The sequence below is a fragment of the Glycine max genome, chromosome 4, assembly GCF_000004515.6.
Source record: "Glycine max cultivar Williams 82 chromosome 4, Glycine_max_v4.0, whole genome shotgun sequence".
In the NCBI taxonomy this organism is placed as follows: domain Eukaryota; kingdom Viridiplantae; phylum Streptophyta; class Magnoliopsida; order Fabales; family Fabaceae; genus Glycine; species Glycine max.
The window spans coordinates 19,602,939-19,675,027 of record NC_016091.4 but is presented as its reverse complement, the minus strand read 5'-3'; the positions used below and the strand labels follow the sequence as shown (position 1 = coordinate 19,675,027).

Genomic DNA, 72,089 nt, shown 5'->3' with positions numbered 1-72,089 from the left:
TGCGATTCAATGGGTTTATCCATAAAATCGGTTAGCTTGCACGGGTTATATTGGTTCCCATCAGGATGATTGCATGTTCGATTCGAAAGCTGGACCGAACCAGTTACCTTACCTTGTCACTATCGAACCAGTCCAACCGACCAGGTCGATTTGGGTTCTAAAACACTACTCTCAACCTAACATTGCCTCATCCATTCCAGGTTGTCCTCTGATACTTGAATGATTTGACCTTTCCATCCATTTGGTTGTCCTCTCTATTCTATAGGTTATTTAGCCTACCATCATTATTGATTCCTAACCACAACCCCCGTAAATGTTTGTGCATATGACCCTAGTTGTTTGGGCACCTGTTCTCTGTCCCTGTAGTTATTACCACTATTTCCCTTTCCCTTATGGTTTGCTTTGTTATTAATCTCCTTGTAATGTCTTTGTGGTCCCTGTTCAACTGTTCTTCTCCATTTCAAGTGTTTAGGGATATTCACATTTAGTTTGATGTTACTAATGTAAATGTTATCCAATAATTTCCCCAACTCCTTTACATTCTGATAGCAACACAACATCCTAAGTGATTAGTTGGCCCAAAAGGACACAGAAGAAACCAGTATTTCTTCAAGATTATGCTTGATCCCAACATGAGAAATATTCCTTGCCATGTCAGCAAACAATTATAACAAACTTAGGATAAAATGCTCAATTTTGTTATTGTTTGTTTTGGCTTTATCCTTTTCGTTGTTGCCATTCTGGTTGGCAATTCTCATCCTCTCTATTTCAATCATTATAAATATTGTTAGTAATGGAATAAAAGGCAAGGAATGATTATGAAGAAATTTATTTCAGTAGCAGTAGTGTAGTAGCATTTCCTATCAACTTGGTTTGATCTGCCCCCATAATGCCTGACCACAACACTCTTCAGGTGACCATTGACTGCCTCAAGGAGGCCGTAGCCTGCCTTACCCAGGGTCAAACCTCACCCACCCAGAACCACGCATCCTTATCACAAGTTCAATCTGTTATGAATAGCAAAATTGATTCCATCTTAGAGCTACTCGTAGCCATCACTACCATCCCATCCTCCCCACACTCTTCTCTTGCACCTATCCCTCCCCCTTCGCCACCACACTGACCCTATATGAAACTAGACATTTTGTGCTTTAATGACCAAGATGCATTGGGGTGGATTTTTAAAATCTCTCAATTATTCGACTACCAATGAGTGTCGGACAACAAGAGACTTACGATGGCTTCCTTTTACATGGAAGGACCAACTCTCTGTTGGTACCAATGGATGTCATGTAACAGATTCCTTACTTCATGGTTGGCCTAATTACAGGCCCTGGAATCACGTTTCGCCCCGTCTTACTACGACGACCCCCCATAGGGCCTTCAAGTGGAATGATCTTCGTCGCTTCTCTCACCAACCACATGTTACTCCTCCTCCCTTGTCCCTTCCTCAGATCACCCCGACAAACAAAATTTCTCCTGCTATTTCCACCCCTAGAGACCCGATTAAACGCCTTTCACCTGTTTATTTTTTTTAATAAATTTTTATTTCTTATGACATTTGTTCACAAAAAATATTTAATGAAAAAGTTATTTTTGGAATGAATTTAATTTAAAATATAATTAACCATGATAAAACTAAAAAAATTTGTGTAAGATATGTGGTTCTAAACTAGTTAACTATAAAATCGTTATTTTAAAATCATTTCTTAGTGAAAACTTTGAATGTAAGTAGTTGTTTTCATTTCATATTATTAGAAGGTTTAATTAATTATTTGACCCTTATATTAATGTCGACCTTTTATTTTTGTTCTTATAATTAAATAATCTTCATTTTAGTTCTTATGCGAATAATTTTTTCACATTCTAGTCTTTAGTCTTTCATTTTGTTAAGATTTTAAAGCACTAGAAAACTAACAATGGGAACTAAAATATAAAATGTTTATTTGTCAAAAATACTAAAATGTAGTGTGTTTGAAAATTCATTCAAAATGAAAGAATTACGTTATGAATATAGAAATTATAATCATTAGCTTAAGAAAAATACATACTTAACGTAAAACTAAACATACTAGTAGAGTGCATGTTTGAATTTAATTTGATCCAAAATGCATGCATACAATAATAGTATTCACGTCAAAATTCTCAAAATGACGTAGAAACATGATTTCTAATTAGCGTAGTCACTTCGTTGTGCTCATCCATTTTTTTTACATATTTCCAAACATGCAAAAAGATTTTAGATATGAAGATTAAAATGAAAAGTTAGTGTACCCCTCGGGTTCTAGAGGTCATCCATTAGCTGACTGCCCCCTGCATTCGACCTTTTCATGCTTTATACCAATTAGCTTTGGCCTATCAATATCGATAGCCACCGATCGACCCTCTGGTGTTGCCCATCAGGCATGTCGCTGCATGCATCACTTAATCTTTGGTTGTTAAGGGACCTTAATCATCCCCAATACACAACCAGGGATCTAAGAATAACTAATAACTCTTGCGCAAATATCAGATCAGTTGGTCACAATATTACTTTAAAAACCCTAGGACTTGACCTAGGAGGGGGACTACACTTTCACACTCAAATACTTCTAAACTAGGTCTCATTTCTCCAAGGCACAACCTAGGGATAGGAACATTTTGGTGCCCACCATGGGGTAGGGTGAAACTCTTCTCATCACCCTTTGTATCTACCTTGTTACGTTACTTTTCGATGACAAGACCACTCAGGAACGCAAAAATGACTTTATGGAATGACAGTGGGGACCCACCAACCCTGGAGCAGATGATGGAGCAAATGGAATACATTAGGAGACAGATGGCACAAATGGAAGACATAAGGAGGGAGAACTGGTTGAGCCCAGCAAGTGCACCAGATCACGCAAGTAGTATAAAATGGTAAGAATCGAGTATCAAACTCTCGGGGAACTTGTGTTACTTGGTAAAGCTATATTCAGTGAATAGGTGTCTAGTATGAAAATATATGTGTGAACTATGAACAGGTATGTAAACTAACTATTAAAAAGGAAAATCACGTGAGTAATGATGTGTAAAGACAAGTAGACAACATATTGGTCTTCCTATTACGTGCCTGATGTTATAAGGATATTCTCTACTTAACAATGCTCATGTGTTCTATGGCGTCTCCTGAAATGCTAAACCCCGATCCCTCGTGATAGTCTAGCCTAATCCTGATCAAGCATCATCCTCAGATTCCTCTTGTTGGACTAAACTCGACCAGAATCGTATTAAGACAAACATACAAAAAACTAGGTTACCGTACCCCGATTCCTCATGATAATACGATCAACTAGCCTTGTCCTATCAAGTTCTAAGAATTAGACCAGTTCCCACTGTTGAATGATCCTAACAAAGCATGCATCTACGTGATCAAGGCAAAAGCACACTGAAATTAGGTACTAATAGCATAGAGAACACATAAGATATCATTAAATAGATATACAGGTATTTACATCAAGTACCTACAAGGAAGAACCAACAAAGGATTTAGCTCTCCATATTTGGCAAGCTTCCTTTACAACAAAGAGAAGAGAAAAATGAAGGATTGAAGAAATACTAGTAGTGGGGATGTCTCCTCCACCTCTAGAACCTCACAATCACTCACAGACTCATCCCATACTCTCACGATGGCTTCCTCTTCAAGCTCAGTTCTCTGCCAGTCTTTGCACAGCCAAAGCTCTCAAAACTCTCTGGAACTTGGACCTTTCTCCCCCTAGAAATCTCTAAAAATGTAGAAGCTCAAGGAAAAGCCCAAACTCTCTCTATTTTAGATTGCAGGCTTAAATAGGTGGTCTCGTTGGTGCTCTCGCGCTTAGCGCGACTCTGGCTCGCTTAGCACATATAAGTGAATTTTGACTTAGCGCGCGTCTTCTCGCTTAGCGGCTACATGCAAGTGGTGTGCTTAGCTGGATGAGCCCTCGCTTAGCGCGTGTGTACAACTTATCCTTTTCCAGATTCTTCCTCGCGCTCAGTCGCAAGAGTGATGCGCTCAGCGGATGGCTCGCTAAGCCGGCAGATTGGCTTAGCGAGAAGCTAAAAATCAGCACTTCACAAACTTGCCTAATTAGCCTGAAATTGAAAGGAAATGATTATTAAATGCACAAAATGGGAGTACTAAGTACTTATTGCCTATATTTAACAAAAAACAATTACAACACTACAAAATAACCATAAATGGAAGGAGTTAGATACAATTTTCACATATTTCTTACACAAAAGTTAGTTGTATTCATCGACTAACAAGAACGCTGAAGTAAGAAGGGAAAGCGCAGAGGCAAGGAGAGTGGCAGATGAAGCTCTCCAGGTCTAGAATGTGCTACAACAATAGAATTTGGAGATACAACAACAAACCAACTAGGCTTAAGCTACCCTCAAAGAGCAGGCAGATAATCTCCAACGTTTAGAGGGAGAAGTCATGGTGGAGCTACCGAGGGACTTCCCCTTCATGATGGTTGTGCTAAATATGGAGATACCAACAAATACCAGAATCCCAAAGATGCAACCCTTTGATGGTTCGACATGTTAGACAAGTGGCCTCAAATATCTTAAGAAGGGGGGGGTTGAATTAAGATATTACAAACTATTTCCCCAATTAAAATTCTATTTCACTTTCTATTCAAGTTACAAATTCCCTTAATAATGAACTTCTTAAATATTGATTCAAATAGAACAATTTGAATATAAATATAAAACAATAATAAATAAAGGAGTTTAAGGGAAGAGAAAGTGCAAACTCAGATTTATACTGGTTCGGCCACACCCTTGTACCTACGTCCAGTCCCCAAGCAACCCGCTTGAGAGTTCCACTATCTTGTAAAATCCTTTTACAAGTTCTAAACACACAAGGACAATCCTTCCTTTGTGTTTAGAATTCTTTTACAACAAGAGACCCTCGGTCTCTTAATCCCTTAGAGAATTAGAAAGAGAAGAAGAATGAATCTCTCTTGAAAGAGATAGATTTTACAATCTGAGCACTCAAATGATTCCTTAATGAATTTCAATTGAATTGGCCAAGGAATTCTTAAAAGGATAAAATGATTTTGCTTTTTGAGAGAATAAACACTTGTTGTTCTGAAAAACTCTGAGCAAATTCGTGTTCTAAGTCACATATATATAGACCATTGGTGGTCATGTAAAAGCCTTTTGAGAAGTTGTGACTCTTAGAAATATTTTTCTGAAAATCTTGTCTAGTAATCGATAACAGGATTTGTGTAATCGATTACAGCTTTCAAAATTTGAATTAAAACGTTCATTAACTGCTGGTAATCGATTACCAATATTGTGTAATCGATTACACAGTCTAAAATTTGAATTCAAATATTTAGTAGCTGTTGTAAAGCATTTTTGGCCACTGGTAATCGATTACATCCTCTGGTAATCGATTACACGAGAGTAAATCTCTTGACAAACACTTTTTAACTTAAATTACTTGGCCAAACCTTTCGCTAAATCAATTAGGAATTCCCTTCCTAAAATACTAGTGATCATTTTGATGTTGTGGCTTGTATTCTTGAATCATTGTCTTGAATTTAAACTTGAAAAGCCCATTTGTATCATTTGCATCAAATCATCATGATCATCATCAAAACACCAAAGTCATTTGCTTCTACATTCGACAGACCTCAATTGACATCTAAAAAACTTTTGTGCCCAAATATGGATCAATGGGGACTGATAAAGTGCAAACTCTTTGTCAGAACCTTTATTGGAGTTGCTTTGGATTGGTTCAATGGATTACCAGACAATTCTGTTGCTCACTTCGACAAATTCCCATGCCTCTTCATTGCATAATTTGCAGCCAACAAGGAACATCGCCCACCATGACTGATACTTTTGATGTTCAACAACACTCAGGGGAATCGTTGAAGGAATACCTAACATGGCTCAATGGGGTGCTCACTCGGGTGACCAATCCGAACGAAAGGATGATTGTGCCAACCTTTTGTAAGGGTTTTCGTGCAAGATTGTTTGAGGAATCATTGGTGAGGTGACAACTAGATACCATGGCCAATGTTTGTTTCTAAGCAACCTATCACATAGAAGTGGATGAGGCAATGGCAAGGAAAAGAGCAATGGAGAAAAAGGAGATCGGGTCAACTTCCGAATCAGGTGCCAAACCTTTGTGTAAGGACTTCTTAAAACCTCATGGAAATTAGAATATAGGGAGTCAATCATTCTTCGAGGTGTGATGGAGGGGGAGAATGGAAAGGACACGATCAAGGGAGGTATAGGAGGGAAAAAGAGATTCTTGACCCCACACCGTTGCCCGTCCCAAGGGAACAGACTTTGAGAGAGGTGTATAATGCCAACTTGATAACGTATCCCTCCCTAATCGAGCAGTGGTTGGGCCTCGATCGTACCAAGTGATGTGAATTCCACAGAACGTATGGACATGATACTGAGAAATGTTTTGCCTTGATCTGGCAGATAGAGTACCTCATCAAGAAGGGACCTTTGGCGAATTATGCTAGGAAGGAAAAGGACCAACAGGATGACATGAGTTGGGACATAAAAGAGAAAAGAGATCCACCCCCACCACCGAACACTAGGAATACCACTACACCCACCCACCAACAGGTAATCTATGGCAACTATAATAGGATAGTTGGCGGATTTTCAAGGGGAGGAACGACATCGTTAACACAAAAGCAATACACATAGTCAGTGGTTGCTTCACGGACCTAAACAAGGCATGCCCCAAAGACTCCTACCCACTACCTAACATTGATAATTTGGTCGATGGGGAATCTGGATATTGGCTCTTAAGCTTCATGGACGCCTACTCGAGTTACAACCAGATCTGAAAGCAACCCGATGATGAAGATAAAATAGCTTTCATTCTAAGACACTCAATTACTACTATAAGGTGATGCCATTTGGATTAAAGAACACAGGCACAACCTACCAGCGGCTTATGGACAAAGTTTTAGCCAAACTCATGGGAAACACTATCAAAGCCTATGTCGACGACATAGTTGTTAAAACTTCAAATGCCATTGAGCATTGTGTCGACCTCCAATGCGTTTTCAACACCCTCTGTCAATATCAGCTAAAGCTAAATACATAAAAAAATGTTTGTTCGGTGTACAAGCGGGCAAATTTTTAGGTTTTATGTTAATGCATCGGGGGATTAAAGCCAACCCCGATCGATGCTCAATGGTAATCAACATGAGAAGTCTGAGTAATGTGACGAAAGTCCAACAACTTTATGGGAGGATCAACTCCCTTTCCATATTCCTCTCAAAGTTAGATGGGCCCTCCCACTCTTTCATTGCCCATGAAAAAGCTAGAGGTTTTCATGGATGGAAGAGTGTGAGATGACCTTTGGTCGATTAAAAGCTTTCCTTTCCAGTCCTTCAATCTTACAAAAACCGAGAGGTTGGACTCCTTATTATTGTTTACCTTTTAGTATTTGATAGCATTGTCAGTCCGGTCTTAGTGCAAGAGATGAGGGTAGAAGAAAATCTAATATATTTAGTGAGTCATGTCCTGCAAGACCCCGAGTCGTGGTACCAGAAGTTAGAAAAGATGGCCTTGGTGGTATTGATCACAACCAAAAAATTGAGACACTACTTCCTGAGCTTTTTGATCATCGTCTGGATGGATCAACCTATTCAAAAAATTCTACAAAAATCAAACTTGGCTGGTAGAATGATGAAATGGGTAGTTGAGTTATCTGAGTATGACATTGTTTTGGAAAAGAAGGGGGTCGTCAAAAGCCAAGTCCTTACTGATTTCATGGTTGAACTCACACAGCCACTGATGTGCCATCATTTTCTTCTATTTTCTAAACCCTTTTTGCACCATTTTAATTACTGATTGGTCTTAATTGTCAATTAATCAGGCAGTTTTATTATTTGGGCTCATTTAGCTAATTTGATGTTTTTAATCTAATTTCAGGAATTAATGAAACATTGGGCTTAATCCGGATTTTGGTTATGGACTTGAAGAGGGCAAATAAAGCAGCGCTTACCTTAGTTAATTTCTAATTAGGAAATTTCGCAATTTTATTTTATGTTGTTCAGTGTTTATTTCGTTTTGGGCCAGGGTATTGTAATAGGGCCTAGTGACTTTGAGTGACTCTTTTTAAATAGCAGCCTTGGGATTCGTGCAAGGCATTCTGTTATGCTATTCATTATTCAGAGCTTTTGTTTTAGGGTTTTTGTTTTTCTGCTTGATGCTATTGTTCACGTAATGCAATTTTACGTTTTCTGCTTCTAATTACAGTTTCGTTCTTGCTTCTTCTTCTATTTTCATTTACGTTTCTGTTCATTTACGTTTTTGTTCATTTACGTTTCTGTTCATTTACGTTTCTGTTTCATGTTTCATTTGCGTTTTCTGTTTGAATCCATGGAAGGCTAGATTTTCTGGTGTTGTTTCCTTTTGAGGACGAAGCCCAACTCTCTTTGAGGTTTCGCTTGTAATGTGGTTTCCTGGCAGTTTTCCCTTCACCAGTTATCCCAATTTCGTGAACATTAATCAGTGCACGATTCGTGTTCGATTAATTGCCTCTGAGCCTAACTTGCGTTCATGCTTAATGGACGAAGGGCTAACTGGTGTATGTGGTGCCTAATCACGTATTGAAAACCCTAAGTTGATTTTCGCTTAGTAAATTGAAATAGGGTTGGATTAAGTGGTTGACTGTTAGGGATGAATTTTCCATAACCCAGGATAAGAGAATGGCTTCTAAATCAGAGGAAACAACCCGTTTTTAATATTAGTAGTTTCGTATTCTAGTTTACTTGTTCTGCTCTTTAATTACCAAACAACCAAACCCCCCCCCCCCCCAATCGTTACTGTTACTGCAAGTATATTATGAACATTTGGTTTGTCACTGCTCATTGGGAAACGACCTAGGATCACTTCCTAGTTACTGCATTTTCATGTTTATTTGATTTGGGTACGGCCTCGATCAGCCACCGTTGGAGGACATCTTATCTTCCCCATGGGTGTTGTCAGTCAACAACACAGTTAACAAGGTAGGTAACAGAGTAGGGGTAGTTTTGGAAGGTCCCAAAAAAATGGTCGTTAAACAATCTTTGAAGTTCAACCACAACCCGACACACAATTATGCATTGTACGAGGCACTACTCGTTGGCATGCAACTTGCTTGGGAGATGGGAGTTTGAGAATTGGTAGCGAAGGGCCACTCCAAAGTGATCATGCTATAGGAAAAAGGTGGTTATCAGGTGAAAGATCCTCAACTATCCAAAGAGCTAGAAAAGGTCAATTAGATAGCTAAGTCGTTTGTTAGATTTGAGCCTGACCACCTACCCAGGGTTGACAATGATAGGGTCGATATCCTATCGAAGCTAAGGAGCTCGACAAAGCTCGAAAACTGAACAATTATGCAAGAAACTTTGGACCAACCCAACATTGCCATGACTGAGGCTTAAGTCCTATTTCTCCAATCTGAAATGGAATTCTATATGGACCCACTCATTCGGTTTATAGAATTCGAAGACCTACCGATTGATAAAGCAAAGGCGACAAAATGCATCAAGAAGGCAGCAAGGTACATGATCATTAAGGGAAGACTTCTCAGCCGACCTCTCCTTTTATGCTTAACTCCCGCCCAGGCGATGACTGTTATAACATAAATACACAAGGGGGTCTGTGGTAGTCATATAGATAGTCGGTCATTGAGAAATAAAATCATTCAAGCGGGATATTAGTGGCCTCTGCTCCAGTCCGACTGCATGACTTTCGTGAGAAAATGCGAAGCTTTCCAGAGGCAAGCTAATTTGTACGCCCTCCTGGTGGAGCATTTACATTCATTATCTTCTTTGTGGAATTTTTCTAAGTGTGGAATTGAAATCCTCAATCCCTTACCGATTGGCATCCTCCAGCTGAAGTATTAATTGTGGCAATTGACTAATTCAGCAAATGGGTTGAAGTCGAGCTGGTAGCCAGGATCACCATTGAACAAGTACAGAAATTTTTATGGCAATCAATAATGTGCCTATTTGGGATGCTAAAAACCTTGATAGTAGACAATGGCACACAGTTCAATTGCAATAGTGTTAAAGAATTTGCGATAGCCACAATGTAAAGTTGATTTTTGCTTCGGTGGAACACCCTCAATCAAATGGTAAGGTAGAGGTGGCCATTAAGGTGATACTAAAGGGTTTTAAATCAAACTTTCAACATGCTCGGGAGTCATGGGTCGAAGAAGTTCCTCAGGTGTTGTGGTCATATAACACCACCCCCCACTCATCGACTCATGAATCACCATTCACCTTGGTGTATGAAACAAATGCTATGATCCCTATTGAAGTTGCTAAGCCCATGTTTTGAGAAGACGCATTTGAAGAAGAAAGGTCAGATGCTGACCGTTTGGTTGATTTGGATACTATTGGTGAAGTGCGAGGTATAACATAAGTTCATGAAGCAAGAACAAAAATTCGGGTTGTGTGAAAGTAAAATTCCAAGATCTCCCCTCAAGAGTTCATGGAAGGAGATTTATTTATGAAAAGGGCTTAGGAAAATCAGATCATCAACAAGTTGTCTCCCAAATGGGTCAACCCTTATCGAATTAACCAAGTAATTAGCAAAGGTGCTTATAGACTTCGGGCGTTAACAGGCGGAGTCTTGCCAAGAACATGGAATGTAGCAAGTCTTCATTTTTATTACAGCTAAGCTTGCAAAGCTGCATACTCAACAGTAGCGTGTTTTATCTTTCCTTTCAATTATAGAGAAGGTTGGCTTAGATAATGGTGCCAACCTCTTTGGGATCCTCATCTAGCCTGCGTCAGATTTGGGGGTGCTAACCTTGTTAGGATGCCTAAATTTGACAGGTTATTCCTCCAAAACATTTTTTCGTATTCATGTCCTTTTTCTTTTAATAAGATGAGTCATGCAAGCATGTTTTGATTATCACTTACTTGTACATGGTCAGCATCGACATGAATAACATGACTATCTTACCACCATGATACTTATGGTACATGGTCAGCATCAACACGAATGATATGACTATCTTACCGCCATGATACCTATTGTACATGGTCATCATCAACACAAATGACACGTCTATCATACCATTATGATACTTGTGGTACATAGTCGACATTGACACAAACGACGCAAACACTTAGCCGATCGTGCTTTATATTCTTTATGTGATGGTATTTAGAAGATTTCATTTTCAGTAAAATGTCCATTGAACAGTTAAGTTTTATATGGGTTCAGAAAAGAATGTTCACCAATTACACCAACTTAATTATGCAATTTATAATTCTATTAATAAATGATTGACTTATATGAGAACGAAAGACTCAATTCATATTTAGTCAAATAACAATCGAAAAACGCTAATGAAAATAATACTATTTCATTGATTTTTTGCCTATCAACAATTATCATACATTTTTCCACCCTTACTCAACATAGAAAATAAACAACAATGGTGGTGCATAGGCCAACAAACAAACAGAACCACCCCTACTCGATGACATCCACGATCTTTCCATCAGCAACCTCTTTGAAAGGGCCAACTTCTTCAAAATTAACAACCCTAACAATGACTTTCACTTGCTTTATTTCCGCTTTAAACCCTTTTACAAATTGCAGTGCCGATTCAGTGTTTGCCACATTTAGTTCTCCTTTAAATTTATCCACCTCATTAGTTTCCGAGGTCAATTGTACCTCTAAGGTGGTTAACTTCTCTTGGGTATTTTTCTTCTATGTATTTAAGCTAGCCAAGCATTATAACATTCAGCAACGTGATAGTTGATGTCAATGATCTACCAACTGGGTTAGTTGCAACGCCCCCTACAGCAAAGGTCGTTGCTGCTACCAACTAATCAACCTTCTCTTTCTCAGCAACAAGCCAAACCCTTTCACACTTGGATGGGGCCATACTCTTCTTTGTGGCCTGCTCTGCATAATACAACGGGGAAAACATAAGTGACATATTATGTCAATTTACAAGTAATATTGAAGTACATCTAAATAATCTATACCAATAAATATTGTTAAATCCACCAATGGATACTCCAACTCAATGATGCAGGAGGATTTAAACATGGTTGTAAAATAAAGTTAACTATTTCATGTCAATAGGACCTCCAGATCATACCCTCCATAGTTATGAGGGCTACTTGTCCAATGGTTTGGAAAACCATCCAAAAGTTCCGCATTTTCTTCTGTAGCCCAAACTAGGAAGAATCGATCTTTGAAATTTTTATACAACGTGGTGAACAATGTTAATATTCCTTGTCCGTCAAAACTATTCACTGATACCTAAGAAGTTTTCTTTGTATTGGTAAATTCAAAGAAATAAAAGAATTTTCCTAGAGTCGACATTAAACTTATGGCCTTACACAAAATCTCAAATGCCCAACTATTTGGATCTAGTTTGGTTGGTGCAACGTTAAGTTTCCTTAAAACCCCATTCTCAAAGGCCATTAGTGGCAACCTAATCCTTAACTTCAAGAACATATTTTCATAAAAAAGGTAAAACATTATTCTCCTACTTGCTGATGGGTGTACACGGGTCCCCCTGTCATGCATGACTCAACGACGATGCTATCATCATCTCTATAGACCATTAAAAATAACTCCTCATTTGCAAGAACCAATGTAGGCAAGTCAATGTACACTAATTTTTGTTTCATGACCTTTGGTTTGGCCCACGGATAAAGGGTTTCATAGTTTATCTCCATGGTGACTCGATAATAGTTCCACTTCCTCTACTACCCACCCCAAAGAATCAAATCTAAGAAACCAAAAGACATGGTTGGGTGTTCGCGTACCTTCTTCCTTTGACACAACAGAGCTCAATTTCCGGCAATGCTTTGTTGAACCGTCATCAAATGCTATAAGATCTTTTTCGACAATTGCTTTCATCGCTACAGAAGAGGAAAACATGAGATCAATTTCAAAATATTTCTTGGAGATTTAGCAAAAGGGAGAGAACATTTTTTATTTTTGCCGTATTTATACCATGAAAAGAGGTCCCGTGAGTGAGTGTCCAAGCATCATAATGATTGTAAATCAATGCATCACTTCATATGCGATATTTCCCTTGCAATGTTTCATTTTTGAAATATCTCGTCATTAAGGGACTGCCACATGGCACTTCCACTCAAATGATGTCATCACTCCTTAAATGGTCACTATAAGCGTCTCCTCAAGTACTTTGCATCAACCAAGGTGCCACATCCCCAAGGCTTTCACCCCCTTGCATCACAATATACATATACATTGACCAATCACTCCTCGTCTTAGTCCCTTCATGCTTACACACTCAAGACTAAGGGGCTGTGTACTCCTCAGGTTCTAGAGGTCGTCCATTGGCTGACCTCCTCTTGTTTTAGTCCCTTTGTGTTTACACACTTGAGACTAAGGGGTTTTGTACCCCTTGGGTTCTACAGGTCCCCCACTAGTTGACCTCCCTTTGTCTTAATCCCTTCATGCTTACACACTCGAGACTGAGGGGATGTGTAGCCCTCAGGTTCTAGAAGTCGTCTATTGGTTGACCTCTTCTTGTTTTACTCCCTTCGTGCTTATGCACTTGAGACTTAGGGGTTATGTAGCCCTCGAGTTATAGTGTAATGACCCACCTCGTTGCTCCGATATCACTACTCTAAACTGCATAAATTTCAATTTTTAAATGAAAACTCCATTAATTTTCTTATGAAAAATGAGAGTAAATTTTTGGCAATATACATTCACCAAACAATGCACAAGTACTTAAATGAACATATATATAGATATATTAACTCAGTACACATCATTCACATAACGGGAAGTAAATTAATTCATACATATAATTAAATAAGTGATTTACATCCTCAATTCAAAAAGAATTATAGAACTAGCTACAGAAGAGTTGATTAACAAAACATAACTCTCTCCCAAAATAATCCCAACATCATCACATCGGCTTGGTGGCTCCACAAAAAAATCTCACTTCACGTACTCTACTACTATCCATCTGCTCCCACAAATGAAGGTTCACAATCATCACAGGTACCAACCACACAGTACAAAAATTACAAGGGTGAGTTTATTATAAAAGAAATCAACACAAAAATCAAATGACCATGATTAGTAAGAAAACATTAACAAATACCATAATCATACACAAACATCCATTAGTCCAACATACACTCAACGAGTAGTAATTAGCCTTCCACAATTACAATCAATCATGCTCAGTATGATGCATGCACCTGACATCAACTCCCAAATGTCATGTGGTACCATTCATCGGGAAATAGTCTAAGTGTGTCCACGCGACACTCACTTAGGAAAGCTAGGCAGCAAGTGTTGAGGTCACCTTGTCACCCCCAGACAACTCCCTCTCCCCCCCCCCCCAATGGTAATTAGCCTGAGTCTCAAGGCAGTTACAAACCAAGTGACATGCCCCCAAGTACAAGTATTTCACCTCATGAGAAAATACAAGTACTTACTGACAAAGTTTATACTATTTTCATGCAATATGAAGTATGGAACATCGACACCGTCAATGCACTGACTTTGGATAATTGAAGATTCTAAGTCATCCCCCTCCGGAAATGCTTAAAACTCTTTAATCACTCTATTTCCCCCACCAAGGATATCCATCATGGTCACTGCATCCCCCATGTGCATACACAGGATACATCATCGCAATGATATTTTCAACATCGACAACATCTCATCTCAATGTCATTATCAACATCAATATCATCTCATCTCAATGACATTATCAACAACAACAACGTCATCTCATATCAACATAATCATCAATAATAACATCATCTCATATCAATATTATCATAAACACCAACATCGTCTCGTATCAATTATTATCAATATCATCTTCAATAACAACATCATTCTCTATGAACATTATCATAAACATCAACGTCACCTCATATCAATTAATATCATCAATAACAATATCATCAATAAATCATATTCTTCCCATACATACATATATAGTTCATGGCTGAGATTCACACTCCCCAGATCTTCTGACAACACAAGTCTAATAAAAACAATAATATCATTTATCAATAATAGACATATCACATCCCATTAGTCGAAAACATTATTTTTCTTGAAAACCAACATACACAGAGACAAACATACATTCCCATAATTGGGTTCCCTGACCCCAATTATGGTATCCAAGCCATAAAATTATAATAAACTCCCATCACCTATCATGAGCTCTCCGTCAGCTCCTCTATGTGTCGCTTAGAGACCTCTCTCGTTCACGTTCATCAGTCCAAACACAAGGTTCTATATACCAAATTGAAGAGAATTTAGTATAGATTTAAAAAAAAAGGTTAATAATAACATTTGAGGGTCAATTACCCCTGTCAATACAAAATGGGCCAATGGGTGTTTCAGGTTCTACTACAAGGACGCGTCATTTTGAAATTCTGACCTCACCAATGTGACCGGGGTTCATCGAAGGTCACAAAAACAAACATCAATTTTATAAAAAGATAACTTTTACAATGTCTCATTTTCAAGGGTTTTTTAAAGGAAGTGTTAAAAATCCTATTACGGTACCCAAAACACAAGAAACACGAAGAGAATCTCAAACTAACTAGGAGAAAGACATAGAAGTCAAGATTACCTCAGGGAAATTATGAAGGATTGAGAGCTTGTTCTCCACCGAATCCTTAAGGTGGATTCTGAGTATTCCGCTTTAATTAAACCATTCCTCTCCATATGGTGGTTTGTCGGCAAGCAACGGTGGCTCGTGATGGCCACTGGTGGTCATGGGTGGTGGAGGAAGAATTTCTAGGGTGGTTTGGCGTATTTTTCAGAAAGGGAAGTATGAAAATTGTGTTTTTCATGCTGAAGAACATATTTATAATCTGCAGATCTCGCTTAGCGAGACTCGCTAAGCGGAAATCCACTTTTGGCGCTAAGCACAATTTGTCATGTTGAGCGTAACAATTAACGCTAAGCACAATTCCTATTGTGTTGAGCATGACAATTTGCACTGAGCGCAATTCTTTCTCAGGTTAAAATTGCACTTAGCACACTTCTCGTGCTAAGAAAGATGTCAAACATTATTACTTTTCAAATCCCAACGGTCAAAACTTAACTATTTATGTTATGAACCTACATTCCAAATTACAAGGTGATCCAACGGATAACAAATCTTGGATCACATTTTTACCCAAACAGATTTAGGTAAAACTTGAAATCTCATAATTTCGACTTAAGTCAATAAAACTCCACTTAACTCAACATCCACATCAAGCAAATCAAACATGGCTAATTCACACAATACCTCAACTCATCTAAGTCAATCACATAATCAAACAACATGAGAAATACATTTAAACATCGATTTACAATTAGTGAAATTTTAGGGTGTTACATCTAGAGGTCCTCTGTTGGCCGACATCCCCCTACATTCAACCTTTTCATGCTTTTTATCAATCGGATTTGGCATATCAGTATCAACAGACACCAACCAACCCTTTAGTCTTGCCCATCAGGCATGCCCCCGTATCTATCACTCAATCCTTGGTTTTTAAGGGACCTTAATCGTGCCCGATACATGTGTGGCGTCCCTAAATTAATGACTGGTTTAATAGTAATGATTTAAATAACAAAAACCATGGTAGATTTTTTTTTCTTTTTCATTTCTTTCTCTTTTCACAATAATTAGGTTCAGAAGGAAAATCCTCACTATAGAGTCCTGAATGGCCAGTTCACAACTCTATTCGGAGTCATTTCTTTCTTACCACTCGTAATCTCTAAACTATTTTTCTGTTTCAAAAGGAAGAGTATACCAGCCATTACTTTAGGTCGTCACGTGAAAATAATAAAATAAAATACGGTCGGTAAACTCTTTTACAAATGAAGTTGCTAATGCTTTCTTTTCAAATAACAAGATTGATCATAAATACATTCATCATTTAAAGCTGTCCAAAATATGGGAGTTTTACAAAATACATAGTGTCATCCAGAGCAAAGGTGTCCACAGTGGTGGCTTCAGCCACATGTATACAATCATCAAATTCCTATACAACAGGTCTACCCATACAAAAATAAAAGAGTAAACCTAACAGTCAGTCCTAGATACACCCACCCTCAAAAAGTATATAAAACTAGTCCATGGAACTGTCCACTATGATGAAGAGCCTCCACTGGTCGCCATCTCTCTCGGGCCACTATCCTCCGTAGAGTCTGCCTCAGATGCCGACATGACTTCCTCAGGAGAATCCACCTCAAGAAGTGGGTCCTCATCACCCTCTAGAAAGTCAAGAGCATCCACAGCAGGCTCAGGAGGTAGCTCCTCGGGATCCTCCTCAGGGTCTTCCTCGGATGATGTCACCTCGATCACTTGGACTGGCTCCACTAGACGATATGGTGTAGGCGTGGGTAGTATCCACTCTATAGTGCGCTGAAACGTACGCGCCGGTTCATCTGGATGCACCAAAGAAGTAGCCGTGAATCGAATCGTGCCCCAAAATCGGCACCTCGTGTTGCCTTCGAGGGTCTCCCAAGCTCCCTCTAGGCACTCCATCTCCACTCGATCATGGATTAGCTGCGCCGCCATCACGATCTACAAGAAAGAAAAGAAAGGGGTAGACTCTTTCACGAGAATCTAACTACGCCGCAACACAATGCGTCTCATAACCACTACATGCAAGTAAAAGGGGTATCTCAAGGCTTTTCATCCCTGGTAATCGATTACACAGCCTTGGTAATCGATTACCAGAGGCCAAACTCGAATCACACAGTTTCAGGACATGAAAACCTGAAAAAGGCACTGTGTAATCGATTACACATACCTGGTAATCGATTACCAGTGACCCATTCCTCTGTGTAATCGATTACACAGACTGGTAATCGATTACCAGAGGCCTCCACAACCTGCTGCCTTCATTTCTAAGCCTGGTAATCGATTACACCCCCTTGGTAATCGATTACCAGAAGCCCTCACAGCTTCCTGACCTCGTTTTCAAGCCTGGTAATCGATTACACCCCTTGGTAATCGATTACCAGAGACCATCTTAGCCTTCTGTCTTCATTTTTAAGCCTTGTAATCGATTACCCACCCTTGGTAATCGATTACCAGAGGCCATAACCTATATATCACACAAGATTCACAGCTGGCCAGCCACCACACAAGCCTCCTTGCTTTGTGGTATTTGTTCCTTTTATCTGTTGACTGCCAAGAGCTCGCCTGCTTAGGTACATCACAGGTTCTCACTGACTGACTATGCCCGGGTTGGGTCGGGATTGGTCAAGCTTGGTTTTGGGCAATAGCACCCCACCTGACGTCCCCAAGGTCTCCTGACCCCCGCGACATATCTCCAGGTACCACTCTGTGGTCAACGAATAAAAGCAGGAAGTTTCACCCTTCTACACTTCCTCATCTCAAGCTTGTAGGATTATGGGGTATCCATCACATGTGGTACTAGGTGGCGGTCGGGCGATGGTGCACAACAAGTTTTCCACATCCACAAATCGCGCATAAACCCACCATCCCCTATTGCCCACCTCCAACTGAGCTCACGTACTCCCACGTAGCCCATATCCTCGTTTCTCTCAACACCGAGTCCCCGTCAATCCTCCCAAGCTTCCCCAACATCCAAGTAATTCAACATTCAAACAACACAAACCATCACAGCCAAGAAAACAGGGCAAAGGCAGAAAACTCTGCCCAAAACACCAACCAAAATCACAGCTTTTCTCACTTAAAGACCCCAGTAACAATTCCTTCATTCCAATTCGTTAACCGTTGGATCGACTCCAAAATTTTACTGGAAGTCTTTAGTACAAAAGCCTACATTTTGACCGTTGTGATCTACTAGCAAACATCCAGAACTCATTCTACATTACTCTTTCCACAACCAGCAAATACATACCATTTTTCTGCACTTGTGCAAAATTCTGCTGCACAATTTCACAGCAAAATTCTTCACAAAGTACAGATTTCGAAAACCACACTTCCCCTCATCCAACCTTGCCCAAATCAAATCCTACAAGTCCCAAATCATGTATCAATCATGTCTAAACCAAAGTCAAGCTTCAAACCACAGCAACACAAAATCTAGGTGTCCAAAACCCCTCAATTTAATGGATTTTCTAGGCTTGAGAAGTGAAATTGAGAATGGGACAAATTTGAAGCAAACTCTCACCTCACACAAGTATATAACATCAATTTAAACTTGTTTAAACTGGATTTACGCTTAAAATCTCACCGAATCAAAATTTGACTCTTCAACACCCAATTTACCCTAGAAATGGCTCTTTGTTCACTTTGGTCATTTGTTTTTCTCTCTAGCACAGCCTAACCTTTCTCATAAGTCCTAAATGGCATTTCAAGCTAAGATTAACTCACTCTAACCTCTAAATACTACCAATTCCAGATTTGGCCTTCCAGCCCTAAAAAATTCACTCTTTTTCCACTCATAACACCACATTCTCACTTTCTAACCCTAGGTTAATTCTACCCTTCATCTCTAACAATTTTCCATAATCAATTTCAGCACATGAACATCACAAGCATCATCATAAAAACCCTAAAACAGAATGGGTATGTTTAACTCATCCAAACAAGGCAAGTTCAACATGCTTTCAACAAATTCCTTCACAAATAACTATCATGAAGCAGAAACTTAGCAAAACTACCCATCATATTTCCCAAAACCCCATACCCACGAAAATCAAGAGGGAAAGAAGTCCACCCAAACCTGAAATTTCGAAGTCCCACACGTAGAGACGCGCTTCACGACTCCGAAAATGCCCTCCCTTCGCGATTTGGAGCAGAAATGATGGCCAAAGGTTGGAGCTTTGTTTGGAGCTTCAATGGAGAATGAGGGAGAAAGAAAAGCAACGTGAGGGAGAGGGAGAGAGAGAGCTGTCTGAAATTGGGCTGAGTGAGGAGAGAGAACAGCTTTTGGTTTTAAAAAAAGGTTTCCTCTTTTTTTCTATTATTTTATTTAAGCTACGCCACATGTCTCCATTTGAGTGGAGCAAGAAGGGCCCACTTTCTCTTTTGATTGTGACCCATACTCAGCCACAAAAAGTGAGAAAAATCTGACCTTTGAAACGCTAAAATACTGCCTCGGTTTGCGTGCCGTTTCTCTAGTTCTAGTTCCTCGCATTTCTCTGCGTCCGTCGGGGCCAGTTTTCGAAAGTAATCAATATATATATCAAAACGCTCAGAATAAAACCCCGAGCGTGGTTCAGAGGTTGGTTTTGTTAAATTCTAAGTCGCACGCAAAATGATGATTTTTAGACTAATTAATTAAGAATTAACCCATAACCTCCGAGTTATGGATTTCTCTTCCTTAATTAGCCTAACCCGCGTATCTTGCCCCCACTATTCCTACTTCTACCAAGAACATATATGCATATACATTGAATAATACTTATATATATATATAATCATTCAAAATACATCGTTTTTCAAAAATTTCGGGTAGAAATTTCCAGGATGTCACAACATGCCCCGAGATCTAGGAATAACTGATAACTCTTGCGCAAATATCAGATTGGTTGGTTACAATATAATTGTATAAAAACCCTAGGACTTGACCTAGGAGGTGGACTAGATTTTCACACTTGAATGCTTTTGATCTAAGTCTCCTTTCTCCAAGGAACGACCTAGGGACAAGAATAGTTAGTATGGATCAAATAATTAACTAAACCTTATCAAAAGAACATAATAATAGTAAATGAGATTAGTTTAGTTGGTTGAACAAAAATGTGTGAGATTGTTGTAAATCTTCTTACACCATCTTTGATCACAGATCAAAAAAAGAACATAAAAGCAACTTTAAATTGCTTCATTAAAGGGTATATGGTATAATCCTAAGGATGTGATGAATCTAACTATCACTAAACATGATTTACCATAGATCATTAAAGAAAGTGGTCCATGTTAGCAATGACCTAAATACATATCCTAATTAAAGATGAATTTAATTAATAAAACTTGCATGTTCAATAGTACTTGAATATTTATATTTTCTTTCAATTGAAAATCACTTGTGATTGCTGCTTGGGCTTCATTAATTATCACTACTAAAATAATAGGTTTTAACATCATCCTATTAACATCGGTTCTAATGAAAATCGATATTACAAAATGCACAATTGCATTTTTGTAAATAAAATGTCATCATTAGCATCGGTTTTAGAAAAATCGATGTTAACACGACAATTTTAACATCGGTTATTTGAAAATCAATGTTGTCTAAGTATTCATAACATCGGTTTTTAAAAAATTGATGTTAACAGGGTGATTTTAACATCAATGTTTTAAAAACTGATGTTGTGAGTGCTTATACAAGAATGATTTTCAAATAACCGATGTTGAGGTTTTTAAATAAGAAACCCTTTTCTCTGTCTTGCGAGCCACTAACCCACACTCTCTCTCAAAACGCCATATCTCTCTTGAAACCCACTTCGCCACTGAGCCTTGAGCCACTTCACTGGCCTTTTCCTCCAAATGGTGTTGCAGATGTAGACTTTGGGTATGTTGGTCGCTCCTATTCTCGGTTTCTACCAGAGGTTCCTTCATTTCTCTCTATGCTTCCTTTTTCTCATGTTCAGGGATTTGAGAGAGTTTGAGAAAGGAGAGTTTGGAGGATGAGGTGTTCGACATTATGTCATCGAGGAAGATGGTAAAGGAGGAGCGACAATGATACAACACGGTGTGCATGGAGGTTGAGCAGGAGCATCTTGGGGCAAATATTTATTTTGGTGTTACGCAGATCTGGAAATCAGAAGGAACACAAAGTTAGATCTGCTGGGGGCAATATTTATTTTGGTAACCTTCTCAATTTCTATGCCATTGAAAAAGTTCTATCCCATGATTAATTCTATTGATGCTAGACTTCCTAATGTGTCCATTGATTATGCGTAAGCACCATTTTTTTTATTTCCCAACCTTGCTTTCAAACATACATAGGAACAAACATACATTCCTATAATTGGGTTCCCTGACCCCAATTATGGTATCAAAGTCATACAATTATAATAAACTCCACTCACCTATCGTGAGCTCTCCGTCAGCTCCTTTCTGTCACTCAGAGGCCTCTCTCGTTCATGTTCGTCGGTCCAAACACATAGTTCTATATACCAAATTGAAGGGAATTTAGTATAGATTTCATAAACAAGGTTAATAATAAAATTTGATGTAACAACCCGCCTCGTTGCTACGATATCACCACTCTAATAACTGGAAAATTAAATTTTTTTTCTTTCTTTTATGAAAACTCCATTATTTTTGCTTATGAAAATCATAGTAAATTTGAATTTCGCAAATATATATATGTGTGTGTGAATATATATATATATATATATATATATATATATATATATATATGTCCCCAAACACACACCAATGTTTAACCGAATACATGAATATTAATATAGTAGTTCAGTACACATTGTACACATAATGAAGATTAAATCAGTTCGAACATATAATTAAATCTGTGATTTACATCTTTAATCCAACAAAAGAAATCATGAACCACTATGGAGGAGTTGATTAATAAAACACAACTCTCTCCCCAAAATAATCCCAACGTCATCACATCGGCTTGACGGCTCCTCAACAAAATCTCATCCCTACACCCTACTGTTGTCATTCTGCTCCCACGAACAAGGTTCACGATCATCACAGGTATCAACCACACGATACAAAATTGCAAGGGTGAGTTCATTATAAAAAGAACCAATGTTAAATCCAAATAATCACAACTAGCAAGAAAGCATAAGCAAACGTCATGAGCTTACACAACATTCACATCCAATAATTGTTCATTGTCCACATTCAACAATTACTCATCATCCATATTCAACAATTACTCATCATCCATCCATGGATCCAATCAAGACTGCACAAAATGATGCATGCACCTGACTCAACTCTCAAATGCAATGTGGTACGTACCAACAACCAAATCACAGGAAATAGTCTAAGTGTGTCCACACGACACTCTCACTTAGGAAACCATGCAGAGTTCATCGAGACCACCCGGTTGTGCACGTAATTGCCCCCCCATAGGTGATCAACCTGGGGCAAAAGGAGTTCCCTACCAGGTGACAAGCCCCCTCAGTACAAAGTACACTCTGCCACAGTTATTCTATTTCTTGTGTCTTATGGGCTATGAACATGGCCAAAAGCAAGTGCCAAAGACCATGGACCAATTAAAGCGCCTAAGCATCCCCTCAGAATTGCTTAGATTCTATAACCATTTTATTTTCCCACACAAGGGATGTCCGACAAGGTCAATGCACCCCCCCTATGAACATACACTACATACAACGTATGAACGTGGCCAAAAGCAAGTGCCAAAGACCATGGACCAATTAACGTGCCTAAGCATCCCCACAGCGAATGCTTAGATTCTTTAACCATGCTTGCCCCCCACGAATAGGCCATCCGACAAGGTCAGTGCACTCTGCCCCCCACAAACATACACAACATGCACTTGTCAATGCATTTCCAACATCATCAACCTTCCATTTCAATGACATCACCAATAACCACAACAACCTCATTCCATATTGACATAACCATCAATAATAACATCAATTCATGTTGATATGATCACCATTAACAACGTCATCTCAAATCAATATCACCACATATCAATTAAAGTCACCAATAACAACATCAATAATGAGTCGCATTCCGCATGTAAATATATTTTCCATGCCTGAGGTTCACACTCCCCAGGTCTTCAAACAACACAAGTTTAATAAACAATAATTCTATTCATCAACAATAGATATATCGCATCCCATTGATTAAAAACATAGTTTTTCTTGAAAGAAAATCAACATGAAACAGGGACAGGCAAATATTCTCATAGCTAGGTTCCCTGACCCTAACTATGGTGTCAAAACGGTAAATTTTATAATAACTCCCCTCACCTATCGTGAGCTCTCCGTCAATTCCTCTTTGTGTTACTCAGAGGTCTCTCTTGTTCACGCTCGTTCGTCCAAACGCAAGTCTCTACATGCCAAAATGAAAGAATTTTAGCATAGGTTTCAAAAACAAGGTCAAAGGCAACATTTGGGGTCAAATACCACTGTCAAAACATAAAGGGCTGAGGGGTATTTCGGGTTCTACAGAAAAGAAACATCTTTTTGAAATTCCGATCACGCCAATGTGACCGGGGTTCAGTGAATGCCGCAAAAATAACTTCAAGGTTATAAAAAGATAACTTTTACAATGTCTCGTTCTCTAGGGTTTTCCAAAGGAAGTGTAAAAACATCCTATTACATACCCAACACATAAGAGACACTAAGAGGAACTCAAACTAGTTATGAGAAGGCTTAGAATTCAAGATTACCTCAGAGAAACTTTGAAATGGAGTATTGATGGATTTTCTCCATCGAATCTTCGAGGAGGATTTTGAGGATTCCGCTCCGATTAAAGTGTTCCTCTAGGTGTGGGGGCCCAACGGCAAGCAACGGCGGCTCACGGTGGCCACCGGTGGTCTTGGGTGGTGGAAAATAAGGTTTTAGGGTTTGGGAGACGTTTTTGGGAGAAGAGGAGAGTGAAAATCGTGTTTTTCACGCTAAGGACATATTTATAACCTGCAATTTTTGCTTAGCGGGCCTGTCGCACTAAGCCGAAGTCCACTTCTTGCGCTTAGCGTAAGGATTTAGGCTTAGCACAGCCCCCTCTGCACTAGGGCTCGCTTAGTGCACCCTCTGGGTGCTCAGCGCACTTCCTCTCGGTTGGAAATGGGCTTAGCGCAGCTTTGGGCCACTCAGCGCAATTCCCCTCGGTTGGAATTCTGCTTAGCGCGCCATACTCGCTTATTTGGGAAACCAAATATTATTATTTTCAAGATCCCAACGGTCAGACTGTAGACACATAACGTAGGGATATCCAGAAAAAATTTGAAGACAATCCAACGGTTATCGAATCCGGTATCGCAATTTCACTGAACTAGGTTTTGGTAAAATCTAAAATCTCATACTTTCAACTTAGCTCAACAAAACTCCACATAATTGAACATCCATATCAAGAAATTCACACATGACTAGTCAAAGTCATATTTCAACTCATTCAAGTCTATCATATAGTCAAATAACACAATAAATACAATTAAACATCTATTTATAACTTATAATATCTCAGGGTGTTACATTTGAGGGTCAATTACCCCTGTTAAAAAAAAGGGCTAAGGGGTGTTTCAGGTTCTACTACAAAGAGACATCATTTTAAAATTCTGACCATGCCAATGTGACCAGGGTTCAACAAAGGTAAAAAAAATAACATCAATTTTATAAAAAAGTAACTTCTACAGCGTCTCATTTTCAAGGGTTTTTCAAAGGAAGTGTAAAAACATCCTATTACAGTACCCAAAACAAGGGACACTAAGAGAAGTTCAAACTAACTACGAGAAAGACATAAAAGTCAAGATTACCTTAGAGAAACTACGAAATAAAGAATTTAGAGTTTTTTCCCCGCTGAATCCTTGAGGTGGATTATGAGAATTTTGCTCCGATTAAAGCGTTCCTCTCCGTGTGGTGGTCAAGCGACAAGCAACAGGGGCTCGTGGTGGCCACTGGTGGTCGTGGGTGGTGGAGGAGGAGTTTTTAGGGTTGTTTGGGCGAAGTTTTGAGAGAGAGAGAGAGATGTGAAATTGTGTTTTTCATGCTGAAAAATGTATTTATAATCTATAGATCTCGCTTAGCGAGACGACACTAAGCGGAAATCCACGTTTGGCGCTAAGCGTGATATTTCATGCTGAGTGCAATTCTTCTCGGGTTGGAATTGTGGTTAGCACACTTGTCTCACTAAGAGAAATGTCTAGAAGTGTTATTTTTCAAATCCCAACGATCAAATCATGAACCTACAATTCAAATTTGAAGGCGATCCAACGGTTAAGGAGTCCAGGATCACAGTTTTACCGGAACATGTTTAGATACAACTTGAAATCTCATAGTTTCAACATAGGTCAATCAAACTCCATATAACCTAACGTCCACATCAAGCAATCACACATAGCTAATTCACACAACACCTCAACTCATCCAAATCAATCAAATAACACAAAAATTACATTAAACATCAATTTTAAGTTATCGAAATTTCAGGGCGTTACAAAACTTGTTGGTGTTGTGGCAGTTTTAGTGCAAAATGATGAGCAAAGTGGAAATTTACTTCTGGCCAAGAATCATATATTATCTGCTTCCTTGCACTTAAAATTGCTCTTAAAATCATAAAATTAACATGGTAAGTAGTGTGGCCTGTGTTCGAAAGGTTATCACATTATTGCTTGGGTTATTGGTGACTAAATTGTGGGTCAATGTTATGTTTGAGGCATTGAATCCATGGAAATTTGTTCCATAATTCAGCTGCTGTCTTGCTACTTTTTTCTCATGTAAATATTGTCCCAAGTCAGTTATATGATGTATGTGATACCCTAGTTGATGGCTGTATGAAATCCTAACTTATTGGTGATGGAATCTAAAGTTGCAGCTGCTGCCCTTCACTTTAAATTTCCCTTGAAATAATGAAATTAAGGTGCTAAGAGGTATGGTTAGTGTTACAAAGGTTATTAGATGATTCCTTAGTCTATTGGTGATTAAATAAGGTATAAAAAGCCATGTTGGAGACCTTGAAAGGTTAAAATTTGCTGCATAATTTATTGTGCTGCCATGTTGCATCTTTTTAGTGAAAAAACATTTCTTAAAGTGTGTTTAAGGATGCAAATAAGTTCTAGGTGGTTAGTACATGAAATCCCTAATTTTTGGTGAGCGAATGAAGTTAAAATGACTTGTTTTAGTGCATGAAAGCGTGACTTATGCAGAAAAAAACGTGGTGGCTGTCCTGAACAGTTTTAAAAGTCTAAATTGATGGTTTTAAGTGTTTAAATGGAACTTACCCAATAGTAGTAAAAGACAGTCCCACCTCCACCCCCAAAGTTACATGTCCATAGTGAACTTAAAAGAAACACTCAGAAAAGAAAAATAAATAAGTAATCAAGTCGTTCAACATCATAATTGTTCACTTTTGGACTTTGATTTTGCACACTTACGAAACATGGATAGTTGATTTTGAGGGTTGAGTCATTGGTGCCAAAATCACTAAACATAATCTTTCAAGTGTTGAGTCATTATCTTCCTCTTCCTACCATTCCCTGACCCATCAAAAACACCTTATCCTCAAGGTGTTGGGGCTTCAAACCATGGCTTCAAAAGTCAAACCGGGATCTCAAATTAAAATGGGTGAAGGAAAATAGCTCATGCATGAATAAAGGTTAGTGTTGCGGAAGAAGAGCCATGTGGCGGCGTCGATAGTGGCATAGAAGGTGAGGAGGAAGGGGTGGTCGAGCTACTTGTCCCTGACCTTGGCGGTGAACGTGACTGAAGGGGATAAGTGGAGGTCGGAGGGGAGGCTGCAGCGGCTGAGGAACTCTGCACAGATCCGGTGGATGGCAGCCTAGCGATGGGTGGAGGAGGACGCCTGGGGCTTACTGTTAGCGGGTAGGTGGACTACAACAATGGTTAGTGGGGCCGGCAAGGGTGCAGGGTGTTGCTGCATGAGTGCAGGGCGTGGAGGTGGAATCGGCATGGGAGGCGAGTCGGTATGGGGGTGGCTGGTGTTGGTGACTGCGCAAGGGAGGAAGATGGAAAGTGTTGAGTGGTATCGCGAAGGGTTAGTCGCTAAAGAAGGTCGTCCAGTTTGGTGGACATGGTGTCTACGATAGCGGTGAGTTCCACGATGGTTGCTTCGATGTGGTCCATAGTGGAGTCAGCCATTGATGCTCAATGAAAGCACCAAATGTTACAAACATAAAAGATAAAAGCACAGAACACAAAAGGAGGAAGAAGCTTAAGACAGAGGGGGAGGAATTTCCTTATAATTCTGCATATCCATTTTGTTAATACACCTCCAGTATATATAGTCATATGCACTTGCTACAAGACAAAAGCTAATAACAACATCTCTAAGGCACTAATAGAGAGCACTATAGGACTAACAAAATTACAAAAGCATAGAGCACTACTGCTCATAACAAAATAGAGCACTACTGTTGAAACCCACTAACGAAATTGGTGCCAAAATCACTAAAAATAATATTTCAAGTGTTGAGTCATTATCTTCCTCTTCCTATCACCCACCCAATGAGAAGTAGGACCACCCCAAATAAATCAACGAATACTCTTATCAATCTGGTCACAAATTCCTTTGGGCATCCACAAGTTTTGCATGGTATAACTTGAAATAGTTGAGAGAACCAACTTAGCTAAAGTTACTTTACCTGCATAGTTGAGCAATTTACTTTTCCACCCTTAAAGTCGACCATTTATTCTATCCAGGATAAAGGAGAAATCTCTATTCTTCACCCTACCGACCAATAGAGGGAAACCCCAAGTATTTGCCCAAGTTAGTAGTGCAATCGACACCAATAATGGAGTTGAATTTAGAGATTTTCCTTCTAGAATTAGTATTGGAAGCTAAAAATCATGACTTTTGGACATTAATCTTAAAACTCAAAGCCAAGCAAAAATTATGAAGAACCTCTTTAACAATCCTAACCTGAGCACATTTAGCATTTATCATGAGGAGGCAATCATGAGCGAAGAACACCTTGTTTGAGACCTCTTAACAAAACTTTCAAGAATTTCACTACGTTAAATTTATTATAATTTATTAAAATCATATATATTTTACCTTTTAAAATATTAATCATGATATACATAAAATAAAGTTAAAGTTTATAAATAAGTTTATTAAAAAATAAATTCATATCTTATTACAAAATAAGATTGCGAATGTTATTTTGAACCTTAAAAATATAGTTATATTATAAAAATAAGTTAGATTTAATTTTTATAAATCTTCATATGTATATTTTTATATTTATTTTAATGTTAAATTATCATAAATTAAATCATTAAAAGGCACTTATAGGTTAGGTTAAGTTGACTTTTATGTAGGTGAGATCTAATTCCCTTTCAAAACCCTTTAACGAATAAATAAATCAAACTTTAAGTGGCAAATTTACACAAGGGGTTTTTTTTAGAAACATTTTACGTAATAGGGTCTATTTTAAAAGAAATTCGAGGGGGGTCTCTTTTATAAGTGGGAGCCGCCATTAACACTGGCGGGAAGCTTGAACCGCCAATGGCAATGGCGGTTAAGGGGGGTACCGCTAGTCATAGTGGCGGGAGAGAGGGGTGAGGGTGTGCCGCCATTGCTGCTGGCGGGATAGGATGAGTAGGAGAGAGACGAGGGTGGTGCCACTACTGGCTTCTGCGGGACAATTTCAGGAGGGTGGTGCCGCCAATGGTATCTGCGGCACCGTAATGTTTTCAATTCACACTTTTTTGTGGTTAAAGGCTGAATACATTTAATCAGTCTCAAATTGCACTTGCACTTTCCTTTGAAGTTTCTAGCTGTCAATTGTTATTTTACAAAGCACATAATTACTTATCATTTGTGTAAGCAAGTTGTGTTTTTTCTCAATCGGTATTATTAAATTAAATCTCAACTCTTTCTTTCTTTTTATCTATCAACTTATAAGAAAATAAGATAAATCAAGTTAAGCAATTAATTTTGTCTTTTATAGTAAACTTATTTTTCATTTCTTAATATGACGACCTTTATTGTTATTTCCCTTTTATTTATGATACATGTATATATACAACATTAAAATTAGATAGTATTATTCAAGATAATGTTAATATTGTCTTTAATATATACGCAGATACCCACATAATTTTATACTTTTAAGTTTTCAAATTTTATTTTGTTATAGATTTTCTTTTTCTTAATTTCTATAACAAAATACCAATTAAAAAGCATTGATTATTGATAAATCATAAAATATATTTTACTTACTATATTGATCATAAATATGTTAAAATTAAAGTTTACACTATAATGTAAATGCCCTAACCCTAAAAAATAAGAACTAAACCCTTACCCTTAAAAAAAGTAATTTTATTTCAACTTCTAAATGTAATTTTATTTCATTAGAAGTACACATTCAAAAAAAAGTAATTTTATTTCAACTTCTAAATGTAATTTTATTTCCCTAAAAAATAAGAACTAAACCCTAACTCTTCAAATAAAAAACTTAGCCCTAACCCTTGAATAAAACAAATGTACCCTAACCCTAAAATAAAAAGCATAGCCCCAACCCGTAACAAATAAGAACTAAACCCTAACCCCTCAAAATTAAGAACTAAACCATAACACTTCAACTAAAAAACTTAGCCCTGGCCCCTAAAATATATAAATGATTTTTTTTTTCAAATTGTATGATAAGAAAGAAATAAAAGATAATAAAATTAGTATTGTTCTCTTCTTGTTTAGTTGTATAGAAAGAAGAATAAAAAATGTGTTTAAAATTATAAAAAAATTTAAAACAAAAAAGATAATAAAATTTTTGAAATAAAATTTCAAATTTAAAATATCAATCAATCATTTTTCTTATAAAAATTGGATATTTGATAGAATAATATATATATAATAAGATAAAATATAAATTATAAATTTCTATATTAGAATTCTATTTTTTATAAATGAGAAAAAAATTATTTAATTTGTGCATGAAAGAATACATTTTTTCTGTTTTCCATCTTCTATGTTTTAACAGAATCATTTTTTAGTTTGATTCCCACAAAAATGTTTTCAGTCTTCTAAATAAAAAGCTAAATCATGAAAAAGATAAAGAGCCGCACCTTTTTCTCGTCATTTGCCTTTTCACTGTGAAATGAGATTTGATTTTCCAATTTGTAATGGAAACGTAATAGGAGAGAGAAATATCCCTATCCTGCCAGCTCCAAAGGCGGGACTCACCCCTATCTCGCCAGCTCCAAAGGCGGGACTGCCCACGTAGGCATGTCCCGCCAGGAGAAATGGCGATATGCCTGAGAAGTTTTTCTTCTCACTCCTACTCAGCCTGTCCCGCCAGGAGAAATGGCGGTATGCACTGAGAAGTTTTTCTTCTCCTGCCTGTCCCGCTGCTGCCATTGGCGGTTCACCCTTCCCGCTGGTGCCAAACGTAATAAAAAGACCCCTTCTACAATTTGTTATAAATCAGACCCACTTCCGTAAATTGTTTCTAAAAGAAACTCTGACAGTAAATTTGCCACTTTAAGTCGCACCTACCTTTAATCCATACCTCAAACCTAACAAAGTTTAATTCGTCGCACCTATCTTTATCACTACTGGCGACATAAATTGAATTATATTTGAAATTGTGTTCTGCTCGTTATTGCGGTTAGGATCACGATTGTGACAGGTTCTCCTTTTGCTTCTCTAATTTTGTCCACATGTATTAATTATTATTATCTCCTCGTTATGTGCTGCAGCGAGCGAAGAAGCAGTTGGTTGGAACAGTGAGTCAGAAATAGAACAGAAAACAGAGAGCAACATGTGCTCTTTGACTCTATCGTCCTCCTCCCCACCTCTTCCCACACCAACATCCTCTTTCTTCACAATCAGCTCCGCACTTTCCAAATCCCAATATGGCCCTCCTCCCTTCTTAGCTTCCTCCTCCTCCTCTCGCGTGGTGGCGTGTCACGTTGGATCCAATTCCAATGCCCAACAACACGTTGCCACCGACCTCAAGTTCGTCCTGCACGACGCTCTCCATGCTTATGGAATCGACACCACCCATGCCAGAGTAATAATAATAATAATAATAATAATAATAATAATAATAATAATAATAATAATGATAGTTCCTCTCTCTTTTTTTTTTTTTCATTTATAGTTCTAGTTTTTTTATGTTATCATGTTATAGATGCGAATTAATTTCCGTGTTTACAGTCTACACTGACCATTTTTGATGGCGCCTCTCCTTTCCATCACTTTATTTTTTTCATTCACAAGTCTGAAAATCGAAGCCTTAATTAAGACATTCGAGTCTAGTTCTACTTAGTCCAGTAACAAATTATTATTTTTATTCTGTTTTGGTTTTGGTTTAATTTTTTTATTTAACTTTTTTAATTTCATGGTAATTGGAGTCTGGAAGCAAGTGACCTGTCAACCCGTTAGGGTGTGTTTTGTTTTGTAGGGGTTTTGATCGGTTTGAGCTTCAAAGTTTCCTATGGATTTTTTTTTTGTTGACCTCCTGTAGTAATTATACGTGGTTTACTTTAATATGTATAATTTGATATTGGTTGTGTGTTTTGATTAGTGGTTGCAAAATCAATGTTGAATGAAATTGATTTTCCCATTGGTTCAGAGTAAAATTGATTCTGAAAGTGATTTATGTTTGTGCGTTTTTATTCTGAAAGCTAGTAGCAAAACTCAATTAAATTTTTCGATTCAATGCATTAGTTATCTAATGTTGCTTCAGCTCAAAATTAATTTTTGATCCAGAAAGAATTCTTCAAAGTAAGATTAAACATGTAAATATTTATTTAAAATCACATTATCTGGTATTTCAATGTAATTTTTTATGACTCAACGTGAAATTAAACGCATACATGTTGGAGACTTATTCCTTTTTTTTGTATGTTTTTAGTATGTATAATTTGATTTGTCATGCTAATTCGAAGCCTGATCGCAGATTGGTGTGATGGAAAATGGTTTATCTTGATGAATTTGGAATTTAAAAGTTTTGGGTTTTGAACTTCTAGATTCATTCTCATTTGTTGCTATGTTGGTGAATGAGCAGGAAGCTAGGGAGCAATTCTGCTCACAAATCGGGAGATTCACTGATATTGAAAAGGAAACCAGCATTTGTATCAACCGGTGTGTTGACTTGGGTAGAACTGCTCTCTACATAGCGGCAGAGGATGATTCCCTCGTGTCACATTCATCAGTTCCACTTCCCGTGGATGATTTCATTACGAGATTAGATGATCTTTCAATGGACTACTGTCCACACTACAGCCCTGAATATGATTCATCGCCTGAGAAGTTCTTAGAGAGCATAGAGAGATTTCTATATATTCACAAGGTTTGTACTTTGATTTCATGCTCCTACCTATGGGCTCGATTCATTTCAGTGAATGTGTAATAACCAGTCACGGGTTCTGAAGCATCGGTTTAGGATGCTAGATGCAAAGTATCCTGCATAAGCAATGGAACCCAGGCTGATTAATAGAGCCTCTAAATTTTTTCTGAAGCTTAAATAGAAGCAGTTGGGTTCATTTAAGGTTTAAAATGCAATAATTGGTCAAACTTTTGTAATTTGTAAGTCAAATCTTGAATTTGAGCATTCAGAAATTGTGTTGTCAAGAAATGTTCTAAGAAATGTTAATTGTGTTTTTCTTGATTTAAATATTCTCTTTCCTTTCTTGATTTCAGTTTTTTTTGTGTTTAATATTTTTTTTCCTTTTATTATGGTGCTGATACCAAAATCATTCCATCTATATTCATGCCAGTTGTCCTGGCTGTTAACAATCTCCTCTTTTTTCTTTTTTTATCTGCTGTTGACAGTTCTTCCAATTCCCATCTTTTTCTTTCTTTCATACACATGCATTGCAGCCTAGTCTTCCCATTCAGTTCATTTGGGCTCAGCCTCATGTTTTTCCCTCCTATCATAAACTTGTGCAAAGGGTATATATCAAATGTCTTCTGAGAAGTACTTTAGATTTTGTGTTTTACTAGAATGTCTACAGCATTCATGATAATGCCATTCTTTGCACATCAGGAGCAGGGTATAAGATGTCTTATGAACAATGAAGTACTAATCTTTATACCAATTAGTTCATTTAAATGTGTTACATTATGTTGATATAGATAACTGGCAGGCCACAGAAACTAGAAAAGCAGAATATGTAATTATCATATGCAGGTTCTTTTTTTTTCCCCCTGGTTAAGAACTTAGTATTGACATTCTGTAGTAGATTTATTCCTTTTTTCTCACTCCTTGTACATTATATTCTTGTTAACTAGTTTCTGCCTTTTACCTTGATGACCTGTCCTTTTACTGATCACTTTCTTTTTGACAGGGTTTCAGGAGAGCCAATGCCAATGCATTGGAACCACGGGCACTTTATCTCCACTCGGTAATATATATCTCTCATATTTACAAGTTATTCTTGAAGTGAAATGCGAGTGGTAGACATTTGATAGATTTACTTTGATGTATTGAGCAGGTTTTGACCCATCGTTCAGGATCAGCTGCAATGTTATCACTTATATACTCAGAAATTCTGAAAATGCTTCGGTTGTGGAGCCTTTTGTATTTTGATGCTGAAATTTTCTTCCCTCATGATGCTCTTACCCTTCCCACGGGATATCATAAGCAGAAAAGCAAGGAGTCAGACCAAGCTCACATAATGACTTCAGGAAACCTATTAGTTGAGGTAATTTCTGATTGTTTGCAATCCATTCACTTTTACTTTGCTCTGTATCTCTTCTACCAACGTAAAAATTAATGTGTAGATTTTCCTAGTTTATGGTAGTAACTGTTAGGAACCAGAAAAGTAAGGAAGAGAATTATTGCATAGAGTAGGGAATGATTTGTATTATCTGTCAAAAAAAAGATAATTACAGAAGGAATAAATCCTACTGCCGCAGAGCCTAGCTCCTACAGAAAGGCAACTGCTCCCTGCCCATAATAGAATGCACAGAATCAGATGATGATCCTGTCTCTCTCAATCATTCCCTATATACCCCCACTCACTACTCACGATTTGTCATTCTGTTATCTCATTTGCCACCCCACCATTACTCTTCTTACCTCTATACCTCCTAACATACACCATCCAAACCTTGGGCCTGCCATCTGTGTACTGGCCCATATTCCCGTTTCTATCAATACCTCCTTCTTCAAAATGAGACTTGTCCTCAAGTCTCAAGTGAGGGAATTGACTCTTGATGTTGAATTCTTCCTCCCAAGTGGCTTCTTCCATTCTTGTCGTTTCAACTGGATTAACAGCTGACTCACCGTTTCTCCTTTTTTGATGATAACATGTCTTGCCAAGACTGGCTCGGGCTCCACAAGTGATGTTGTGTTTGCCGTTAAGTCTATGGGAAGCATTTCTTCCACATTATAGTCTCCTACTGCCTTTCTTAAGAAAGACACATGAAACACCGGATGGATCTTAGCAGATTCAGGCAGCTGCAATTCAGTGTTTTCAAATAGCGGCTATAGCGCTATAGGATAGTGGGTTTTAGGGAAAATGCAATTGCAACGGCGTCGCGATGCAGGCTCCGCAAAATCGCAATTGCGGGCGACTTACGCATCATGGAATCTTATTGCGTTGCGGCTGTTGCGTCGTCAGTTTCTGACAAGGTCGAATCTGGACTCTAGAGAGAAATTGCGTTGCGGCTGTTGCGTTTAGGTTCATTGATTCATCATTCTGAAAGAAAGGAAACCAGGTAAGGAGCGGACTGCGGACTCAGGTCGCGTCTTCAGAGTTGTTTTGGGCTTGCAGACAAGGTTTTTGGGTTTGTTAAAACTCACGTGCAGTAGTCACGTGGGTTTTTAAAATTTTACTCGATTGATTTTTAAAACATCAGAGTCAAATTTTTTGTTTTTACTCTATTTTTTTTTTTTTACTTTTTATTTATGGACTTGAGTTTTCTTCCAATAGGCCCAATAGTAGCATTTTACTCTATTCTGTTTACTTAACGCAACTTTTCAGTTTTCCAAACCATTCTAGAACCTCTTAGCATTTCCACTTCTACTTCATGTAACTTTTCAGTTTTTCAGGATCATTCTATAGTCACCATGTAAACCCTTTCCTCCCCTGATTCTCAGTCACAATGTAAACCCTTCAATCCTTCCCTCCTCTGATTCTTAGTCACCACGTAAACCCTTCAATCCTTCCCTCCTCTGCTTTTAGCTTATTTTGATTATGTGCCTCACTAGGACTTGTTTGGCTAATTTGCTTTTTAGCTGTTTTTAGATTATTATTTTTTTTTTATTATATTGAGGAAGGGGCAGAGGAGAATGAACATATTTTGTGGTGAACAATTTAACTTTTGAGATAATATTATGTTAATGTTAGTCCAGCTTATTTTTATTTGCATATAGCATGGTTTTTTTTTTTATACATATTTAATTATATATTCTATTTCAGCCGCTATGCGACTTCCGCTCTTTAGTTGTATATGCTATATTCTACAGGGGATTTTCAGCTTCTCGCAATTTTCCACAATCCACTATTGACAACACTGCTATAATTTATAAGATACAGCCCCAACCCTCTGCAGTACCTTAAAAGGCCATAATATCGTGGAGGATTAATGCGGGCTCCTACAGTTGACTGACCATGTGGGTGAAGCTTCAAGAAAACCCATTCCCCCACTTCAAACTGCCTATCAATCCTCTTTCTGTCAGCTTGGTCCTTCATGCGATTCTGAGCCCGTTGTAAGTGATATTTTAACTGTTTGATGGCCTCATCCCAGTCCAGCAGCTCCCTTCGAACTGCTTCTACCCTCACTTCACATGGCAGAAATCTACTCAACACTGGTGGCTTCCTGCCATAGACCACCTCAAAAGGAGTAGTTCCCATGGACCCATGGAAATTGGTATTGTACCAATACTCTGCTCACGACAGCCAATTCACCCACATCTTGGGCTGATCAGCCACAAAGCACCTAAGAAATGACTCCTCACAACGGTTAACAACCTCTGTACGACCATCCATTTGGGGATAATATGCCGTGCTCATCTTCAACTGAGTGCCTTGAAGCTTAAACAACTCCTTCCAAAATAAATTAACAAAGATAGGGTCCCGGTCACTAATAATTGATGCTGGAACACCATGCAGCCTCACCACCTCCCGGATAAATCTTTCAGCAAACATCTGCGCCGAGTAAGGGTGGTTCAAAGGGATGAAATGGCCATATTTAGACAATCTATCCACTACCACCAAAATGGCCTCATACCCTTTAAGATTTTGAGAGTCTGGTGAAGAAATCCATTGATATATCCTCCCAGATTTGTTCTGGAATATTCAATGGCTGAAGCGACCCTCCTGGAGCAGCAGCTAAGTACTTCTGGCATTGACAAACATCACATGCCATCACAAATTTCTGTACACTTCTCTTCATCCCAAACCAAAACAGATTGGTTGCCAATCTTCTTTAAGTCCTATCGTAACCTGAGTGCCTTCCTTGGGAAGTTTAATGGAACTCCTTGAGCATCTTAGGAATGCAAGCTGAGGTAGATGACAACACTAACCATCCTTCATAAAACAGTGTATCATGTTTATACACGAATCCAGGTCTAGTGTTCTTACCCTGTTGGAGGTCAGAGATGATGCACAACAACTTCACATCACTATGGACCTCCCTCCTCACTTCTTCAATTTCCTCCCATTAGGGTTGATGAATTAAGGATCGCAACTCAGCTTCCCCATACATTCTGGACTGAGCATCAGCTCCTCAATTTTCCAATCCCGACTTGTATTCGATGTCGAATTGATATCCCAATAACTTAGCGGCCCAATTCTGTTGATCCATGGTGGTTATCTGCTGCAGCAACAACTATTTCAAGCTCTTCTGGTCTGTGCAAATCCTGAACCTCCTCCCCAACAAGTAGGATGGCCAGTGTTGGATGGCTAGAGCAACAGCCATCAGCTCTTTCACATAAGCTGACTTAGCCAAGCTCCTTTCATCTAGTGCCTTGCTGAAATAGGCTATAGGTCTACCGTTTTGAGTAAGAATGGCCCCTATTCCTGACCACACGTATCACTTTCAATGACAAATTCCTGTTGAAAATCTGGTAGGGCCAACACAGGAGCAGAAGTCAGTTGCTGTTTAAGCCACACAAATGCTTCTTGTGAGTTCCATTTAAAACCTTCTCTCTTTGTCAATTCAGTAAGAGGTTTAGCTCTCTGCCCATAGTCTCTTATAAACTTCCTATAATACCCAGTCAAACCAAGGAACCCTTGCACCCCTTTGACATTCTTAGGCTCAGGCCACTCCATGACACTTTTCACCTTAGCAGGGTCCACCGCCACACCTTTGCTGGAAATTATACGTCCCAAGTACTCAACCTTCCTTTGGGCAAAAGCACATTTCTTAAAATTTGCAACAAGTTGATATTGCTACAAAATTTCCAGCACATCTCTCAAGTGAATCATATGGACCTCCCAACTAGAAATATACACTAGTATATCATCAAAAAATGCTAGCATTGTCCTTCTCAACATGGGGAGGAAAATTTCATTCATTAAAGACCGAAATTTAGAGGGAGCATTCATGATACCAAAAGGCATTAGCATGTACTCGTAGAGGGCCTCATGTGTGCGAAAAACAGTTTTATGTATATCACTCTCCTTTACTCCACCTGATGATGACCGGATTTGAGGTCAAGTTTGGAGAAGAACAATGCCCCATGCAGCTCATCCAACAACTCCTCAATGATGGGGATTGGAAATTTATCTGGTACCATCACTTTGTTGAGAACCCTGTAACCGAAACACATGTGCCATGAGTTGTCCTAAAATTACAGGGCAGGAGAAGGCACTTTGACTAGGCCGAATCACCCCTGACTGAAGTAATTCCTTTCACCGGCTTCTCAATTTCATTCTTATGGTGGTGAGGATACCTGTATGACCTCACATTCACTGGTCCTGCTTCTTCCAACAAATTAATGGCATTTTCCTTGCTCGTTTTAGGTGGCAACCCACGAGGTTCCTTAAACACCTCGTGTGCAGTGTACCCATCCCCCAATCTGATGTTCATGGGCTTCGTTCTAGCAACTGGCCAAAGCCATTGTGCTCACCAGCTTCCTAGAAATGAAATTGTGGGTTGCCCCACTGTTCACCAAGACTAAGACATGGACTCCATTGATGTGAGCCCTTACCTTCAGTGTTTGGGGTTTCTGCTCGTTCACCACCATAGTTGTTCCCAAGAACAACATGCTACATTCACCGTCCTGGTGTTTTGCTTCAACCATTGCATTCGCCTCACCTTCCTCTTCGTCTTCATCCTCCACCAGCATCACCCTCATCTGTTGATCGGGGCATTGCTGGTTAGGGTGAAATGGACCTCCACACTTATAGCACAAACACTTACGTTTTCGTTCTGCCAGCTCCTGGTACGAAAGGAGTCGCACACCCTTGTCCCTGGGCCCCACACAGTGTTGGTCGCCCTGAGATTCGGGTCTAAACCTATTCCAGGTGTTCCCCTTGCGGTTGGTTCTAAATTGACCAACCGGACCCAGATCCCCGACCCAGTCTGATAGCAAGAAGGACTTGCAGAAGGAAGAAACAGGCCTGCTAAGGCCCAAAAGGAAAACAGCTCCACCAAAGCACTTCAAGGACTATGTGTAGCTGATAACGGAAAGTGCTGAACTGGCTGAAAGTAGTGGGCATTTTAAAAAGTTGTCTGCCATGATTTCCTTGTCATTGCAATTTCTGTTATTTGTTTCCCTTGTCATTACAATTCTGTTATTTGTTAGTATTTTGTTATCATTCTGTCGTTGCTAAGAATTGAGGATCAGAGTGCCTCAATCGTGCCTATGTACATAGTTACCAAGTATTGTAAGAAGGCAGACAAGTTATGAAATATCATTCTCTTCTTTCTATTTGATTCTGGAGGTAGCACTAGGCCTCGAATGCTAGTGTCTCTGTTCCTATTTCTGGTTTTGCTCCTAACAGGGTCGGTAAAACATGTTAGTTTGTGTTGGGCCGACCCGGTTGCCTGAGCTTACCCCAACACTGCTTCGCACTGGGTCGTGAGGTCCATTCCATCCACGCTCTAACTCCACTGCTATTGCCTGATTTCATCATCCTTGATTGGAAAAGTGGTCCCAAAGTGTGTAGGCTACGCACACGCCCTCTGATCCCATCCTTCAATCCGTGCACGAAGTACCCAAAAAACTGGTCATTAGGCAATCGTGACTCCTGAGCAGTGAGCGTCTCAAACTCCAAAATGTACTTGTCCACCATGCCGTCTTGGCGGATAACGGCCAGCCTTTCTAAATCGTCACCCTCATCAATGCCTCCGTATCATTCCAACAACTCGCTCTTGAGCTTCTCCCATGTCAGACTTGGGTATTCATCGAGGAGGGACTTGAAAAAATGGATCGTAGATCCATCCAGGAACAGCTGGCCTAGCTCACCTTCACATTTGGGTGCGTGCCTTGGACTTAAAAGTAAACCTCCACACAAATGATCCACCCGGCTGGATCCTCGCGGCAAACATCGGTAGCTCTACTTTCTTCACTGATTTTCGGAATTCGTCCAAGGTGTCCCCATGTAAGATCGCAGACAACTTCATTGGGGAACTCTCTCCATTCGAATCACTGTTGTTTTTGGACAACAACACTACTAGCTTCTCATGATTCTCCTCTGCTGTGAGTTGCATTGCGTGCTTCGCCGTCCTGAGGCCAGCGACTTCCGTCTCCAGTGTAGCAGCTTTTGCTTCCATCTTCTTCAGTGGCATTCACTGGTCACGTCACCTCAGAATATTCCTTCCTTCCTCCTCTCCTCTCCGAAGATCCTGCAGGTTGGACCAATTTGTTAGGGAACAGAAAAGTAAGGAAGAGAATTATAAAATAGAGTAGGGAATGATTTGTATTATTTGTCAAAAAAAAAAAAAAGATAACTATAGAAGGAATGAATCCTACTGCCACAGAGCCTAGCTCCTACGGAAAGGCTAATGCCCCCTGTCCTTAACAAAATGCACAGAATCAGATGATGATTCTCTCTCTCTCAATCATTCCCTATATACCCCCACTCACTACTCACACGATTTGTCATTCTGTTACTTCATTTGCCATGCCACCATTACTCTTCTTACCTCTATAACTCCTAACATACACCCTCCAAACCTTGGGCCTGCCACTGTGTCCTGGCCCATATTCCCGTTTCTATCAGTAGCTATCCATCATTGCCATAAACTAGGACAAAGAGCCTTGGAACCAATGTATTGCTGCCATGTGACCTAGTGATCATGGATCACGAGTTTTACTGGTGGGAGACACCTTCTCCAACTCGGTTATGGCTGCATACTTTAAAACCTACTCCTACCCCGTGATGGTGAGAACCTTGTGTATTGGACCATCGTTATGGCCATTTTAATTTTTTTTTTTTAAAAAAAGAAGCATCTCTTTAAGCATGTTCACAGCAAAATCAGTTCCGTGCTCCTGATTTTTTGTGGACTTGTGGAGCTTCTTTTTCACTGGTTGGCTGTTCGCTGTCTGTAATATCTTTTCAATAAATTCCAAAAGAATTGGTGTGACACATGGATGTATGCTAGATATTGGGCACCAAATTCTTTTACTGTTGAAATAGGAGCATGCGACTTTATTTTTTTGTTATTTTCTTTTATTTGAGGGTGTCTTTTATTACATCTTCTGATTTGCTTGTTTGACTTTCTGTAAAAGTGGGCCATTTATCTTTGCAAATCTCTACCATTATGATGTTGATTTAGCGGTTTTAGCCTTTAGTCTCTCTTTTGCACTTATGTTGACCTATATGTGCAGATCTTAAGTGATCTGAAGCATGCATTCTGGCCTTTTCAACATGATCACACCAAAACTTTATTCTTAAGGGCGGCAACTGCTGCTAACTGTGTTGATAGATCTGATTTTGTTGGAGAAAGGTACTTTATATAACTGCATTTTCATCTCTTATTTTTCTAATCTAATTAGTTTAACTAAGAACTAGTGTTAAAGTTTGTTAACTGCAGTGGCTCACAAATTGCATCAGCTAAGGCTGCTCAACATAGGCTAGATCGAGGTGTTTGGACCAGTGTGCGTTTTGGGGACATGAGGCGATCTTTGTCTGGTATGTGCATTCAATGCAGTTTCTCTCTGCTTTCTCTCAATATTATATAATCATCGTATGCATGGTCACCCTCCCCCTTCTCCCATAAAATTTTATCTTTCATCACTGAAATGAGTTGATGGATCTGGAATACAATGCCCTAAGCATATAAACAATATAGGGCATGCTACAAAAATATGTTGGGTCTAAAACTTTTTACTTTTATGTTTTGAAATCAAAGTTATTGATTACTTGCTCTTCATTATTATGAATTAGTATGAGGAAATTTCTGTTAGATTCCCTGTTGTTAGTTTTAATAGTTTACTTTTGGACGTTGCTATACAACAGAGAAATGAAAACTTCCCCATTTGGGCACCATTTTGTGGGGGATAAAAGCTAGATAATAAACCTCATGTGCCTTTGTTTTCCTCTTACTTTTTTTTTTTATTATTTCTTTTTTAACTGAAGAGGGAGAGGGGAGTGGGGGGCTATAGAGGTAGGGAAAGGGTATTAGCTATTTGGCTGGCCGTGATTTGTACATAATTCAGACTCAGGTTCGGTTCCTCTCCCCCTAGAAGTCAATAAATATTAGACATTATTTGATTGATATTTTTTCTTATTAAGGATTTACTTTTGCTCAATATTCTTTTTTAATGAAAGTTTGTTTGTTTAGGATGCTTTCTGTCCTTCCAGTAGTCTTGGAATATTTCAAATTTGGCTCCTTTAAAGTAAGGGTACACCTTTAGAGGAAAAACTAAGGAGTTATACAATAACAACAACAATAAAGCCTTATCCTACTAGGTGAGATAAAAATAAGAAGATATACAACAACAACACCTTTAGAGGGAAAAGTAAGGAATTATAAACAATTTTATTTTCTAATTAATGGTTGGGATTGTGATGAAACCCTGAAACAGATGCATTACATATATATAACAAACACGGAAGCTATTAACATAGAGGCTTAATTGTATTTTTTACCATCAACTTTTAAGAAGCTTGCGAATTTTACCCTCAGTCATTTTACTCCTAACATAATTGCACTTTTTACCTCCAACTTATTTTTTGGCAAATTTTGCACCCAATTTTGTTTTTTTTTTTGGCAAATTTTACCCTTAACTTTTTATTTTTTTGGCAAATGTTACTCCTAACTTTTGTTCTTATTAATATACAAATAATTGAGGGTAAAAGTTGCAAGTTTCTTAAAAGTTCGAGGTAAAAAATGCAATTAACCCTAACATATATTCCCTTGATTGGAAATCAAGGGTTATAACTCCACACTTCCATCTCTAAAAATACACCCTTCACTTAGAGTTTAGAGCACAAATTCTTTTTTTCTCGGAGATTGGTTTACCTGTTGTAATGTAGACACCCTGTTATTTAGCTTCAAGCTGTTCTGTATCATCAAGTCAAACCATATTAATATTGGGTCTTAATTTAATCTGGAAAAGAAAGACCCTGACTGTTTTGTCTTTAACGTGCAACTAATAGCCCATAATCATGATATTCTGCTAAACCCTCAAGAGCTTCTATAATCATGATATTCTGCAATTTTCTTATAAAACTATAGAAGGTTTTGTTTAATGATAAATTGTTAAAACTAAAAATGATATACAAATTTTTAACCATTAAATATTTAGATCAATAGGTATAGGTGGTGCAGTTCAAAAAAGAAATGCAACTGATTTAGCTTCGTGGATGAGCCCACTTACACAAGTGTTATCTTCCCAAGTTCCAATGAAATGCTGTTTAGAGAGAGAAAAGAGAAGTGCAGAGATGCTAAAAACCGTGTATATTGATGATGTTATACAAAATACCAAACCATTTGTTCTACCTATAGTCTTATACTAATAATAAAGAAATAAAAGGAAATAAAATGGAATCTGAAATACTAGTATAAGCACGAGCCTACTAATATGATAAAAAAAACTAATCAGAATTAAATAAGGAGATAAAAGGATATATAATGAAATCTGAAAAACTTTTAAGAGATCATCTGAAATACATCAAATTATTCTATAAAATACAATAAATATTTGATATGATATTTTCTGGATAATCTAACAAGTGTGTTGCTCCTTGTTCCTCTGCATTTGTCTTCTGTCAATTTTATTAATATTGAGCAACAATATTTGAAAGTAGCGACATTTCATTCACTCTTATGTTTTAATTTGATCCCATATATTTTCCCACTTTTTCAGCATGTGAACGTCTTATCCTGCTGAAAAATGATGCAAATGAGTTTAGAGATTACAGCATTCTTCTCTATCATTGTGGATTATATGAGCAGTCACTGGAATACCTGACGAAGTACCGGGATCTGAAGGTACTATTACGATCCTATGCAATGCATATGTGAATGTGACTGCTTTCTAAAGTTAACTGAGTGAGGTGTTTACCATTCAATTTTTGCAGAACTCATCTAGGCAAGAGTCATCATCATCAAACTCTCTGAGCAGCTTGGAAGAAGATGCCGTGGATAACCTGATGATGCGCTTGAATCTCGTCCTGATGGAGCAAGGATGGAGTCGGCCATCTTATGCCAGAAATTTTCTTGGTAATAACTCTGAACCATGGTAGTTCCTCTTCCGTGTTGATTGAGACAACATCACAGAAGATTTGCATCAAGCCATATTGGAAATGAAAGCTGATGGTTCATGGCGGCAACTTTTGTTGTATTTTCTGGACACCAACCGCGGGATTTGGGGATACATGCAGCCGTAGTTGTTCCAGTAACTTACATGCTTTGCAATCATACAAATAGAAGGGTGGTTGCCAACTGCTGAAGTGGACGGGATTGTCCAATAAATAGAGATATTACATTTACACATAAGTGGATTGAAGGTAACAACCATATATTTATATTTATGTACCTTCTATACACATTTACTCTGTAAAATTCATTTATATACTAAACAGGTTTTCCTCTGACAATCTAATATAGATATGATAGCAGAAGTATTATTGTTGCCATATATTCGAGGAGTGTTGAAGCAAGAAATAGGGATTAGGGAAAAATGAAACGTGCATGCGTATGCATCCATGTGTAAGTAGATCGCATATTCTGTATGCCTATATCACAGTAACAGTATAGAATGTCAAAAAATATAAATTTGTATCGGTAGAAGAAATTAGAAACTACATACCTAACACAGTCAGTCATACATATACGTATATTTTATGATTTAAATATTCTACCTAGATGTCGTCTTTTTTTCAAGACATTGACAGAAAGAATGCATAGATAAAATATTCAGACTGAAGTTGAGATTTTGGTCTAATAATAATACTAATTTTTTGAATAATGGATTCCAACTTCCAAGTCTACTAATAAGTCAATACATATAGCAATTGGGTTCAAATTGATAATTATTCTACTCGATTTATACCTACTATTTATCGTGGATCACGTAATGATGTGATCTTCTTAGATGTCGTTTTTTTGTTCAAGACATTGACAAAAAGAATGCATAGATAAAATATTCAGACTGAAGTTGAGATTTTGGTCTAATAATAATACTACTTTTTTGAATAATGGATTCCAACTTCCAAGTCTACTAATAAGTCAATACATATAGCAATTGGGTTCAAATTGATAATTATTCTACTCGGTTTATACCTACTATTTATCGTGGATCACGTAATGATGTGATCTTCTTAGAAAAATATAAGACTTTCATTTAATCTGTTTTATAAAATTATAAATATAGAAATCAATAGAAGTTTATTCCTAAAAATTCGTAAAAAGTGCATAGAATTATTTACTTCGAGGATTGCCAGGCATGGAAAAAGTTGCAAAACATTTTGAGACACTTGGGATGTATATAGGGACAGGTCTAGCTTAAGAAGACAAATTAATACCATAAACCAAGCTCCATGCACACACACAAAAAAATAGCGAAGAAAAAATATCTCGTATATCATAACTTTTTTTATGGGTAAGGTAGTGTTCGATCAAGAGCAAAGGAAAGGAATTAAAGCGTGAGAAATGAAAAGGAACGAAAGAAAAGAGAAAGAGAAAGGAAAGTAAAGTTCTTCGTTTGAAGTGAAAGAGAGTGAAAAAAAAATGAAAATTTTGAATTAAAATAATTTAGTAGATAATAAAAATAAAATTAAGGATTTTTATAATTCTAATTTTGTCCATATTATTTCTCATATAATAATTATTTTTCCTTTTTTTAAAACATTTTAATATCTTAAATAATATTTGATTTTATTATGAGACTACACCATATTTGAATTTGAAGAAGAAAAAAATACGGCATATTCGAATAACTTGCAATGTGCATAATTCCATAATCGAATATGGTGTAGGCGCAATCGAATATGACAATGCAAAAAGCAAAATCAAATGAGTTAATTTTGGAAATCGAATATGGTCTTATGAAAATCGAACTTTGCTCTCTCGTGTTGTGTCTCACATGCCAACAAGGTTAATTTTGGAAACATCAAAGTAACGTATTCTTTCTTTGCATTTCTTCTCATTTTTGTGAAGAAATCTGCAACTGTGGAGCCCTCCATTTTCGTACAAATTCCATTAAGCTTATGTTTCTTTCCTTTTGGTTGATGTTGTAACTTTCACTTATTTTCTTTCGTTTGAAATGAACATAGCCTAAGAATAGAGCTCGAGTATTAAAAAGTCACAATTTTCAACTGACTAGATTATATTTTTTGGTATCATAAGGATCAAGTTATCAGACTCGCGATCTTACGTAGAATCGTGGAGGTTCCGTAAATTCGACTCGTAGAATCGAATCATAAACTTGAATCGTAAACTCGTAAGAATTTACTCAAATAAAAAAATATATTAATATTCCTTTATATAAAATCATAAGTAAGCATTTTAACCATAAAATAAATGAAAATAATAAACGTAATGGACTCTTATGTGGGGGAGTGTTAAAATTATTTGTGCATTAACTAAATGAATTTTAGGATTTTAGAGCAACTGATTTAGCACAGCATGGCATGCTGACTCTCACATAAATATATGAACCCAATAGTATCTAGTATGCCCTTAAAGGTGTACCATGCTTCAAAAAGTTTCATCAACACATGTAAAATTCTGAGGAACTCTATGCATTCTGCATTCTACTTTTTCACCAAATGCCTCCATTTCAAACCATATAAAATGGTGATCAAATCTTCAATACTTTCACTATTACTTTCCTATCAATATTCTCACTTTCTAAGGTACAAACTATCAGGACACTTCCTTTTTTCTAACAAACCCATGATCACAAATTTCTTGAAAAATCTTATAAATTCAAAAGGTTCATGAGACTGCATTCAACCAATTCTAACAGTAAATAACAGGAATAAAGGCCCATGGTTCAGAAATATTCAATCAGCATAAGTTATTACAACAACAAACCTTGTATAGCTTCTTTTCAGAACCAAAACCTTTACTCTGAATTTGAAGAACAACAAGCAACTGCATATATCAGTATAGCTTTTGTTCCTTAACTAGCCCTGTGCAATTTGAAGTTTAGCTTTTGTTCGCAACAAATCACCTTGATCCCATATACCGAAAACCTCCTTTCACCAAAAACCTCCTTTTAGCAAAAGATCCAGAAGCACCGAAAACCTCCTTTCACTGTCGCACCCCACCGTAGCACTCCGACACTGACCGCATCACAGCAAGAAGCCAAAAAGCATGAACCAAATAAGTAAAGTAGTTGCAGCCCTTGAACAAAAGCAGAACTCGAACAAGGCAAACAGAGTCTACCCAAATAAGTAGTTGCAGCACCAGCACGATGCCGTTTTGGGTTTTCATAAACCCACGGACTCATAGCAAACTCGTGAGTCTACCCAAACTCGCCCGAGCCTGCGCTAAATCGGACGAGTCTACTCCCTTTTCGATTTTGCTTCCGATTTAACTCGCCGAACCTTAATGGAATTTTAAAATCGTACGATTCTACGATTTAAAACGCGAGTTTAACAACCATGATAAGGATAACTACCAGAGATATGATTTATTCATTTTTATTCAACATTATGAATATACCAATAACAAAAAGAATTAGAGGAATAAATATGAAAGAGAGGTGTAACATCTCAATTTTTAATCTAAAAATGTTGTTTGAAAATACTTTTATTTAATTTATTTTAGAAATACGTATTACTTTTTTTTAACCGTTAGTGATAAATAATAACCAAATCTTCTTATACTATTTTTTTTAAACAAAACGCGATAGTCAAAAAATGCTAAATAGTTGCATCAAGTTAAAATAAATGCAGATGTAGGATAATTTAATTTTCATACATAAATAAAATAAAATTTGTAGTATCACAGAGAAATATACGGATACAACTCATAATAGTATGATAATAAACAAAATATGTTTTTAATTCTTGCTACAACAAAATACATGTTTGTGAAGAAAATATCTCTCAAAATGCATCAAAATAGTAAAGAAACTAGGACCAGAACAAACCATTTATCACACTAGATGTACAAAATAAACTAACATATGTCCTCGGAACAATTGATGTAGCTCCATTGGAGCTTGTAGGCCCTGGATCTTCTTCATCAATGGAGTCCTTTGCTTCTTGAAGTTTGATGACAGCGGAATGGAAAAGGAGAAAGATGATTGGAGATGCCACTTCAAGGAGAAGATGAGTCTAGAAAAAGCTTACCAGCATAGGAAGCCATGGATAAGAGCTTGAAGGTAGGAGAAGATGAATGAAGGGAGAGGGAGAGAAGGAGCACGAAATTTTGTGCCTCAAAAGAGGTATGAACTTTGAAGTTTAATTCTCAAATGATCAAAGTTGAAAAAAATGCATACACATGACCACTATTTATAGCTTAAGTGTCACACAAAATTGGAGGGAAATTTGAATTTCTATTCAAATTTCACTTGAATTTGAAATTGAATTTGTGGAGCCAAAAATTCACTAATTATGATTAGTGAATTTAAGTTATGGTTCAGCCCACTAATCCAAGATCAAGTCCAAGATTCTCCACTAAGTGTGCTTAGGAGTCATGAGGCATGTAAAGCATGAAGGACATGCACAAAGTGTGACTATATGATGTGGCAATGGAGTGTAGCAAGCAAATGCTCACCTCCCCCTCTAAACTTTAATTGGATTGGGCTTCTCCCAATTCAATTAAATTTATTTCCCAACACACACATCAAATATTCACTTAATGCATGTGAAATTACAAAACTACCCCTAATACAAAAACTAGTCTTGGTGCCCTAAAATACAAGGGCTGAAATATCCTACATTTCTAGGGTACCGTACCTACATTATGGAGCCCTAAACACAAGGACCAAAAATAATGAAATCCTAATCTAATATGTACAAAGATAAGTGGATCCAACCTTGGCCCATGGGCTCAAAAATCTACCCTGAGATTCATGAGAATCCTAGGGCCTTTTTCAACAGGTCTAGCCCAATCCTTTTGGAGCCTCTTGCTCATGGCTCTGGTAACTGGTCCCTTCCTAGAGTGGATTGTATCATCCCTTCCCCCTTGAAGAGGATTTGACCTCAAATCTGTTGGTTCCTCCTCCTCAATATCAACTCCACCTGCACAAGGAATTAAATCAGAAATATTAAAAATGGTGTTGACTCCATACTCTTATGGGAGGTCCAACCTATAGGCATTGCTATTGATCCTCTCCAAGACCTGAAAAGGTCCATCCCCTCTAGGGCTAAGCTTGGATTTCCTTTTTGTAGGGAATCTATCCTTCCTAAGATGGAGCCAAACCCAATCCCCCTCATTAAGAACTAGCTCTTTTCTTCCTCTATTGCCTTTAGTTGAATACACCTTTGTTTGGTTCTCTATTTGGTTCTTAACCCTCTCATGCAATTTCTTTACAAACTCTGACCTAGATTCCCTTTCTTTATGTATAAAAAAAGTGTCAAGTGGGAGAGGAATGAGGTCTAAGGGTGTTAGGGGATTGAACCCATAGACAACCTCAAAAAGGGGTTGCTTGGTGGTTCTATGAAGTCTCCTATTGTAGGAAAATTCTACATGAGGAAGATACTCATCCCAAGACTTATGGTTGCCTTTCAGAAGAGCCCTTAAAAGGGTGGATAAAGACCTATTCACTACCTCTGTTTGCCCATCAGTTTGTGGATGACAAGTGGTAGAGAAAAGAAGCTTAGTTCCTAGCTTAGCCCATAAGGTTTTCCAGAAGTGGCTAAGGAACTTCGCATCTCTATCTGACACAATGGTCCTAGGCAAACCATGGAGTCTCACAACTTCCCTGAAAAAGAGTTTTGAGATGTGGGAAGCATCATCCACCTTGTGGCATGGTATAAAGTGTGCCATCTTGCTAAACCTATCCACCACCACAAAGATAGAGTCTACACCTCTTTGGGTTCTAGGAAGCCCAAGGACAAAGTCCATACTAATGTCTACCCAAGGTGCAGATGGGATGGGTAAGGGTGTGTATAGCCCATGAGGCATCACCCTAGACTTGGCTTGTAAACAAGCCACACACCTAGTGCAATGCTTATGGACATCTTTCTTCATATGGGGCAAATAAAACTTTTCTTTGAGTATGACAAGGGTCTTGTCTATAAAAAAGTGGCCCATGAGCCCACCCTCATGACTCTCTTTCACAAGTAATTTCCTGATGGATCCTTGGGGTATGCAAAGCTTTCCCTCTTTGAACAAATACCCCTCAGTCAAATAGAATCCATCTTGGGCCTTTTTCCCACAACTCTCATAAATGGGAGAGAAATGTTCATCTAAAGCATACAAGTCCCTAATGTTATCAAATCCTAAAATTTGAGCTCCTAGGGAGCAAAACAATGTGTGTCTCCTAGAGAGGGCATCAGCTACCACATTTGTTTTTCCCTTTTTGTATTTGATAACATATGGAAATTGCTCTAGGTACTCTACCCATTTTGCATGCCTTTTGTTTAACTTGCTTTGCCCTCTAATGTACTTAAGTGATTGATGATCACTATGAATGACAAATTCCTTGGAAACAAGGTAATGTTCCCAAGTTTGGAGGGTTCTTATTAAGGCATAAAGCTCTTTATCATAGGTGGGGTAGTTGAGGGTGGCACCATGAAGGTTTTCACTAAAATAAGCAATAAGGTGTTCACCTTGTAACAATACAGCTCCAACTCCCACTCCCACTCCAAAGGCATCACATTCTAGCTCAAAAGTTTTAGAAAAGTTAGGAAGAGATAGAATAGGTGCCTTAGTAAGCTTTTATTTGAGCAAATCAAAGGCTTGCTCTTGTTTTTCACCCTAGGTAAATGCCACATTCTATAGAGGCTTGCTAACCCATGGAAGCTCCTAATATCTCCCACACTTTTTGGGGTGGGCCATCCTTGATTTTCTCAGGGTCCACTTGGACCCCATTTCTACCAACTACAAACCCTAAGAAAACTATATTATCTACACAAAAGGTGCACTTCTCTATATTTGCACAGAGGGTGTTTTTCCTAAGGACTAAAAGAACTTGCCTAAGATGTCCTAAGTGATCATCTAGGCTCCTACTGTACACTAAAATATCATCAAAATAAACAACTATAAATCTACCTATGAAATCCCTTAAGACATGATGCATAAGCCTCATAAAGGTGGTTGGTGCATTAGTGAGCCCAAAAGGCATCACTAGCCATTCATACAAACCAAACTTGGTGTTGAAAGTGGTTTTCCACTCATCACTCTCTTTCATCCTGATTTGGTGATAACCACTTTTAAGATCAATTTTCGAAAAGATGTTGGCACCATGCAACTCATCAAGCAAATCATCAAGTCTAGGAATGGGGTGTCTATACTTTACAGTAATGTTGTTGATGGCCTTGCAATCTATACACATTCTCCATGTATCATCCTTTTTGGGCACCAACAACACTAGCACAGCACAAGGGCTTAGGCTCTCTTGGACCTATCCCTTCTCCAACAATTCTTTAACCTGAGACTCTATCTCCTTAGTCTCATGAGATAGGCTGGCCTATTAGGAAGGCTTGCTCCTGGGACTAAATCTATTTGGTGTTCTATTCCCCTTAAAGGAGGTAGCCCAGGGGGTATCTCTTTGGGAATATATCACCAAATTCATGTAAGAGTTCTTGGAACTTTGGGGGTAAGGTCTCAAATATAGGAATTGTGGTAGTTCTAAGGGATGTTTCCCTTGATAGGAGAAGGTAGAAAGATTGTTTAAGAAGGAGTGCTCTTTTAATATCACCTTTTGTTGCAAAATGATTTTCCTTCTTAACAACCTTATTGGAGGAATCCTTTTCCTCTTTTTCCTTCCCCTTGGCCTTTGAAGACAAGGCCTTACTATCCTTCTTTTTCTTTTGTTTTTCTAGTTTTTCTTCCTCATGCCTCCTATCTTTCATAGTTAGTTGATATTTGGCCATCTGTGAAGGTGTTTGAGGATGCAACACAAATTTAGTGCCAAGATGGGTGAGGGTAATCTCATTAGTTAGGCCATTGTAAATGATCTTCCTATAAAATTGCCATGGTCTTCCTAAAAGAATATGTCCTGCCTCCATGGGAACTATATCACAATTAAAGTCATCCTTATATGTCCCAATGGAGAAAGGTACCTTCACTTGTTGGTTAACTATCATTTCACCTTGCTCATTGAGCCATTGAAGTTTATAAGGTTTTAGGTGGGGAATGATAGTGAGGTTAAACTTGGAAACTAATCTTATGCTATAACAATTGCAACAAGATCCACTATCCACAATGAGAGAACAAGTTTTATCTAAAATTTTGCATCTTGTATGAAAGATGTTCTCTCTTTGGGATTGAGATAGATCACAAGATTGACCTCTAAGGAGCCTTCTAACCATTAAGAGGTCACCTTCTTCATGAGGGTAGACTTCCTCACTAGACTCTTCACCCCTTACTTCATCTTCGCTTCCACTAGAGGAAGGGCAAGAAGTAGTCTCCTCTTGACTACTATAAATGTCTTGACCCCTCGTAATCATGGTTTTGTTTGTGGGGCATTGAGAAGCAATGTGACCTCTACCAAGACATTTGAAGCATTTAATGTTTCTAGTCCTTTCTTAGGAACTAGTCTTAGGGGTGTATTTCTCTATGGTCTTACCCTTATCTTCCTTGGGTTTTGAAGGTGCAGCCCCCAAAATTCCTTGGGCTTGGTCCTTCCTTGGATAAGAGTGAAAGCCATAAGATTTTGAAGAAGGCTTTCTTTTAAGTTTTTGCTCCACTCTTATACAAAGTTGGAATAGCTCAACTAGGTCCTTATATGGAAGGAGTTCAACTTTGTCCCTCACTTCCATATTAAGCCTACTAAGGAACCTAGCTATACTTGTTCTTTCCTCCTCCCTAAGTCCAGCTCTTAAAAAGAGTAGTTCGATTTGTTGTCTATATTCTTCAACACTCATACTCCCTTGTCTAAGCCTTTGGAGCTTGTCCATAAGCTCCCTTTCATAGTAGGAGGGAATGTGCCTCTTCCTAAGGGCACTCTTAAGATCATTCCAATACTCTACTGGAAGATCCCCATGAATCCTTCGTTCCCTAACAAGGGAAGTCCACCAATAGAGGGCATGCCCTTGAAAGCTAAGGGTAGCCAATGGAACTTTTCTCTCTTCGCTAATATGATGGCAAGCAAAGAGTTGTTCAACCTTCATTTCCCAATCTAAGTGGGCCTCAACATTATCTTTTCCATGGAAATATGGGAGGCTAATGTTAACCTCTTAAGGCCTTCTATACTTTTGTCTTCTTTGGGAGTGATGTTTAGTATGTGAACTATGGCGCCCTCTATAATAGTCGCTAAGTTCTTCACTTAAACTCTTGCAAGAGTCATGACTACTATAGGAGGCATGTTTTTCTCTTTTCATTTCTTTCATTATTTTTTTTCTTTCTTCCTCTCTTATTTTCTCTCTTTCATCTTGACTTATTTCTTCCACTCTTTTTTTTTCCTTTTTCTTTTCTCTCTTGTTTTTCTTTCCATAACTTAAGGGATCTCAACTCATCTAATATGTTATACAAGGGGTCCTTAGGAGTAGAACCCTCACCATTAACATTAGATGAAGAATGAAGACTCATGTTGGTTCCTAAGTTGTCGTTCTTTCTTGTTGGGGGTTTGAAAACAAAAGGTAAAAGAAACTATGGTTGAAACTAGCCAAAATAAACACTAAAAGAGGTGTGAAAGATAAGGTAAAAACTAATTGGTAAAAGGTAAGCTATCTAGGCGGTTTGGCAATGGAAGGTAAAGGAAATAAGCTATGAAAGTAAGTAAGAAATGTAAACTAGGCGAATCCTAAGAGTGTTTAGATGACCACATTTAAGGTTTTCAACAAAACACTCACAATCCTAAGGGAAAATTGCCTAAAATTATTACACACAAATGGAAGTAGGGTGACCTATTGGAGGCTCCCAACTTACTTCCAATGAAAGGCCTTTTTGTTACAAAATTTGAAAGCAATGAAAGTAAGTAAATTGTCCATTACAAAATTACAAAAAGGTCCTCAATTTTGGTGGTTGTTCTCTCTTCGGTGATTCACTCAATTTGGAGTGCTTCTTAGTTCAATAGCTCTTAAGGTGGTTTTCCCCTTGCTTCTTGACTCAAATTCAGCACAAGAAGATTATGACTGAAAAATGATAGAACCTAAAATCAACACAAAAACATGATTCAAGAGTAGATCTATAAAATTTGAACCATAAAAATGCAAGAACAAGTGTAGATCTAAGATTTAATCAGTTTATTTTTTTGAATCTACTCTAAACAACACCAAACCACAAGACAATGGAGGATATACATAGAGAATAAGACGAAGAATAAGGAATTAAAGTGAATTGACCAAACAAAAAGATAGAGGAAGGAAAAGAACATCACCTAGATGAAGATGCTCTTGATACCACATGATATAGCTCCATTGGAGCTTGTAGGCCTTGAATCTTCTTCATCAATGGAGTCCTTTGCTTCTTGAAGTTTGATGGCAACAGAATGGAGAAGGAGAAAGATGATTGGAGATGCCACTTCAAGGAGAAGATGAGTCTAGAAGAAGCTCACCACCATAGGAAGCCATGGATAAGAGCTTGAAGGTAGGAGAAGATGAATGGAGGGAGAGGAAGAGAAGGAGCACGAAATTTTGTGCCTCAAAAGAGGTATGAACTTTGAAGTTTAATTCTCAAATGATCAAAGTTGAAAAAAATGCATACACATGACCTCTATTTATAGCCTATGTGTCACACAAAATTGGAGGGAAATTTTAATTTCTATTCAAATTTCACTTGAAATTTGTGAAGCCAAATTTTGGAGCCAAAAATTCACTAATTATGATTAGTGAATTTCACTTATGGTTCAGCCCACTAATCCAAGATCAAGTCCAAGATTCTCCACTAAGTGAGCTTAGGTGTTATGAGGCATGTAAAACATGAAGGACATGCACAAAGTGTGACTATATGATGTGGCAATGAGGTGTAGCAAGCAAATGCTCACCTCCCCCTCTAAAATTCAATTGGATTAGGCTTCTCCCAATTTAGTTAAATTTATTTCCCAACACACACATCAAATATTCACTTAATGCATGAGAAATTACAAAACTATCCCTAATCAAAAACTAGTCTAGGTGCCCTAAAATACAAGGGCTTAAAAATCCTACATTTCTAGGGTACCCTACCTACATTATGGAGCCCTAAATACAAGGACCAAAAATGATGAAATCCTAATCTAATATGTACAAAGATAAGTGGACCCAACCTTGGCGGCCCATGGGCTAAAAAATCTACCCTGAGGTTCATGAGAATCCTAGGGCGTTCTTTAGCAGCTCTAGCCCAATCCTCTTGGAGCCTCTTGCTCATGGCTCTGGTAACTGGTCCTTTCCTAGGGAGGATTGCATCAACAATCATCACTCTCCTCCTCAGACATCGGTTCCAACTGTCTCAGTAGTTCCTAGTACTCGTCCATCTCCTCAGACGATGTCCGAATGGTCACCTTGGTCCTTTGCAACCTCTACTGGGTGCACTTGATGCACGTTGTATCCGATCTATCAGCTAGCACTACATGGACTCGAGTATGGTAGGTGGAACGTGTATTCCATGTTACAATGCAGGGTCATACTCGCTCTCTTTGCGAGCTACACTGATCCCGTTGACTCCTTAGTGTACTCGACATCATCAATACCTGAAAATTGTTGGGTGTAGGGGTGAGTCATCTGCTCCTCGAATGCCACAAACAACAGGCAATAGGAAAACAAAATTAAAACATATAATCTACATAACTACTGCGTGTAGTTATCTAAACAAACAATACTCTCGCATCCTAAGCCCGTAACTATCACACTTAATTCACAATTGGGCGCAATCACTGCCACCAATCCTCCTAGGTTTGATGGTCTTACAAAAATCATGTGGATGACAGTCGGGAGTGATCACTACATATGGATACATCGTACACTGACCCCTCATCCCCCAACTCAAAAAACATAGTCTCGGAGCCCATTAGGAATAACAAAGTAAGGCATGTGAGTTACCTATGCCAAATGAGTGCACCAAATGTCGGGTAGTCATGACTCGCTAATTCTCTTCGAACCTCTCTGCCCACTACACCCCAGTGTATCTCTGTCCATCATCCACTTTCTCAATGCAACCTCACCTTCTCAGAGAAGGAAATAGAACCATTGGTTCTTTTACTCTTTGTCCAATCCTCTTGAATCTTGCCACTGTATCGCGTGTCCAGTCCTTGTAACACGTATATCAACGAACACATACAAACAAACAAGCAAGAAAGAGAGACGAGGCTCTGGCAATTGGACAACATAATAATTGTAATTATAGCTATCTAACCAAACATAGCAAACATTTTGCCGAGGGTCAAACACCCCCGGACCCAAACTACAACGCGTACAGATAAAAATGATAATGTGCAGACTTATATATACCTGAAAATAAATTCGCATACCACATATATATAATTGTCAGAGTTCACACTCTGCCGGTCTTATCATTCAATAATAATAATAATAATAATAATAATAATAATAATAATAATAATAAAATACAGGCATGCATTTCAATAATTTTATCAGTAGAGAATCATCACAATTTCAGAACATGCATTAGTCATCAAATCTTGCATTTATCTCAACAATATGATAGTAAATAAATCAATAGTTCCAGAAAATAAATAATTCGCAAATAATTTATACAGAGGCACCGATTCCAAAGTTAAGCTATCTTTTGTCTAAAATTACTTTGTCTCTTGGTTTTTCAAAGTTTTGCTCCTAACTTATTTTTAGCACTCTCGGTGTTTCGAAAGTCAGATTTTCGCAAATCTTATATGAAATCATACATTTTCAAACTTAGCAAACTCATTTTTGAGGTCAAAACTTTAATAAAAATAGTTCATACTGCTATAACTCTCAATCCAGATTCGTGACAAATTTTTCATTTTAATAAAGGTCCTTAAAGTTGTTTTGTTTGTAACTTTTGAACTCCGATTTATGTGAAATTTAAGGCTAACTATATGTTTTAACATGTAAAGAACTAATTTTTGGCATAAAAAACTCAAGGAAAACAACTCAGCACACAAATTCAAGACATGGCAGCAAGCTCAAAAATTTCAAAACAACATATTCAAGGAAGTTCAACAACAAGTGTATGGTTCAAGAGTTGGAGAGACCCCCCTTACCTCTTGATGAACTCACAAAGTCTTGAAGGAGAATGAGGAATATTCAGTTTTTTCAAAGTTTCCCTTCATCAGTAAACAAAATGATGGTTTCAAAGAAACTAGAACAAGAGAATGAAGAGGAATCAATTCTAGGATGAAGAATGAAGCTCATTTACCCGAGCTTGATGACTCAAAGACTCAAGAAAACTAGGAACAAGCTTGCAATAAGAAGAAGCACGGCTGAACTCCACTCTCTCATGTTTGAATTCGTGCAAAATGAAGGGATGAAGGCTCCAAAAGATTTTTTTCACAAAGACCAATGTCGCAACCTACCCTTTTGCGGGCGAGCAAGGCGAGGCTCACGGGTGTGTCTTCCAAAGGAGGAAAATGCGTGGAGTCGCCACCAACGTTTATTGATAGGAAAACGTTAGAAAAAACAAAGGAAACTGGTCATGAAGAATATTCCAGATTCGGGAATTATCTTTACGTTTGAGGAAGGTATTAGCACCTCTCACGTTTGTCCCAAAGGACAACAGCCTTAGATTAGAATTGTGTGAAATTATGTATTTAAACCTTTATTTCCTTTTTTATTTTTGAGGTCGACAAAAGCGGGGCTCTTGCTCCTACGTACCCTCCATCGAAGAGGAAATCAGACCTACGTAGTTCTTTCAAAAGGGGCGAATCAAGTGATTCTTTTTTACTTGGAAGGTAGTCATTTAAGGCGTTGGACCTTAAAATGATCCATTTTTACTTGGTGAGAAAAGCTGAGGCGTTGGACCTTAAAACATTTTTTCAGTGATTTTTGTGGACAAAGCTTGATTTTGTGAGTTGATTTTAGCCTTAGTTTCACTTTAGTTATTAGTCAATTCAATTAAGAAAGAAGAATCCCAAAGAGAAACGTCCGATTGATTTTTTTGTTTTATTTTACTAAAAGATATTTTTTGATTATTATTATATTATTATTTTACCTCTTTTTTGGTTTCCAACGTGGTTACGGCACGACTGAACGGTCGGATTCATTTTAACAGAAATTAACAGATATTACAATTCAAATGATCGGTGGAAATTTATTTTATTTTTTGATTAGGCGAGAAAATGACTTAAATAAATGACTAAAGTGATGGAAGCTTGCTTGTGGGGCTTCTATGGAGGTTGGATCTTTGAGCTTCAATGAGGTCCTTTAATGGTGATTTTCCACCATGGAGATGCAGCGAAAGACAAAGTAGAAGAGGTAAGAGGAGGCGCCATCCACTAGGGAATAAGCCATGGAAGAAGGAGCTTCACCACCACGATGAGCCTTGGATAAGAAGCTTGGAAGGATGCTTCAATGGAGGAAAAGAAAGAGAGAGAGAAAGAGAGAGGGGGGAGCACGAAATTGAAGGAATAAAAGAAGGAGAGAAGTGGAACTTTGAAGTGTCTCACAAGACTCTCATTCATCAAAGTTACAACAAGTGTTACACATGCTTCTATTTATAGACTAGGTAGCTTCCTTGAGAAGCTTTCTTGAGAAAACTTCCTTGAGAAGCTTCTTTGAGAAAACTTCCTTGAGAAGCTAGAGCTTAGTTACACACACCCCTCTCATAACTAAGCTCACCTCCTTGAGAAGCTTCCTTAAGAAGATTCCTAAAGAAGCTAGAGCTTAGCTACACATACCTCTCTAATAGCTAAGCTCACCTCCTTGAGATGACAAGCTAGAACTTAGCTACACACCCCCTATAATAGCTAAGCTCACCCCCATGACAAAAAACATGAAAATACAAAAAAAAGTCCTTACTACAAAGACTACTCAAAATGCCCCAAAATACAAGGCTAAAACCCTATACTACTAGAATGGCCAATATACAAGGCCCAAACGAAGGAAAAACCTATTCTAATATTTACAAAGATAAGCGGGCTCATACTTAGTCCATGGGCTCAAAATCTACCCTAAGGCTCATGAGAACCCTAGGGCCTTCCCATGGATCTCTAGCCCAATCTACTTGGAGTATTCTACCCAATGCCCTTGCGGGATAGGATTGCATCGTAAAGCATGTCAAAAGGGGGTACGGAAAGTAAATGAAATGAAAATAGAAGTAAGCGAAACAAGTGGGGACCACCAAGGGTACATAGAATGAATTAAAAAGTTCGATTTCGAGAACTTACCGGTTGAAGACCGAAGAACGACAAAGAACGAACGAAAGATGGCGGAAAATCTTCACGGAAATGTTTCGAATGCGTTATGGAAGCGCCTCGGCGTGGATTTTCTTCACGGAAACGATTTTTTTCACTAATTTCAAGTGATCCTCAGATACCAGGAGGGCAGAACATTTTTCTTCTTCCCTCCTCCCCCTATTTGTAGGAAAATGAGGGAGGAGCTTGCCACCCAGCTCGCCCAGGCGAGCTGGGTTGCTTCCTCCAGAAGGCACCACCTTCTGGAGGAACATCCTGGAAGGCCCAAGTGGGCCTGGTTGCTATTTGCACCCCCTATTTACTAAATACACCCCCTGCCTTTTTTTGCTAATTCTTTTTCTGTAACGTTACAAAAATTTACGAATTCCGTAACGATACTTGTTTTCCTTCCGTAATGTTACGGAACCTTACGGATTACGTAATCATCCCTTTTTTGGCTTTCAGAATGTTACGGATCCTCACGGATTGCATAACAATGCTTCCTTTTGATTTTCGGCATGTTACGGAACTTCACGGATTGTGCAACAATGTTCTCTTTTGACTTTCGGCACGTTACAAAACTTCATGTATTGTGAAACAATGGGTTCCAAGTACCTCGAAGCGGTCAAGCAAAGGTTGCATGCCATCAACAATGGTCTCCGGACGAAATTAGGGTATGACAGTTGCCCCTCTTTACTTACCTTTTATCGGAGATAGGTGGAAAGTAAAGATAAAACACTGATTTCGTCCGTCTTAGCCCTTTTCCGTAATTAATCTATGATGACCCCTGAAGGCCATCCTTTGCCCATCATGGGAATTTAATTGATCTTAATCACAATAGTCCCAACCCAAAACGATTTGAAATAAGTGACTCCCGTCTCTCCTTCTTCTTTCTTTGCGCAACACAACATAAAACAAACAACAAACAAAAATAAAATAATATATACGTATACACATGTTTGGTGAAGGAACCGATTGGGAAAATAACAAAAAAACGTATTTTCCCCTCACCGGAGGCTCCGTACTTGATAACGGAGGATGCATGAATGACAATCAATTCATAGGGCTCCGAATAAGGTGGTGGAGGATGCACGAACAACGCTAGGCAATCAATTCGTGGGGCTTCGGACTCGATGGTGGAGGATGCATGAATGACAATCAATTCATGGGGCTCCGAATAAGATTTGATGGTGGAGGATGCACGAACAGCGCTAGGCAATCAATTCGTGGGGCTCTGGACTCGATGGTGGAGGACGCATGAACAGCGCTAGGCAATCAATTCATAGGGCTCTGGACTCGAGGGTGGAGGATGCACGAACAGCGCTAGGCAATCAATTCGTGGGGCTCCGGACTCGATGGTGGAGGATGCATGAATGGCAATCAATTCATGGGGCTCCGAATAAGATTTGATGGTGGAGGACGCATGAACAGTGCTAGGCAATCAATTCGTGGGGCTCCGGACTCGATGGTGGAGGATGCATGAATGACAATCAATTCATGGGGCTCCGAACTCGATGGTGGAGGATGCACGAACAATGCTAGGCAATCAATTCGTGGGGCTCCGGACTCGATGGTGGAGGATGCATAAATGGCAATCAATTCATGGGGCTCCGAATAAGATTTGATGGTGGAGGATGCACGAACAACGCTAGGCAATCAATTCGTGGGGCTCCGGACTCGATGGTGGAGGATGCATGAATGACAATCAATTCATGGGGCTCCGAACTCGATGGTGGAGGATGCACGAACAATGCTAGGCAATCAATTCGTAGGGCTCCGGACTCGATGGTGGAGGATGCATGAATGGCAATCAATTCATGGGGCTCCGAACAAGATTTGATTTTAGGACTGAATGGTTCACCGGGTTCTTTCACCTAAAAGGTGAACATGCTTTAGCAAGGAAAAATAAATCATTCTCGAGAGCACCATATTTTAGAGAAACAATATGCTTATGCCAAAATAGTTTTCCTTGTAACCGAAAATGAAGGGTAGGATGTCAACGTTTAGCTTGTAAATGAACATTTAAGGGAAACGTCAGGTCAAACTAAAACTGGGAATAAAATCACTCATGGTGTATAAAACTCACATAGGTAAGTGTTTTACCCTAATTCCAAACTATAGCTGCACCATGACTTTATTTTGCACATGATTTCCTATCGAACCAAAAGATTACACGCGCGATCACGGACCAATAGGATTTCCTCAAGGGTGGTGTTTTTGGAGAGGAAGCTGGGTGTTTCGGTCTTTTCCTCTTTGTTTATGTGGGGCGGGACATTGCCAATCAGGAGCGACCTTGAATGACAATCCCAAAGGAAGAACCACTTCAAAAATGGGTTTTCCCTTTGCCGACGGTTACTTACCTCGCTGAAAATTTATCCGGTCCGAAGATCTTCTGTTCTCTTTCCTAGTTTCCTTTATTGATCGGGAATTATTCTGTTTTCCTCCGATCTTTCCCTTTTTGCTTTCTTTCGATCTTCGATCGGGAATCCTTCTTTTCCTTTTCTTTTCTTTCTTTTCATTTCTTCCTTTTCATTTCTTCCTTTTCTTTCTTTTCTTTTTTTTTTTCTTTTTCTTCCGATTTTTGATTGGGAATTCGGGTTTTAGCATTCGCTATTCGCTCTCCCTTGAGGAGATTCTGCTGTCCTCTTCTTCGGGGGAAAGGATGAGGATTTTCTTCATGGGCCAAGGTTCAAAGTAGCTTAAGGTTGTGTCTCAACATGGTCTTTTCATTGTGTGTGCCCGAATTTGATATTTGGGGCGAAACAGATTTATGTGTCAGGGTGTCGGTTTGGGTTAAACTTCCATATCATTTCCACGAGGCACGCGTAACAATGATGATTTGGAAATAACGTGCAAAATTAGTCATGCATACAGCTAGGTGGGTACTCAAGCATCCAGTTTATGGCATTGTGATACTAAGGCTTGGAATTTACTCAAGTAAACCCAACGTTTCCAAATTATGTTCTTTCATTGGTTCAACGAATCCATCCTTTCTTATCTCGGTTATTTTGGAAAATAAACTCTTAGCGTCAGTTTCTTGTTTCCAAAAGATATGTTTTCTCTCTACGAATGATTTGTGCTTCCTATGACCATAACATGCTTACCTTCGAGGTCTTTCTTTCTCTTTTCTTTTTGTTTCATTTTTTCTTATGCATGTTTGCAAAAAACTATACATCCATCGTTATCTATGAGAAAAGCTTTTTCACTGTACACCTACATTGCTATGCACGAAAAACTTTTTCTATATACACACGCATTAAAAAACTCTTTCTCTTTATATCAACATGGTCTATATAAAACCTCTATTCCTTTTCAAAGATTCTTTTTCCTTTTTTCAACATACACTCGTTGTTTATACAAAAATTTCTTTATATACACTCATTGCTCACACAAGAATTTCTTTTCACACATTATTTATACACACAAAATCTTTTCATACACTTTTTATATACAAAAACTCTTTTCTTTTCTTCATATACAGATATGACATTTGTTCACAATGCCTCCTTCTTTTTCTATTCTTGGTGTTATCATGATGTTTGTTCGTTTTATTTTAGGACGGCGTTCCTAAATGAAAACTCTACACGGTTCCGAAATTTCAACAAACATTATCGACAATAACGAAGTAAGCACTAACGCAACAGTCCAAACAAAATGTATGCACAAAACAAATGATAATAAAAACAACAAAAACAAACGTTATTCCCTCAAGTCATAGAAATAAAATAACATGTAAATGATAAAGGATGAAACATAAAAAAGAATATGAATCTGGGGATCCCATGGTCATGTGGCTCTGCTCCCTCCCAAGAAATCGAGCAAATCTGTCATCTCCTCAGCCCTAAACTGATCTGGAGTAGGGCACGCAAAAGGAACGACACCCTAGCCCTGCTGACTGAGGCTGAGCTGGTAGAGACACTCATGTATCTGCACCTTCCCCCAGTGGTTGGCCGCTTGCTGGCGAACCAAGTGCTGTAGATACCACTCCATGCCTAATGACCCAGCAGGATCAGCCTGATGAGGTGGTGGTGGTGCGTCTGCGGCCTGTGGTGCATCACCCTACGCTTGCCTAGGCGTGCAATACTTCTCAATGAAGGCCCGGGTGATCGGCGATCGGATCACCTTACTAGGTGTGACGGGAACCCCGAATGAATGGCAGAGGCCCTTGATCAATGCTGGAAACCCCAGGGCCCTGTTAGACTTATCCGGGTCTAGAGGGTGCCTGGTGGGTGGCATACCTGCAAATAAATAGATGGCATCAGCAATCAACTGAGCCACATGGACGCTCATCCGTGTCAGGATGGTATACACCAGCTGACACTTCGGCAGAGGAAGGTCAGAGTTATGATCACTAGGCAAGACATTGCTGAGCAGCAATGTCATCCACATCTGGGTCAAGGCAATCATGCTGGTGCGCATGATCCGCACCCGCCTCCCTGCAGCGGTCCGAGCGAAATCCTGACCCGGTACGCATAATAGCTGGGCAATGGCCTCTTCGTCAAACCCATTGGCCCTGTTCCTCCTCTGACTAAACTCGCACTCCTGGCCTTCCTCTAACACTAGCGGGTCACCCTGGAACTGGCTGAGGGCATCTGCGTCAAAGGGAATCCACTGATCCCTCACCCATGACCGCATGTCCCGCACTCCCTCTTCTGTGGGCCAAACATTAGCATAAAACTCCAGGACTATATCTGGGTCAAACTTAGCCATGGGAGTGACCAGCGACGTCCAATGTCGGCGAGCTATCTCTTCCTGAAAATCCATGTATTCATCGTCCTTGAGCTGGACGCGTCTCTCTCTGTGGAACGACCATCCTTTGATGGCCTCGAAGCGCTGCTGGTGCTCAGCGCTCCTGAAATGGTGGCTATCAAACTCGGGGGCAGCACTGGTCCCTTCAGCCGCGGCGTCCCTCCCAGATCTCTTCGCGAAAAGCTTTTTCGGAGCCATTTCCTACGAGGACAAACATTTGAACAGTTAGTTTACAAGAAAATACCAATCATTACGAACAAGAGCCAAACAATACTTATATGGCGCGAGTGTCAACATGCGCTTTACAAAATAATCACATTAGGGTGTGTGCTATTTTATGACACATATCTATATACATGCATTTTCACACGCACACATAAAAAAAATTTTGGTGAAAGGAAATTTTATGACACACATCCATGTATGTTTTTGACAAGCATTTTCATGCTACATCCCACATATATGCACATTTTTTGAAAGGCTCCTTATGCTACCTTCTCACAAATATACATATTTTGAAAGGCATTTTTACGATACCTATCCAACATATACAAATTTGAAAGGCATTTTTTTGCTATATATTCACACACTTTGCAAGGCATTTTCATGCTATATATTCACACACTTTGCAAGGCATTTTCATGCTATATATTTACACACTTTGCAATGCATTTCATGCTACATATTTACATATATACATACTATTGAAGGGTTTTTCTTTTCATGCTATATATTTACATATATACATACTATTGAGAGGTATTTTTCATGCTATCTAGGCACAAGGTATTCCTCATGAGGCAGCAAGTTTAAATTCTAGTCAAAAACTTCTCAAACATGTTCTAATATTCACGCATTTTTTACATTCAAAACCAAAAACTTAGATTCCTAGGCGTAAGTCGTGCTTTTGGCACTTTAGTCTAGCTTCTACAAAATTGCCCACACACTCACAATGGCAGCCATATGTGCACAATTTGTTTCACAAGCTAAGTTTCACAAAATCATGCGCAAATGCCATTGAGGCATTTCACCGAACACTTGGTGGGCGCATGTTTAAGCATGAAAATCAAGGGAATGGGGGCAATGTGGCATGCCCCATTATCTCAGAATGCACCATAGGCCTAGGGCCATCCCCTACAACCCCTTAATTAATCAAAAACAAGCAACAATCCAAAGATAAATCCCTCACTTTTTTAGCAAATACATGCAACTTAGAGCACCAAAATACATCAATGGAAAGCTAGAGAGCCCAAGAATGAGGTACTTACTTGTTAGAGATGAATAATAGAGCAAAATGGAATCAAAAACACGAAAAATGGTGACCTAAGGGCTGCAAAATTCATGAATCCTGTGAGCTTTTGCTTTTTTGAATGAGGGGGGAGAGTTTTTGGTGCAGAAACCTTCCCCCTCCCCCTTTTTAAGCATCCTCGTGCAGGGGTTGCTCGCCCAGGTGAGCTAACCTGCATTTTTTTTTGGGAGGAAATAAGTAAGGCTTTCTATGGGTCGGTGTTCGCTTACTCGAACCCCCTCAGGGTATATTAGGCATCCAATATTTACTTTAAAGACATAACAGTAATAATTACCGGGAATTTAAAGGATACTGGGTTGCCTTGCAGCGGCGCTTTCCGTTTGTCCAGAGCTGGGCAAGGGACGATGATCCATCGGTCGTGACCCTAGCCTCTACTTGCGTCCGTCCCTAAGTACCTGAAAGTAGGAAACGACATTGCGCGGCAAACTGTGGCCACGTTACCATTTTACCTTGATTGGTTTCTGCCTTTAGCTTCGTCCCGACATCTGGCCACTCCTAAGACGATTATGCCCCTCTTATCACAAAATATGCATGCGTATGCGTATGCATGAGTGTTTTCAAATGCAACAATCTTCTTAGTGAAAACTAGTTAAGTTCAGTTTTAATTAAGCGCTTGGGGCGCCCCATGAACTGAGCGAAAGGGCTCAGGTTATCACAAACTGCACATGGTTTAAAACCAAAGTGAGGACTGAAGCCTCAAACCCATGTTCTCTTCTTTTAAAGAACTGTGACGAGAAAATTACAGTGGACAGGAATCCCTGGGGGAAACCAAGAAGAACAGACAAAAATAAAAGAACATGCAATGATTTCCTCAATTGCCCCAGATCTTAAGCATAGAATTGCTTGACAACATCGGAGTTCACGGGTGAAGGTAGCTCCTCGCCATCCATGTTGGTGAGCACCAGAGCCCCTCCAGAAAAAGCCCTTTTCACAACGAAAGGCCCTTCGTAGTTCGGGGCCCACTTCCCTCGATTATCTTTAACAGTGTGGGATATCTTTTTCAGCACAAGGTCCCCCTCGTTGAACTTGTGCGGGCGCACCTTCTTGTCGAACGCGTTCTTTATCCTTTGTTGATACAGGCGCCCATGGCTCATGGCCGTCAAACGCTTACCTTCAATAAGGTTGAGTTGTTCGTAGCGGGTTTGAGCCCACTCTGATTCTTCTAGGCCCGATTCCACTAGTATCTTTTGGGAAGGGACCTCTACCTCAAATGGGAGTACCGCTTCCATCCCATAAACCAAGGAGTATGGCGTTGCCCCAGTAGAAGTTTGTACCGAGGTTCGATATCCATGCAGGGCAAAAGGCAACATCTCATGCCAATCTTTGTATGACACCGTCATCTTCTGAATAATCTTCTTAATATTTTTATTTGCAGCCTCCACAGCCCCATTCATCTTCGGCCGATAGGGGGTGGAGTTATGATGTTGGATCTTGAAATCCTCGCACATTTCCTGCATCATTTTGTTATTCAGATTGGTGCCATTGTTAGTAATGATTTTCCTAGGTAGTCCGTATCGACAAATCAGTTCCCTCTTTATGAATCTAACCACCACGCTCCTCGTGACATTGGTATAGGAAGCTGCTTCGACCCATTTGGTGAAATAATCTATCACCACCAGAATGAAGCGATGACCGTTCGAAGCCTTGGGTTCGATGGCCCCTATGACATCTATCCCCCACATGGAAAAAGGCCAAGGGGCGGACATGACATTCAGAGGATGTGGCGGAACATTTACATTGTCTGTGTACGCTTGACATTTATGGCATTTCCTTACATGGGTGCAGCAATCGCTTTCCATAGTAAGCCAGTAATAACCTGCTCTAAGGATCTTCCTGGCCATAGCATGCCCATTGGCATGTGTCCCAAATGAACCCCCATGGACTTCCTCAATCATGTAGTTCGCCTCTTTGGTATCTACGCATCGCAGGAGGGTCATGTCATGGTTTCGTTTATACAGGACGGTACCACTCTCAAAGAAACCAGTAGCCAATCTCCTTAACGTTCTTTTGTCATTGTCAGAAATCCCTGGTGGATATTCTTTGTTCTCGACATACTGTTTGATGTCAAAATACCATGGTTTCCCATCTTGCTCTTCCTCTATCGCATAACAATGTGTCGGCTTGCCCCGAGATTTGAATTCAATGTACGGCAGATCCCCGTGTGGGGCAAGTTGAAACATGGATGCCAAGGTGGCCAATGCATCGGCCATTTGGTTCTCTTCACGAGGTATGTGTTGGAAAGAAATGTCATCAAAGAATTCGGCTAACTTCAAGATATAAGTTTGATAGAGTATCAATTTTTTATCCCTAGTTTCCCATTCTCCTCTTAACTGACGTATTACCAAAGTCGAGTCTCCATACACTTTGAGTAGCATTACGTCAAAATCAATGGCAGCTTGAATCCCAAGGGCGCACACTTCATATTCGGCCATGTTGTTGGTACAATCGAAACCCAGCCTGGCCGTGAAAGGGATACATTGATCATCTAGGGATACAAGGACTGCCCCTACTCCATGGCCCAAAGCATTAGATGCCTCATCGAAACAAACAATCCATTTGTCTATATCCTCATGCGTCCGCTTCTCTTCGAATAGGGCCATGATGTCTTTATCCGGGAACTCAGGGTGCATCGGCCGATAATCTTGGAGGGGCTGTTGGGCCAAATAATCCGCCAAGGCGCTTCCCTTTATCGCCTTTTGGGTGACATACACAATATCGAATTCAGATGGTAGTACCTGCCACCTAGCGATTCGTCCCGTGAGGGCCGGTTTCTCAAAGATGTATTTCACGGGATCCATTTTGGAAATAAGCCACGTGGTATGATTGAGCATGTACTGCCTAAGACGATGTGACGCCCATACCAAGGCGCAACACGTCCTTTCCAACATTGAGTAATTCATCTCACAGGCGGTAAACTTCTTGCTTAAATAGTAAATGGCTTGTTCCTTCTTCCCAGAGTCATCGTGCTGACCCAACACGCACCCCATAGACTCGTCTAACACAGTCATGTACAGGAAAAGAGGTCTTCCTGTCACATGTGGCATGAGCACCAGGGGATTCGCGAGGCTCTGTTTGATTTTTTCGAAGGCCTCTTGGCAGTCGCTATTCCACAGGACCGCCTGGTTTTTACGCAATAGTTTGAAGATGGGCTCGCAGGTAGGGGTGAGTTGCGAGATAAATCTCGCGATGTAATTCAACCTGCCCAGGAAACCTCGAACCTGCTTCTCCGTGCGTGGCTCTGGCATTTCAAGAATGGCCTTCACTTTCTCGGGATCTATCTCTATCTCTTTCTGGCTCACGATAAAACCCAACAACTTTCCCGACTTTACCCCGAAGGTGCACTTGGCGGGGTTTAGTTTCAGTTGGTATTTCCGCAACCTTCCAAACAGCTTACGCAGATTGATGAGGTGTTCGTCCTCAGTCCGAGATTTGGCAATCACGTCATCTACATAGACTTCTATCTCTTTATGCATCATGTCGTGGAATAAAGCAACCTTGGCACGTTGATAGGTTGCCCCAGCATTTTTTAGCCTAAAGGCCATCACTTTGTTGCAGAATGTTCCCCATAGGGTGACGAAAGTGGTCTTCTCCACATCTTCGGGTGCCATTTTTATCTGGTTATACCCTGAGAAATCGTCCATAAATGAGAAAAGGGCGAACTTAGTTGTATTATCTACTAGTATATCAATGTGTGGTAAGGGAAAATTGTCTTTAGGACTGGCTCGGTTTAAATCCCGATAGTCTACGCACATTCGCACTTTGCCATCCTTTTTGGGGACAGGGACAATGTTGGCTACCCACTCTGGGTATCGAGCCACAGCCAAAAAACCTGCATCAAACTACTTTTTCACTTTTTCTTTAATTTTCAAAGACATTTCGGGTCTCATCCTTCGTAATTTTTGCTTAACCGAGGAAGACCCAGGATTCAATGGCAACCTATGCTGCACAATGTCGAGGTCCAGACCTGGAATGTCTTGGTACGACCATGCGAAGATGTCTTGATATTCTTCAAGAAGGGTTACCAAACCTCGACGGATAGGTGCGGTCATACCGGTTCCTACTTTCACTTCTTTCTTTCCCTCTCCGGTCTCTAAGTTTATCAGCTCGGTTTCCTCTTGGTGAGGCTTCATTTCGCGTTCTTCCTGAGTGATCAATCTCTCCAACTCTGGTGAAAGGACGTCCTCTCCCTCTTCTTCGTTTATTGTTTGACTTACTTCTCGGTCAAAATCGATTATCAAACCCTCATTGTTAGGATCCTCAAAGGATCGATCCTCACATCTATACCATTCAAGACAAAAAACAAAAACATGCAAAATGATATGAGAAAAGGTGGAATTGCAAGAACAGATGAAACAAGATCTCTTTGTTATTTAATAAGGTAGGTTTCACAAAACAAAAGAGAAAGGAATCTATAGCCTCCAATTACATTGAATCAGCGGCATAGACTTCCGAATAGCTCATCACATGCTAGTTCCCCACTTGGAAATTGGGATGGCACGGTCGCACGAAACTCGGCGGATCTTGTGGAGCCTCTTCTCCTATTGCCACCACCTCTTCCTTGAACATTATCTCGGCACTTGTGAAACACTGGCTAATATGACCGGGCCATGCCCTATCTGCCCAGAGTCTTGATGGTGCATTCCTTCTTCCAGGTTTCCCGGGTTCATACCCCAACCCATACTTGTACAGGTTACCCCTAACGTCAACCACATCGGCATTCCCGTGGCTGTCCTTGCCTAGATGCATTTCGGGCTAATAACCGTGCCTGAGCATTACCCGTGCCACCATCAAGGCTGCATTAGAGACACAAGGTAGCAATGGACTCGTTTCCACAGAGGCACAACTTACCACCTCGAAGGATTGGAAAGCTGTTTCCAATGATTCCTCCGCTACCTCTACATATGGTACTGAGGAGGGGCAGCTTACCAACATATCCTCTTCGCCTAACACTATCGCCAAGAGTCCACCAACCGCGAATTTCAATTTCTGGTGAAGCGTCGAAGGGACCACTCCTAGCGCGTGAATCCATGGCCTCCCCAAAAGGCAGCTGGAGGCGGGATTTATGTCCATCACTTGGAAAGCCACATTGCAAGTGTGGGGGCCTATCTGAATGGGGATATCAATTTCCCCCATCACCTCCCGCCGACTACCGTCGAAAGCTCGTACTACCATCGAACTCGGTTTTAGACGTGACGCATTAAAAGGAAGTTTCTCCAAGGTGGTCTTTGGCATCACATTTAAACTTGAACCATTATCGATGAGTACCTTAGCGACGACATGGTCCATGCATCTGACAGACACATGCAGAGCTTTGTTGTGCCCTCTCCCCTCAACTGGAATCTCTTCTTCCGCGAACGCGATATAGTTATTGGTAGTTATGTGATTAACAATGCCTTCAAAACCCTCGACTGAGATGTCGTGTGCTACGTGGGCTTCGTTGAGGACCTTTATCAATAGTGCACGATGAGGCTCGGAGCTTATGAGCAGTTCTAGCAAGGAGATCCTTGCTGGAGTTTTATTCAATTGCTCAACTACTTTAAACTCACTCTGTTGGATGAGACGAAGGAACTCATGAGCCTCTTCCAAGGTCACCGCCTTTCCTTGGAGACCTTCCTTCTTTTCAGCCCCCTTTACTACCGGGGGATCCACTTCTTTTGAGGGGGTGGCCGCGCCCGCGGACTCTTGGGTCATGGGTGTTTTCCCCTTGGAGGGCAATTCCACCGAGTGAGGGGGAGAGAACACCCGGCCACTTCGGGTTACGCCACTAAGACCGGTAATGTTGGTTACCTTGGCTGACAAGGAGTCAACCTCGGTTGTAGCCCCTTCTCCAAAAGCGGGAGGGGTATATTTCCATGGGACGACCATATTGCTTTGATAGGAAAATGGCGTTGGCTTGGGCACTGTCAGGGGGTACTCAGACCTGGGGCCGGTCATATTCCTAGTGAAACATATTACTAGGGCTTTGGGGGTTCGGGGAGCCTTCCTTTCTGCTGACTGCGTGCAAACCTACGGTTCTTCCCTATCTCTCTCGGACACTTTGAGCTGCCCCCAGTCCATGAGCCGTTGAAGTAGCTCTTCCACCGCAGGGCAGGTTTCCATGTCGTGTAATTCCCCGAGATGAAACAGACATTCGTCGCTTTTGTCTCCGCCACGAGAGACCATGCATGCTGCCTGCAGCAACTGGCAGATGAATCTTCTAGATGTAGCCACATCTTCTAATCTCTTTGACCCTGACGGCCTATCCTTTTCGATGGCGTTTACGCTAGCTCTTCCATGACTGGCTAGTGGATTGGTCTTAACGTTGGGGCCCTCTTCTTGAAATGATAGAAAGCCGGCATTTATTAGGTGTTGCACCTTATACTTGAATGGCAGGCAAGAATCAATGTTGTGTTCGGGGGCTCCACTATGGTATGTGCACGTGGCATTTGAGTTGTACTACTTGGGGTATGGTGACTGGAAGACCTTCCCGGGTATGGCCACCACCAAATGGTTTTCCAATAATGAGGGCCATAACTCGGAATACGCCATGGGAATAAGAGAGAATTGGTGTCTCGAGGAGCGTCGTGAATTGTCATAGCTCGTGCCAGGAGTCGTATTATTGGCTGGCCGGGGTGTGGCTGGAGCCGCATGTTGTGCAGGCATTTTTTCTGTTGTGGCAGGCCCTTCTACTTGAGTTGGGAGGGAACTTCCGGCTCGGATCGAAAAGTTCGGGT

General features: G+C 39.4%; 1 protein-coding gene across 1 annotated transcript; it reads left to right on the top strand.

The window, feature by feature from the left end:
- The first annotated feature begins 31,233 nt into the window (after positions 1 to 31,233).
- Positions 31,234 to 44,555, top strand: LOC100807902 (uncharacterized). The gene is made up of 8 exons (XM_006578372.4): positions 31,234 to 31,613; positions 32,613 to 32,897; positions 33,895 to 33,951; positions 34,042 to 34,251; positions 41,334 to 41,452; positions 41,540 to 41,637; positions 43,818 to 43,942; positions 44,032 to 44,555. The coding sequence occupies exons 1-8, from the start codon at positions 31,362 to 31,364 to the stop codon at positions 44,194 to 44,196; spliced, it is 1,311 nt and encodes a 436-aa protein (XP_006578435.1). The 5' UTR covers positions 31,234 to 31,361; the 3' UTR covers positions 44,197 to 44,555.
- The last annotated feature ends 27,534 nt before the right edge of the window (positions 44,556 to 72,089 follow it).

What these genes read in the sequence shown, in the direction of transcription:
- LOC100807902 (XM_006578372.4), top strand. Translation starts at nt 31,362, where the DNA reads ATGTGCTCTTTGACTCTATCGTCCTCCTCCCCACCTCTTCCCACACCA. An exon ending in GGGCACTTTATCTCCACTCG is followed by an intron (nt 33,952 to 34,041) that starts GTAATATATATC and finishes TGTATTGAGCAG; the next exon opens with GTTTTGACCCATCGTTCAGG. An exon ending in TCTGATTTTGTTGGAGAAAG is followed by an intron (nt 41,453 to 41,539) that starts GTACTTTATATA and finishes TGTTAACTGCAG; the next exon opens with TGGCTCACAAATTGCATCAG.